Raw genomic sequence first — 71,779 nt, 5'->3', positions numbered from 1 at the left:
TCACGTCCTCACCAGGCCTTGTCTCCAGCAGCAAGGCAGGGGTCTTCCCATCCTGCCTCTTCCGTCATTAAGGAGGACCTGCTTTCTCAGAGCTTCTCAGCAGAAGCCACAGCAGGTCCCAAGACTAGGTCATCTGTCTGTGATCTAGCTGCAAATGAGCCTGACAATTTGCTGGTCTGGCATGTTTAACATCTACAGCAGGACATGGGTGCTGCTTCCAAGAGGGAGAATAACAGCTGGGGAGGCAACTACTCACTCTTGAAGGTCCTGCACGAGTTTCCACAAGCGTGAGCATCACCAAAGAGCTCTTGTCTCTGGACAGCCATGAAAAGCACATGTGCCGAGAAGATAATCGCGTTTACTGTATTTACAAAAGAATGTTCTATTTAACCATCAACCATGAATGGAAGAAAAGATGTTTAATATTGGTGTGTGTGTGTGTGTGTGTGTGTGCATATATGCAAAGCACAAACATAATGTCTAACAATTTTGGTCACTAAACACAAGGATAATGTGTGACAATCAAGTTGTCCTTTTATTGATTCAACCAGCATTTGAATCACCTTCTCTGTGCCAGACTTCTCCTCAAGGGCTGAAGTTACAAATATGAATAAGAAAAGATCCCTGGTGTCAAGGAGGTCCTGGATCATTGTGAGAGAGACAGACAATCTAAGTGAAGGAATAGCACAGCTCTGATGGAGACAGAAGACGCTGGGGTGACGCACAATGATGATTTGTGGAACCCAAGTGTTGTCAAACTTCAAGAAGTATGGAAGCAGGAAATGAAGTATCAGGAACCAGGACTGGCAGGTCATTTCTCACTTTCCCATTTCATGGTTTCTTCCCTCCATGCCTTCTTTCCCTTTCTCTTTCTCTGTCCAGCCGCCTTACAACTAATGGGCCCCCCTACAGTGGGCTGTCCCACTATAGTGTGGTGAGGTCATACTATACTATAGATGCTACAGCCAAAGCAGGAGGCTTGAAAGGCACCCACAGGTACCTCTCAGAGATGATGAAAGGGAAAGAGGAAGTGGAGGACAGGCAGAGGCAGGGGTTGTAATCTGAGCCACTTAAGTTAGCTGTCTGTACCCACTTTCAGGCAGCTCGCTCCACTTCTTTGAGTCTGGAAAAGAGTGAAAAAAGACCTTGCTGGGTTTGGAGGAGGAAGGAGCAGCCCACTGCTCTCTCTAGGGGGCACCAGCAGAGGCTGCCATGTGGAGGCTCAGGGCCAGTGTAGAGATGGGGGCTGGCACAAAGCCAGAGCCTGTGGTTTTTTTGGATCCAGTAGGAAAAGTTCCTGCCCAGAAATAACAGAGACTGGAGAGTGTGTGTGGGATTTTCTCTTACCCTCAGCACGTCTCTACCTCCACCCTGGCCTCACTTCAGGAAGGAGGAGGTTGCAGTGCTGTTGCTGCTAGCAGGCCACTGTTATTTCTGGAGCCTGTGTACAAGTTTCACTTCCAGGACCAATTACAAGGCAAATGCTTTTAGTAGGAATTAGTCTTTTGTGGGTAGACATTTCAGGTTGCAAAGGCCCTGAATCTTTAGGAAAGCTGACCTTTGTCACCGGAGAAGGTGAGAGGGGTAGAAATGGGGACACCATCTTAGCTGTGATTAGCTGGCATTTCTCCCAAAAGCTAACATGTATTTCACCTCAACTTCATTAAAAATGATGTTGGTAAGAATACTTGGGTAGAGTAGATGAGAAAACTTATTTTGTTTTAACATGGAAACATTGCCCCCTTTCTCGGCTGTCAGGAGCATCTCAGGCCCGCCTTACCCGGGAGGGAATTCACAGGGTCTCCTTTCCCTTCCAGGGAGGGAAGGTGAAGCCCTGTGTTTTTAAAAACTGGCTTCTCCCTGCCCTGCGGGGAGAAGCGCTGTTCCTTGCTGTTGTTTAGGATCTTTATTTGAAAGGGTTAGGGAGGTCGTTCCTGCTGGGGTGTTAAAGGCAATTTTGAGGAGAATGAAAGAAAGAAAGAAAGAAAGGATGGAAGGAAGGAAGGAAGGAAGAAAGGGAGAGAGAGAGGGAGGAAGGAAAGAAGGAAATAGAAAGAAAGAATGTCTCTATGTGTATAACTGAGTCACTTTGTCGTACAGCAGAGATTGGCCCAACATCGTAAATCAACTATACTTCAATTTAAAAAAATTTTTAAAAAGAAGGAAAGAAAGGAAGAGAGAAAGAAAAAAGAAAATAAGATGTTCAGGGGGCAGAGCTGGGGATTCGGAGGAGAAAATTTAGAGGTAGTGGTGAGAGGTGTGGCTGCCAAGAGGTGTCACGTGAGGGGCTCCCAGAAAAGGGCCATTTGGAGGCTGTTCTTGAGTTCAAGTCTTGCCAGCCTTCCATGTAGCTCACACAGTTTTCACCACACATTCTGGCTTCCCTTATTTTCTATAACAACTTAATTCTAGGTGCCTAATCCTCTGGGGCTTCACACTTAATACCCCGCCGCTTCTACTGGCGCCTGCCAGTGTTTTGATTATTTATTTAAATCTGCATCTGCAGGACTTTTTTTGTTTTGTTTTGTTTTTGCGGTACGCGGGCCTCTCACTGTTGTGACCTCTCCCGTTGTGGAGCACAGGCTCTGGACGCACAGGCTCAGCGGCCATGGCTCACGGGCCCAGCTGCTCCGCGGCATGTGGGATCTTCCCGGACCGGGGCACGAACCCGTGTCCCCTGCATCGGCAGGCGGACTCTCAACCACTGCGCCACCAGGGAAGCCCCTGCAGGACTTTTGATGGTGGCAGCGAAGGCCTGTGTGATCTTCAAGGCCTCTGTCCGGTAGGTGTCTGCCCGGACTGTCCCTCCAACATGCAGGTTCATGCTGGTTGCCCCTGGGATGCTCCTCGTTTCTGTCCACTTGGTTCCTTCAAGTCCCAGGGCCTTTCCTATGCTATTCTGTGAAGGAATAGGAATCCCCCGACACAGGAGCTTCCTCTCTGCAGCAATCAGGACACAGAGCCTCAGCCTCTGGGCCTCAGGGACATCTGTCCAGTGACAACTGCTTGTCCCTCCTTTCCCCCAGCATGAAGCAAATTTTTTCTAGTGTGGAGCGTCCCCTTCTCCCCCAAACCCACTTCCAAACATTCAGTATCACCATGGGCTTTAGGTTTTCAGAAGCCACTGTCAGGAAGAAGTCTGTCTGTCTCTCATTCTCTATAGCTTTCCATCCTCTCATATCCCTGCCAGATGGCCAGGGGCATGAAATAAATTATCTGCTGGAAATGGGGAAGGGGCAAAAGAGAAAAATATGTGGAAAAATTAGTTAAGGCTTCAAAGTATTATTCTGCACACATGGAGGTGGGAACCTCATGTCCTCATGCCAGGACTAAACCAGTTGGAACCTCTGGAGTCAGAATCACCTATTCCTGAGTTGTACTTTTTCTCAAGCTGGTTCTGAGCACCATTTAATGTGTTCAAATCACGCGGGGGTCTTGTTCAGTTGGGTGATGGGACCTGAGATTCTGCATTTTTAACAAATACTGCTGGTGGTCGGAGGACCACACTTTGAGTGGCAAAGTGCTAGCGTGGAGAGCTCGTGTGTGAGTCTGCGTGGCTCCTCTGTGACACTCCTCAAGTCCCCGGCGGCGGTGGTTTGCTTGCACTGGGATTGGACATTGCTACACCCTCACGGATACCGTGCTCTGTGGACTGGGCTTTACTGACTGGTCATCTAGACCCACGCTGCCTCCTTGCTTCACCCTCCCCTCCCCTCACCCACGCCCTACTCCCACCCTCACTGCTACCCCTGCGCTGCCTTTAGGGCCACCTCTACTGCTACACCCCGGTCTTCCTCACTCTGTGGGCCTCCTCTGACTGTAGATAAATAACTGAACAGCTCCAGAGAATCTTTAAATGTGCTAACACGATAAAGTCCTTCTTCTTTCTGGGAGAAAAGGGGAAGCGAAACTTGAGCACGCAAGTAAAGGTGAGTCAGGAGTTCTTTTTTTCTCTCTAGGTCCACTGTCAGTGGAAAAAAAATTACAACTTTCTACGCTAGCCTTGGCTTTGAGAGAAGAACTGAGCCTGTAGGGACTCCTGCCCCATTCTGATAGGTGGAGGGAAAAGAGGACTGACCCCATACATGCTCGCATGGCCTGTGTTTGTCCCTCAAGTCCTTGGGGAGCAGTGGGGAGAGTTATAAAATATAAGTGGTGAGATTCTTTTCTGCAGCCATGGGGAACTTGTGGTGTTCGAAGTAGCATGGCTTTAATCTCTGTTACTTAATAATAAGAAAGCAAGTCTAAAGTAGAGGGATAGGAAAAGACTGACTTGTGGGGCTCTCCAGACATGGAGAATCATCAATTGCATTGAAAGATCTAACGGTTGGAGTGAAGCCAGCAGTGGCCAGTGGACTGTAATGCCAGTGGATCCAGAAAGAGACCCCTGACATATGGTTGCTGAACTGTGGTCCTGGACCAGAGTGAGAACCCCTAAGGCCTGAGGGGCGGGGTAACCATTAAAGTCACCAGCCCTGTGGCCAGACAAACAAAGGGTGCATTTCTCAAAGCCGTGGCACCCAGACTAGGGTCTTCAGAAATCTCCATCTGTATCACCAGGGGAAATTTGATAACAGTGACCTCAGTGCCTACCTTAGAGAGGCTGATTCAGCAGGGCCCAGTAAAGAATATTTTTAAAAATACTGTTTGGGCAATTTTTGACACGCAGTCAGTCAATGCCTTAGCACACGATTTGCCAAATTCTTAGCAGAAAAATTCATTTACTAGATAAGTACTTATTGAACAACTACCGTAAGCCATGTATTGTTCTAAGTCCTGGGCAAGCTGTGAACAAGACAGATTCCTGGAGCTTCGAAATATGAAACAAATAAAAACGAGGAGTGGATTTTTCAGGAATTTGAAATATTCATTGTTTGGCAGAAAATGCTGGTTTTTTGCTGAGCCTCTGGAGCACCGCCAGATTCTGTGACACATCGTCTGAGTAACATTGCCACGGAGGCCCGGGAAGCGGGTTGGAGCAATAAAACTAGCCCAGGTGTCAGTTTCTTGGCCGATTAGGTGGGACACTCTATGGTCTTATTCTGTGCACATAAAGCGTGGGATACAGCACACAGCCTCCAGAGGGCCCTCGTGGCGTTTTTGTTCTCTTTCCCTTCTCTTTGCTTGGGGGCAGGTTAGCTGATCTACAGGGAAACTAGGAGGAGGAAACAAGAGCATAGCACCTGGAAGTGTGTTGCAAGAGAGATCTGCAGATCAAGTGGGATGATGAGGGGCACAAAAGGCAGAGGCCGAGAAAGCGCCCAAGTGCTGCCACAGCAAGGAGCACCCACAGAGCCAAAGGGCGCAGCTGCTGTGGGAAACGGTCTGGGAGCTCCTCAGAAAAGTGAAACCTAGTGTCACCAAATGACGCATCAAATCCATCCCTAGTTATATATCCAAGAGAAAGGAAGACACACATCCACACAAAAACCCGTACACCAAAGTTCACAGCAGCAGTATTCACAATAGCCCCAAAGTAGAAACAACCTAAATGTCTATCAAGTGATGAATAGATGAGAAATATAACATATCATAGAGTGGAATATTATTCAGCCATAAAAGGAATGAAATACTCATATATGCAAGAGCATGGATGAACCTTGAAAACATTACAGGAAGTGAAAGAAGCTGGTCACTAAAGACCACATGTTGTATGATTCCATTTATATGAAACGTTCAGAATAAGAAAATCGAAAGAAACAGAAAGTAGATGAGCGGAGTCCAGGGACTGGGGGAAGGAAGGGGTGTGGAATGACTGGTATTGGGCATGGGGTTTCTTTTGGGGTGATGAAAATATTCTGAAATTAGTAGTGGTAATGGCTGCACTATCTTGTGCATATACTCAACCCCCCTGAACTGTACACTTTAAAAGGGTGAATTTTATGGTGTGTAAATTATATCTCAATTAAAAAAAAAGAGAAGAGCAGCTAGAGAGAATAAAGACAACCCATGTTCTGTGGCTAAGAACTAAGAAGATGCTCAGAGCCTTTTGCACCACTGGTAGAACCCACAAGAGGCTGCAGAAAGGGACCCAGGGTTCAGATGACAAAACTGGTGATTGCCTTTCTTTGCTGGGGCTTGAAGAACTTATCAGTCTCTCAGAAAAGAGGGATCAGTGATTCACAAAACTATGCCTGTTATAATAATCATTTTTTTCTGGGCCTACATTGCTTACATATGTTTATATTCCAGTCTTTGGAATGGTTTGTTAATTTTCAAGTACTCAATTTTTCAAAGACCCAGTTCTAGAAGCCCATTCAGGTTGTTAGAGGAGTTGAATGCTGGGTCTGGTGCAGTACAGGTTGGTGGTCTTGGGGACTAGACATAACCTTCAATGCTAGCCCACCAGACACCAGGATACAGGTCTTGATGGTAGAGAGCGCTCCTAGCACAAGTCTCATAGGCTCCTGTTGGGTGGATGAGGAAAGTATCTTCAGGAGAAGCAACTTAAAATTTACGTGCTGTATGAAAATGCGTTAGGAGGACAGAAGGTGTTTTTAAGCATGAAACGTTTGGCTCATTGATGGGAATAAAGGCCTGCCAGTGTGTCGTAATTCCACTTTCTGGCTCCTGATTGCCTTGGGGTTTTCTCCCGTGGTTGGTTCTGACAATGTGTCATTTTACTGAATGTGTCACTGTCACTTCCAAGCTGCCACATATGCTCTGCTACACATCTGGGATTATTGCACAGGTTTGCAAAACTGATTAAACAAAAAAACCTTTTGAAGTTTACCTTTAGTGTTTTGCAAGGAGGTTGCTCACCACCTGCTTGTTTATACTCTCTAGTGATTGTTTTGCACATTATCAATGAGTAGCATGCAATTGCATCATTATAATGACAAGTAGTAAACTGAACACCCAGCAGGGTGTTTGTGGGGGAAGATATGTACTCTCTCTCTAGTCCTAGTGCCCTGAGGAGACTCCACAGTTAGACAAGCCAGTGGCTTCAGGGAGATAAGGGTCCTGTGGTCAATTGCTAAAGCCTGGGGATTCTAGAAACCCTCACCAGGCCATTAGGCAGCAAATCTCAAAGGCTGATGGGACTGCCAGACTGAGGTTTGCCCAGAGGACCCACCTGAATGTCTTGCTACCCGTATTTCTGACCCAAATTATTCAAGATAAACCTCCTTTCTGGAACTGACACTGAATTAAAATGATCCCAATGATATGGATATAATTAGAATCTGATTTGTTCATTCATTTTTTAAAAACAGCTTTATTAAGATATAATTCATATACCATAAAAGTCACCCTTTTAAAGAGTACAGTTCAGTAGTTTTTAGTAGTTGTCGTTTTTAGTTTTGGTAGTTTTCCTGACCCCTGGAAACCACGAATCTACTTTTTGTCTCTGTGGATTTGCCTCTTCTGGACATTTTAGAAACAGAATCATACAGTAAGTAGCCTTTGGTACTGGCTTCTTTCACTTGGTCTAATGTTTTAACGATGATTCATGCTGAAGCATGTATCAATACATTTATTCATTAAACCTTTTAAAAAATTGTGGTAAAATACATTTAACATAAAATTTACTATCTTAACCATTTTAAAAAAATGATTGCATGTTTTTTTAGATTTATTTATTATTTATATATTTTATTTATTTTTTGGCTTTTCAGGTCTTCGTTGAGACGTGCAGGATCTTTGTTGAGGCATGTGGGATCATTCGTTGCAGTGTGCGGGCTCTTTGTTGTGGTGCACGGGCTTCTCTCTGGTTGTGGCGTGTGGGCTCCAGTGCGCGTGGGCTCTGTAGTTTGCGGCACGTGGGCTCTCTAGATGAGGCACGCGGGCTCAGTAGTTGTGGCACACGGGCTAAGTTGCCCCACACCATGTGGGATCTTAGTTGCCTGACCAGGGATTGAACCTGCGTCCCCTGCATTGGAAGGTGGATTCTTTACCACTGGACCTCCAGGGAAGCCCCCTATCTTAACCATTTTTAAGTGTGTTGTTCAGTACTATTAAGTACATTCACGTTGTTGTGCAACCAACCTCCAGAGCCCTTTTCATCTTGCAAAATTGAAAATCTACACCCATTAAAAAGCAGCTCTTCATTCTTCCCTCCTCCCAGGTCCTGGCAACCACCGGAAGAAACCGACTACCAGAAACCATTCTGCTTTCTGTCTCTATGAAAATGACTACTCTAGGTACCTTATATGAGTGGAATCATCCAGTATGTATCTTTTTGTGACTAGCTTATTTCACTTAGCATAGCGTCCTCCAGGTTCATCCATATTGTAGCATGTGTCAGAATTTCATTCCTTTTTAGGGCTGGATAATATTCCATTGTATGCACATACCACATTTTGTTTATACATTCATCCACGTTGATGGACACTTGGGTTGCTTCCATCTTTTGGCTATTGTGAATAATGTTGCTATGAATATGGGTGTACAAATATCTGTTTGAGCCCCTGCTTTCAATTAATTTGAGTATATACTCAGAAATGGAATTGCTGAATCAGATTTTTAATTTTTTGAGGAATCACCATACTCTTTTCTATACTGGCTGCACCATTTTACTCTTCTGCCCATATGCACAAGGGTTCCAGTTTCTCTTATATGTCTCCAGCACTTACTATTTTTTTGGTAGTAGCCATCCTAACGGGTGTCAGGTGGCATTCATTCACTCTTAATGAACATCTGACATATCAGGCAAGGTGGGTGGGAAGGGGGCTGTCAGTAAAGAAAACATGTGAACAAGATAGTAAACATAGTCCTTGCTTCAACCTTAGAATCCATTTAGGGAAGTAAGATCATAATTTTAACTTCAACAATTTAAAATTAATTACTATGTGCCAGACACTGTGCTAAGTTCTTAATGTGTTTTCTCTCATTTAGTCCTTTCAACAGCCCTGTGAGGTAGATACGATTGCTGCCGTCTAAGAGGGCAGGAAACTGGGACACCGCAGTGATTTGACAAATGTTTCCAGACCAGAGTTCAAAGCCTAGGTGAGCTACCTCTCACTCTGGAGCCTCTTTGTTAACCAGAGGATGAGGTTAGCCTGATCTTGCAGGGCTGGAGGGACTGGCCTGGCCTTCAGAGGTGAAGGACAGACAGTGCCAGGGCCCACATTCGACACATTAATTGTCTGCTGTAATACACTTTTATCCCACTATCTAGAACTAGAGCAGAATTTATTTGTAAGTAGGTAGGGATGGAGAATTCACCTAGATGCCCTCCATTCTCTCCATTGCTATTTTTGCAGAGGAGGGAAAAGGACCCCAGGTCTCTAGCTTGTGTCTTAACCAATGTCATATAGATACACACAAGGAGAGGTGGGGAACCAGGACCTAAACGTTGGCCTATTGACAAGGCTGATTCTTGCCTAATCTAGGATTGTATTGTTGATTCACGCTTCTACTGGTATATATGTATTTACCCTGTGAGCCATTTCCTTCCTTCTTTGGTCAGCTATCACAGAGGTACCCAGAGGTGAATCATGATGGAACCCATTTCCCTTTCTCAGGATTAGACTAGGGTTGGGAGTGTGACCCAATTCCAGCTGAGAAGATAAAGGGGAAGTCTGTTGATGGGCACCTGGCAAAAATAATTTTTCCTTTAAGAAAAATATTGGAGCCTATCTTGCAAAACTCTTTTTTTTCCTCATGCCTCTACTTTCCTTCTCAGAGCACTAGTGTGAAGATGTAGAGATTGGAGTTGTAGCAGCCACTGCATGACAATGAGGTGACAAACCTAAGGACAAGAAGCCTAAAGGATGTTAGAAAGAGGATGTGTCTTGATGACAGCAGATATCACTGAGCCCCAAAACCAGCTCCGGGACTGCGGACTTCCAGACTTCTTGTTACTGCAGATAAACCAAGGTCTACAAGGCTTAAGTCACCGTTGCTCAGGAATTCTGTTACTTGCAGCCAAATATATCCTAACTGAATTATTCCCCAGCTGGGTTTTAAGTTCTTTGAAGCAGGGATACTGTTTTAAATTTCTTTGTATCTGTCATAATACTATGGAAGGTTTTCATCCATAGGGTAGGCACAAATGTATTGAATTAATACATGAATAGACAGAAGAATAAATAATAGCTATCGAAAATGCTCCCTCCTAAAATATGGGTCAGGTTGGGCATGGACTGGGTGGGGCATCCTGTACAGATCACTGGGCCTACCCCTATCATTTTACAAACAAGGAAACTGAGGCCTAAAGATGTAAAACGCTTAACTGACATTTGTCAGTGACAAATATGGGGCTAGGTTGCCCTGCTCCCAGAATAGCGGTCTTTCTGTTCCATTGTATTTCTTATCTTGGCTGGTGAGCCCAACCCAGGCCCCTTCACCCCAGAATAACTCCAGGCTCCTCACAGTGGCACTGCAGTAATTTTTGGCCTAGAATCACTTGAAGGCTGTAGCTGACCCTCCTGACTTTGAACAAGTGACAAAGGCTAGCAAGCCCACATGCAGGAGGGGTTTATGCAGGCTTTGTGAGCACTTGGGAAGGAAATGGGGGGCTCCAGTAGGACTTGTACTTGTAGAGCAGGCTTGAACAAAATGGCAGTGGAGGGACTTCCCTGGTGGCACAGTGGTTAAGAATCCGCCTGCCAATGCAGGGGACACGGGTTCAAGCCCTGGTCTGGGAAGATCCCACATGCCGTGCAGCAACTAAGCCCATGCGCCACAACTACTGAGCCTGTGCTCTAGAGCCCGCGAGCCACAAATACTGAGCCCACGTGTTGCAACTACAGAAGCCTGCACGCCTAGAGCCTGTGCTCTGCAACAAGAGAAGCCACCGTAATGAGAAGCTCGCGCACCACAACAAAGAATAGACCTGCTTGGGGCAACTAGAGAAAACCCGTGTGCAGCAACAAAAATCCAACGCAGTCCAAAATAAATAAATAAATAAATTTATAAAAAGAAATTAAAAAGATGGCAATGGAGAAGGCATGTGGAAGGCAGAACCTCCCATTTACCCATGGGTTCCCCAAACCCAGACCATTACAGAGAGGCTCCCTAGAGGCAGTTGCCTGTACCTCAGCTCTGATTCAAGTCCTATTGAATCTAGTCCCATTCCACTAGGTAGGATTGTAGGACTGCCGTGATGGTCAGTTTTATGTGTCAACCTGACTGGGCCATGTCTAGGTCAAACGCCAGTCTAGATGTTGCTGTAAAGGCTTTTTTTTAATGAATGAATGAATTTATTTATTTTTGGCTGCATTGGGTCTTCGTTGTTAGGTCTTCATTGCTGCACACAGGCTTTCTCTAGTTGTGGCGAGTGGGGTCTACTCTTTGTTGTGGTGTGCAGGCTTCTCATCGCGGTGGCTTCTCTTGTTGCAGAGCTCAGGCTCTAGGCATGCAGGCTTCAGTAGTTGTGGCACTCAGGCTCAGTAGTTGTGGCTCGTGGGCTCTAGAGTGTAGGCTCAGTAGTTGTGGCCCATGGGCTTAGTTGCTCCGTGGCATGTGGGATCTTCCCGGACCAGGGCTCGAACCTGTGTCCCCTGCATTGGCAGGTGGATTCTCAACCACTGCGCCACCAGAGAAGTCCCAAGGCTTTTTTTTTTTTTTTTTTTTTTTTGCGGTACGCGGGCCTCTCTCTGTTGTGGCCTCTCCCACCGCGGAGCACACGCTCCGGACGCGCAGGCTCAGTGGCCATGGCTCACGGGCCTAGCCGCTCCGCGGCATGTGGGATCTTCCCGGACCGGGGCGCAGACCCGTATCCGCTGCATCGGCAGGCAGACTCTCAACCACTGCGCCACCAGGGAAGTCCCAAGGCTTTTTAAAGATGTGATTAACATTTAAATCAGTAGACTTTGAGTACAGCAGATTACCCTTCATAATGTGGGTGGGCCTCACCCAATCAATTGAAGGCCTTAAGGGCAAAGACAGAAATTCCCCAAGGAAGAGGGGGTTCTGCCTTTATACTCAAGATTGCAGCATCGGCTCTTCCCTGGGTCTCCAGCCTGCCTTGCAGATTTCAGACTTGCCAGCCCCCAGAATTGCATGCGCCAACTCCTTAAAATAAATCAATCTCTCTCTGTCTCTCTCTCACTACTCTTTCCCTCCCACTCTTGCCCCCCCCCACACACACTATTGATTCTGTTTCCTTTGGAGAACCCTGACTAACACAACTACCCTAAAGTCCAAGGATATATGGCTTTTGTGCTCCCTATAACACGGTGTTAGGGAGGATATTTACAGCTGGTGGGAGTGGCTTAACTCTCAGGCCTGGTCTCACTGGTGACAAGCCTGCAGGAAAAACCAACAGAAGGCATGGAAAGAAATACAATGCACATTGACAGCCCAATTTAAACAGTACCAGGAATGTTTACAGCAGCCTGCAGCAGTCTGCTTTGAAAGAACCTTTTTTTAAAAGTCGTGTTCTTTTTCCCCATTATAGCTTTCTGTCTATTCATCCTTCTGATGCTGTTTTTCCCACTCTTGTGGGGAATCCGCCATATAACAGCCCCCCTCCCAGGCTTATTCATGGGGTAGAGTGTCAAGGCAACAACGGTCCATCTCTGTTCTATACTAGAGCTCATCACCAGGTCAGCTGTATAGGAGGCAGCAGGGGAAGTGCTTTAAGGATGCTCAGAGGCCTGGCTTAAAACAACTTAAATTGATGTTCCTGAGAGAAGAGCTGCAGAGTGGCAGCTGCAGGCAGAATCAGGGAGGGAGGAGACTGGGCTGGCACAGGGGGCGGGAGGGAGAAGGTGGGCCTGGCAGGCCTGGGCCTCTTTTTGAGCAATGTGATTACGTTGAAAGCCGTGAGACAAGACACAGGGGCTGCAGAGGGGGAAAGTCTGACAGGCAATCTCTCCCCGTGCACATCCTTTCTGGTGATAGAGGCGGTTAAGGAGCCATTATCCCTGTACCATCATGGATGCCAGGTACACAGAAGTGACACTAATCACTTTCCTGCCTTACTGTGAGCATCTAGTGAAATGACTGTGTCGAAGCACCCGAAGCTATACCAACACCATCCATTTTACTATTACCTTTGGCACCCCGAGGAAAACTAACTCCTGTCGCCGGATTGCTATAGCAACATACAAACAATACTATCTATTTATCTAATACTATAAATATAGATATGTACTAATGTATCTATAAAGTTCAGTACTTAAAAAAATTACCACTTAGCTGATGATTTCCGTTGAAATTCTCTGATCTATAAATTTTGAAAGATTATTAGTTGCAGCTGTTGACATCATTTTTCAGACAAGAAGTGTAGGATGAGGGAACGTTTGTGGTGCGTTTTTGTGCATGGAGCAGTATGTGGTGTTTGGAGGTCTCTGAGAGGCCAACAGGGCCCCTTACTCTTTCCTCCTCCACTCAGTCAAAGATCCCATATAATATGTAAAATAAACACTTGTAATACTCTTTTGGATATCATTTTAGGATGACTAGAATGATGAGTTACTGTTCAGTGATATGTCATCGTCAAGAATGCTATCTCCTTTCTTCGCATTCAGAATTCACAGGAACGTCCTATAATGGGAAAGTCACTTTGCTTGAGTCAGCTGAAGCCCTGACAACCCCCTAAAACTGGAATTCTCAAGCAGGGACTATTCTGTCGTACCACTCCTGGCGGGGGGATATTTGGCAACGTTTGGAGACTTTGGTTGTCGTGACTGGGGAGGGAAGCCATCAGCGCCCAGTGAGTAGAGACCCGGGACATTGCTGAACATCCTGCAGTGCACAGGACAGCCTCCACAGCAAAGATTCATCCCGCTCCACATGCAACACTGCCGGGGCTGAGAAAACCTTCCCAAGAACAAATCATCAGTCCTTCATAGTGGCCCCTCTTCCCAGTCCTTGTGGGAAACATGAACTTAAAGTGTAATTACAAACTTCCCTGGCTTCTCTCTTTCTCCTGCATTTTTGGCCTCTCTTCTCCTTTCTCCAGGACAGCCTCCTTAGCAGAAACTGCCAGTTTTTAAAAGGAATATAAACAAATACTCCTATTTAGACTTTGATACCTTTAACCCTTATGTCTTTTTCAACTTGCTTTGTTTTGCCACTGAATCAACAAATGAGCCGTGCACAGGCAGTCCGCGGGATCAAGGTCACGTGGGGGTGTGAGCAGCCAGGCTTCCTACGTGCCTCCCTGGGTCCTCAAAGAGAAGTGTGCAAGGGTCCTGCAGGCCCCAGTGCAGGGAGGAATCCATCAGGCTGGGGCTTCCTTTTACCTTTTTTTGGGCTGCGTTGGGTCTTCGTTGCTGCACGCGGGCTTTCTCAAGTTGCGGTGAGCGGGGGCTACACTTCGTTGCGTTGTTCAGGCTTCTCATCGCGGTGGTTTCTCTTGTTGCGGAGCATGGGCTCTAGGCACGTGGACTTCAGTAGTTGCAGCACGCGGGCTCAGTAGTTGTGGCTCGTGGGATCTAGAGCGCAGGCTCAGTAGCTGTGTCACGGGCTCTGTTGCTCCGCGGTATGTGGGATCTTCCAGGACCAGGGCTCGAACCCATGTACCCTGCATTGGCAGGTGGGTTCTTAACCACCGCGCCACTAGGGAAGTCCCCCTTTTACGTTTTATGAAGGCATCTGAACTTTGAGGAAAGTTAACTTAAAGCAAATGGCAGGAGACATCCAGCTTTTGTTTGAGGGCTCCCCTGGGTGAGGGGATGCCTTGCCTCATTAAATTGTCTAGACTCAGAAATAAAGGCGTCTGTCAGGAGTCATGATGGGGGGGAGGTTGATAAAGTATACAGCTTAAAATATCTTTCTCGACATTGCTCAGGCCTGGGTATACTCCTCAAAGCCTAAGCAAGCCTTGCTTATCTAGAAGTTCCCAGGGCTGGGACCAGGGTAAGAGAAAGTGAGGTGTCTAGGGCACAAAATTAATGGAGGCACTCAGTCTCAGGGTCCTGCAAGTTCAGGTTCAGGGCAGCACCAACCTGAGAGTGCCCCAGGCACCTCTCTTGTTTCATTCTAGTCCTGACCCTGAGGTTCCCCACCTTCACAAGGGGCTGGAGCTGCCTTATGCCATTGGCAGAACATCAGAGGTGCTTATAAGCAGACTTCCCCAGGACTGTGAGTGATCTCAAAATTCCTTTTGTCCAGCTTTGGAGATAAACCCTAACACGGCTCTCAAATTCTTCCTTCCAGCTCTGACACATCCTATTCTTTGTCCAGGATTATTTTACTTGGCTCCCTAAGATGTCTGTATTATCTTTCCATTTCCAAATTGTTTATACTCCTCTTTCTGACTATCCAAGCAGTATTTCTCTTTTGATCTTCTGAATCCCTGTGGTTCTCAGTTTGTTCCTTATTCAAGGCATTTGCCAATGTTGTCATCCTTTTTTTCTTGCACTTATTCATTTCTAACTTACTGTTTGTAGTAGGCTAAATAATGGCCACAAAAAAAATCTGTGTCCTAATCCCTTGAACCTGCGCACTCTACCTTACGGAACAAAGGAAGGGACTTTGTGATTAAGTTATGGATCTTGAGATGGGAGGTTATCCTGGATTATCCGGATGGGCTCTAAATATGATCACAGGTGTCCATATAAAAGGAAGGCAGAGGGAGATTTGACTGCAGAAGTAGGGGATGTGATGGTAGAAGCCAGAGGTTGGAGTGACTTGAGGAAGGGATTTGAGCCAAGGAATGTGGGCAGCCTCCGGAAGCTAGAAGTGAGGAAAACAAGGAAACAGATTCTCTCCTCAGAGGCTCCAGAAGGAAACTGCCCTGCCAACACCTTGACTTTAGCTCAGTGAGAATGATTTCAGACTTCTGGACTGCAGAGCTGGAAGAGAATAAATCTGCGTTGTTTGAAGCCACCAAGTTTACGGAAATTTGTTACAGCAGCAACAGGAAACTAATACGCTCTCCTTGTATTTTAGTAAATGGTTTTACTAGACCGTGAACTCAGTGAAGGAATCAGCATAGTCCAGGGTTAAAAGTACTGGTTTGGAGGCAATCAAACCTGGGTTTAAATTCTGGCTGACCCCTGTAGTAGACTTTTGCCAATGTTTGGTCTACCAGGCTTTAACTTTCTTCCTAAATAAGGCAGACAGTGTTAGTTGTTCATTTTCCACTTTTCATTACAAACAGAGCTCTAATTTTGTATATGGTGGTAAGTGTGACTCTTTTAAAAATAATCACATTTCACAGTCTCCCCTGAGGCTACAAGCAGCTTCTTGCCAATGGTCATCTCTGGGAGGGATTTCAGAGAAAGCTCTTTAATAAGGGGTTGCGGGTTGATGTATCTGGCATGCTCCTTTGTCCTTATCCTTCTTAGAATGTCACATGCTAAAGATGGTGGAGTGGAAAGGTAGACATATCTTGGGTCCCGAATGGAATCATGGAGACAGTGTTCCAGCCCTGGTCTTCTTACCTCCAGGCGTCTTGCTTCCTGAGAAGAATAAGCTCCTTCTTTGGTTAAGCCCCTGTTTCCATGTTCTCTGTTTCATTAACTCTATGATTCATTATTTCTTCCACTCTTGCGGAACTTATTCATTTCTATCTCTGATTCTAGTATTCTAGTACATTGTGCAGGGGTCTCTCACCAGGTTCTAAACAACTTGGAGGAGGCAAATTCCCAGTGGGTAGGAGCACAGGCTCTGGGGTCCTGTAGACCTGGTGTATCGGATAGGATGAGTGGTGCTAGGTGCCACAACAGGTGAAACTCAAAGTCTTTGTGGCCTCAACAATAGAAGCTCACTTCTTGGTCCTATGAAGCCCTTTGTGGTACACACTGTCACTCAGGGAACTAGGCCCTTACTGTCTTGTAGCTCTTTACAAATGCCTAATCTTGTTAGAGTGGTTTTCTGATGTGTGCGATTAAGAACTTGGATAGATAGAGCTACTTATTAGATTGAGTTGTAAGAAACTGACATTTGAACACAAAAGTAGCCTACAAATGGCAATTTCATATGATTCTACCCAATTTTACATGTGTGATTTTAAGCAAAAGACTCTCTACATCCATTTCTTTAGCTGTAAAATGAGGCACTAATACTCCCTTCCTCTAGGGAGGTTATAAAGATTAAATAAGTGGGTGAATGCAAAGGACACACAGTAGGAGGCTCAAAGGATTAATTATTTTTTACCCTGTGCCTAGCACAGGATCTCTGGCACATACTAGCTACTCCTTAATTACCTTTTTAAAAATTGAGATATAATTCACATACCATAAAATTCACCCTTTCAAAGTGTACAGTTCAGTGGTTTTTAATTTATTCATAAAGTTATACAGAAATCATCACTAACTCCAGGACATTTTCATCATCCCCCAAAGAAACATTTTAGCCAGTTAGCAGTCACTTTAATTATCTCTTGAATGAATAACCTTTGTCTCAAAATGGCTGAGAATATCTGGCTCATAGGACTCACTCAATATTTATTGATTTTATTGGCACCTACTATAGGGTTAAAGAACAGTCCTTGTTTATTCAACAGTTGGGTAACCTAATTTTGTGTGTGTGTGTGTGTGTGTGTGTGTGTGTGTGTGTGTATAATCACAAGCATCCCACATTTAAGCTCAGGAAATCAGATTCTCCCACACCAGAATAATAAAAAGACAAAATAGTAAAAACAGCCATAATAATATTGATAGTAATCCTGGCTGTGGATTGAAGACTACATGAGGAAGCTGTTGTGATGCTGTGAGGCTTCGGGACTCTCCTCCTCCACGTCGGGGAGACAATTCCCCAGGGAGGTTGGAAGGAAGAGCTCCAGTTTCTAGATTCTTCTCACCTGCACTGACCTCCTTCTTATTCTCCCGCTGGCAGTCACTGCAGCTCTTGTGGCTGCAAGAGAAGAAACGGAACCAGTATTCAGGAGGGTACCTCGAAAGCTCCTCAACTGTATTAATCTTTCACTTCAGAACATTTTATAAATAGCTCTGTTTTGGGCACACACAAAGAAGGGCAAGTCAAAGTGAAAATAGCCTACTTCTTCTTCTTAGCTAAGAATGCTTACTTTCCACACCTGTCAGACTGGACAGGATGTGTCACTGGGGGAGTTTGCCTGATTCTGTTCAGAGTGACAGCTGCAGAAGCAGATGCATTTTTGCCAATTTACATTCTTAAAGAAAGGTCATCCTGGAAAACAGCCCGCTTTAGTATTTATGCTACTCTGCTCTGGTGATGGTTCCAAAAGGTTAATCACTGTCCTATACTTATTTTGGAGACGGTTCATTGCTCTTATTTCGAAACAGCCCAGTTCTCTTTTGCACCTGCTGTGGCTACCAGGGCATCGTTCCGGCTTGGGTCCTTCCTTAAAAGTGCGAGCTGCTGTCACCCTAGAAGGAGCAGGAAATACTGTGCACTGCATGAAAATTGAAATATAAGCATACCTCAGAGAGATTTCGGGTTCAGTTCCAGACCATAGCAATAAAGCGAGTCGTGTGAATATTTTGGTTTCCCAGTGCATATAAAAGTTATGTTTACACTATACTGTAGTCTATTAAGTGTGCAATAGCACTATGTCTAAAATAACAATGTACATACCTTAATTTAAAATACTTTATTGCTAAAAAGTGCTAACCATCTGAACCTTCAGCAAGTCGTAATCTTTTTGCTGTTGGAGGGTTTGAAATATTGTGAGAATTACCAAAATGTGACACAAAGACGTAAAGTGAGCAAATGTTGCTAGAAAATGGCACCAATAGACTTGCTCAATGCAGGGTTACCACAAACCTTCAATTTGTAAGAAATGCAATATGGGCAAAGCACAATAAAGCAAAGTACAATTAAACTGGTTACGCCCGTAGTTCCATTATCTTAACACCTGGTGCCTGAGAATGAACAGATACAACAAAGAAAACTTTAATTGTGGATGTGACCAATCTAATGGCAAAACATTAAAAAAAAAGGTACAATCAAAATAAAACTTACACACCAAACAAAGAAGCAAAAGTGAAAATAAAAACAGCCCATGGTGGATCCAGCCAACTGGTTACACAGTTGTCTGGAATCACACGGAATATGTCGTCTGACCGTTGACAGAGCAGGAAATTGAGGCTCAAAGGGGTGAAATGACTTGCCTTAACCCTTTTCTGGTCAATATCACTTTTGGCCTCTGGACTGGGCTCTTTAGCATTTTTCTGTCACTCTATACAGCTCCCCATGTATCAATTCTGAGTGCCAATAACACAGAGTTTGGGTACCTGTAAGCCTTCTTACCTTGAATTCAGCTAGCTTAGTACTTATGTTCAGCTGATGAAGCCTGGAGCAGCCCTGAGTAGGGTTGGGAATCAGGTGGCAATAAAAACCCTTCTTGGTATCATGGACTATGGGTTATGCTTGATATTTGGGTAGAGGCAATTGAGATCTAATTCCAGCACCTTTGTTCACCAGCTGCGTGATGCTGGTGTTTACGTGTCCTAGAGTTGCCAAAAACAAATGACACAAACTGCGTGTCTTAAAATAACAAACACTTATTCTCTCACAGTTCTGGAGGCTAGAAGGCTGAAAGCCAAAATCAAGGTGTCGGCAGAGCCATGCTACCTCTGAAGCCTTCAGGGAAGGCTTCTTCCTTCAGGGAAGAATCATTCCTTGCCTCTTCCAGCTTCTGGTTACTTCTAGCAATCCTTGGTGTTCCTTGACTTGTAGATGTTTTATTTCAATCTCTGCCTCGGTTGTCACAAGGCTTTCTTCTCCATGTCTCTATATACAAATTTCCTCCTCCTTTTTCGTATAAAGGCACCAGTCATTGGACTTACCTAATTTAGGATGATTTAATCTTAACTTGGTTACATGTGCACACACCTTATTTCCAGATGAGGACACATTAACAGGTACTGGGAGTTAGGACTTGGACATGTGCTTTTTGGGGACACAACTCAACCCACAAACTTGGGTAACTCCTTTTGCCAACCTGGCTGCCTTTCCTTTCTTTGTATAAGGGGATAAAATACCATCCTTCCAGGGGCTGATGTGAACACTCAATGAGATAACATGTGTAATGTGCCTGGCACATAGTAGGTCCTTTATCAATGACACCAACTTCCCATCAGGCCTCTTTGTTCCTAGAGTCAAGCTCCATGACTAACACATAGAAGGTACTCAGTAAGTTTACTAGTGTTTGGTTTTTCAGATCAGAACGGTTAATTCCTGGTAGACTAGGCATCAGAGGGCCTGAAGAAGGACCAGCCATTCATTCTGTAAGTGTCTCTTCACAAAGCATGACTCTCCTAGTCCCTCTTGGAGAATTGCTGTTGAGACACATTTTCTGGTTCTACATCCTTTCTACATCAGATCACAATGGAATAAGATCCTTTTTGCAAATCTAAGCTTCTGCTTGGATTTGGCAGCAACATTTTGATATTATATTATGAGGAAGAAATCTCCACTTTCTGTGTAGAGCTGACACAAAGACATTTGCACTATTGAGTTAGGGCTCCTAATTTGGTTTTATAGGTGAGTCTAGGTTCAGAATACTAAAGAATTAATTTAAATTGCATAAATTTTAAAATTGCATAAATGACCTAAAGAAATGTGCATTAGTATAGTGTTTAAAATGGGCAAATTTTATTAGAGAACTGTCCTGGAGAAGAACTGTTCAAATTCATAGGTGAAATATCTCATTTAAAAAAATGATCTAGATCTTCAGAGCAAAGAAATTAGTAGTCTGAGTAATGAGTAATCTGCTAATATTTTAGCGGAATCTAATATGGTAAGATGTCTCTAGAAGTTCGTTTGGAGGCAAATTTTAAGCAGCAACTAAAAACAAGGAAAAGCAGAAAAGTAAACAGTAGATTAATAGAAAGGAGAATTGTTGAAGAATTTGTTTCAGAATTATGACAGTTGATGTTCTTTTAGAGAATACATTTGAAAAATTATCTGGGGAGAAATTATTTACCAATGTTTTTTAAACCATTTAAAATAGCTTTTTATTTATTATTATTTACCTAAAATTTTATTTTTTTAAATTTTATTTATTTATTTACTTATTTTTTTGCAGTACGCGGGCCTCTCACTGCTGTGGCCTCTCCCGTTGCGGAGCACAGGCTCCAGACGCACAGGCTCAGCGGCCCTGGCTCACGGGCCCAGCCGCTCCGCGGCATGTGGGACCCTCCCGGACCAGGGCATGAACCTGTGTCCTCTGCATCGGCAGGCGGACTCTCAACCACTGCGCCACCAGGGAAGCCCTTACCTAAAATTTTAAAAAATTAAAAATTTATTTTATTGAAGTATAGTTGATTTACAGTGCTGCGTTAATTTCTACTGCACAGTAAACTGATTCAGTTATACATATATACATTCTTTTTCGTATTCTTTTCCATTATGGTTCATCCGAGGATACTGAATATAGTTCCTTGTGCTATACAGTAGGACATTGTTGTTTATCCATTCTATATATAATAGTTTGCATCTGCTAACCCCAAACTCCCACTCCATCCCTCCCCCACCCCTCCTCCCCCTTGGCAACCACAAAGTCTGTTCTCTATGTCTGTGAGTCTGTTTCTGTTTTGTAGATAACTTCATTTGTGTCATATTTTAGATTCCACATATAAGTGATATCTTATGGTATTTGTCTTTCTCTTTCTGACTTACTTCATTTAGTATGATAATCTCTAGGTCCATCCGTGTTGCTGCAAATGGCATTATTTCTAAAATAGCCTTTTAAATAGGGTGAGAAAAATCATTCATGTTTTTCATCAAAAATAATTAAAACAGAGATGATGGTGTTGATTTCTTCACCTTGCTATGTCCCTCTGTGTGTAGGTCCATGTTTTCCTAATTGGTTCTATATCCCAGTCTGACTTAGACATACTTATACTTGACTTTGCAAATTCAGCATCATTGGGGATATAAAGCCTAGATCCTACTGTGGAAGAACAAAACTATTTAGGTCTTGCAGTCTAGGTTTGGTAATCTAGCAGAAGTCTCTGAGGGATAAGGATGTCCCTGTAAGGTGTCACTAAAAAGTAGGCCTTTTAAAAAACAGACACGAGAAGCTATACACTTATCTTGCTTGATTAAACATAGCTAAATTTTTGAAACTGAAAGTAATAAGCTGACTTTTTCGAACAACACATGTTTACTAAATAGTGATGTGAAAAGACCACAGTTCTGAATGAGATAAAGTGGCATTGTCATCTTGACCCTGGGCTGTTGGTTTCTGTGATGGTCCAGAGTCAGATATCCTATGTAGCTATCCTGAACTCCAGTATTCTGAGGTGTTGTCAGATTGGGTTTTTTTGAGTTTTCTCAGCACAGGCATCATTCAGCCCTGAGGTCTCGGGTTACGTGCCTTTGCAGGGCTGTTGGTGGATTGAGTTCTTGTTTCAACAGAGACCACGACAGTATTTGATTGTCTTTTTAATCACTGTGCCTAACTTGTTGGCTGATATAGTTCATGCTGTGCTTCTGGACAGTCTCCCTAGGGATATGATGGTTACCCAACCACGTAAATCCTAGCATTGGGCCCCAGCTAAAGAGGAGAATGCTTGGATTCGATTTTCATATTGGTTTCATTGACTGTCACAGGCATAGCAACATAGGATGTATGTTAAGTTTTGAGCACTCCAAAAAGTTTACCTAAGCAAGATGACATCTAAATGGACTGTCCTCCACGGTAAACTCTTGGGAGGTTGTTGAAACACTGATAACACATTTACAATCACCATTTTTTTTTTGAATTGCCAGCAGGGCCATTAATGATCCATATAAAAATATCATTTTATGAATGTCTTAATTACTTGTATTACTGATCATGGATCTGAGAAATTTTTTTTGCTTTTTACAAATATAAATTGACCTCAAAAGCTAAAGATTTCCTGTCACAAGTGGCATATAAAAAACCATGTGGGGGGCTTCCCTGGTGGTGCAGTGGTTGAGAGTCCGCCTGCCAATGCAAGGGACACGGGTTCGTGCCCCGGTCCGGGAAGATCCCACATGCCGCAGAGCGGCTGGGCCCGTGAGCCATGGCCATTGAGCCTGCGTGTCCGGAGCCTGTTCTCTGCAATGGGAGAGGCCACAACAGTGAGACGCCCTCGTGCCGCAAAAAAAACCCCCCCAAAAAAACAAACCACGTGGGAACATATGTATATGTATAACTGATTCACTTTGTTATAAAGCAGAAACTAACACACCATTGTAAAGCAATTATACTCCAATAAAGATGTTTGAAAAAACAAAACAAAACAAAAAACAACAAAAAATCAAAACCATGCCTCAAGCTCTGACAGCTATTCTTAAAACAGAGTTCTAAAATTAACTTTGACCAATTTCAGAGTCATTGCGATGACTATATAGCTTCCAAGAAGATGACTTTTGAAGAGGAAAACACTCAGCTGGATGTAAGTTATGGCATATGTTCTAGAAACTAATTATATTGTTTTATTGAACATTAAAGAAGTCAGGTATAGATAGTAAGATGAGTTATGCTACTCACCTAGTAAAACTGGTATGTTTATTTTTGCCATTATACAATGCATTCTTCTATAAAAGGTGACAATGAAAGTTGGATCTAATGAAAGTTGGATCTAAGGATAGCTCTACTACCAAGTTCAGAAAAGTCACCCTAGGGGAAAAATGCTTAGCAGTTTGTATTTAAATAGCTTTCTTAAATATATTCCTGTTACTCGTTGCATATGACCTTACATATAATTCATGTTTATTTATAATTACTTGAGTGAGAAGGAGTATTAAACTTTTGGAATTACAAATTATTAACTTTAATAGTGTATTATGAAAGTTAATTTCAGCAGATACATAGAAGGCCTGTAGCAGCTTGTTTGATAAGAAGGGAATTTTAGTGAGTAGGTCTTAGCCCTGCCCATTTAGGAGCAAATACAGCCCTTCCTTCTCCTGTCTCATTCATATCATCTTGTTCATTTTGGTCTTCAGATGACCAGCATTACCTATAGCTGCTGACAGAGGAATTTTGCTCTCTTTGCTTTTTTTTTTTTTTAATTTTTTTTTTATTGCGGTACGCGGGCCTCTTACTGTTACGGCCTCTCCCGTTGCGGAGCACAGGCTCCGGACGCGCAGGCTCAGCGGCCATGGCTCACGGGCCTAGCTGCTCCGCAGCATGTGGAATCTTCCCAGACCGGGGCATGAACCCATGTCCCCTGCATCGGCAGGCGGACTCTCAACCACTGCGCCACCAGGGAAGCCCTCTCTTTGCTTTTGATTGCTATGGCCCATTGAGTTGAATTGTTGTGTCCCATTGAAGCCAAGCCCACATAACACCAGGTAAATATTCTTGCTGGTTCCTCCTTCCCATTCGGTCTCTAGGCCTAACTCTCCAGACTTTTAGCAGGATAGGAAAGGGAGATCTCCCATCTCCTTTAAAGCCTGTGAAACATGACTTTTTTCCCTTAGCTTTTGCTTACTTCACTGTGTCTGAGGAATGTAAATCATACCCTGCAAAGATAGATGCTTCCTTTTTACCAACCCCTTTACATTGTACCTCTCCCTTCCCAACTCTTGAGAATCACTGCACTGGAGGGATGCCCAGGGCTCCCTGTCGTTTGTTTTCCCATTTGCATGTAAGATCCAGTTGGCCCCATCCTAGGTGTTCCCAAGGCCTCTAGACTTCCAGAGCCACCAATCCTTTAATATTCAAATGGAATGATTGTTGTTTCCACCTCATGTCTCATGGGACCTCCAGCATTCTCCCTTAGTTTTCCAAAAATTTTTTGGAGAGAGTTAAGATCTGGTCATTTGGTGCTATGGTCTGCTTCCCTGTTTTAGCCTAAGTGAGGGGTTACTGGCCTCCCCCTGTGCCCACACCATCCCTCGCACACAACACTGCCCCTCTTCCTTTATTTCTTGTTCTCTCCTCTTTGTAGGTTTCAGGTGTGGCTCTCATGTTACAAACTCAGGCTGAAGAGAAAGGTGACTTTCTTAATTTTTCTACGATTGAGTCTCGTGATCACCGTTCTATCTAGTCAGAAGCTTCATCTTAGCCCATTTCAAGTTAAACTCATGATTTATCCCCTTCTGTCTTTCTCCCCTTTAAATTCTGGGCAGGGGTGGGGTGGGCTTAGATGGTGTCAGAGCTTCGAGGGTGGTGGTGGGGTGTGGCCTTTCTTCCCCCATCTGTTCACACTGGTCTTCACTTGAGCTTATCTTGTCTGGTTTTGTCCTTCTTACTTCTTCACCCTGGCATTCGTTGAGATGTTCTTTGTTCTGTTCACTCTCTTCAGATCAAAGCTGGTGAGATCTCCTTGCCCTGATTGCAAAGCTTCCAGGTCTGCTGCTTGTCGGTGCCACAACTTTGCTACTCTTGGCCAGTGAGGAAGATAATTCTGCTGAGTCCTGCAGCGAGGAGTCCCAGGATTCAGTGAGGCTGCCTTAGGCTTGGCATCCTTGATGTGTCACATAGACATCTCTACCCACACCCTGGGAGTGCAGAGGACCTCTAAGAGGGTGCCCATCTGGAAAGCAAGGCACTTTGCTTTCCCAATCCCCAAGCTCTGCGGGGATCTTCCCCAGAGCTGGTCTGGGAACAGGGAGCAGAGATGTTTTTCTTTTCTTTTTTAAAATATTTATTTATTTTTAGCTGCATTGCGTCTTCATTGCTGCGCGTGGGCTTTCTCTAGTTGCGGCAAGCGGGGGCTACTCTTCATTGCGGTGTGCGGGCTTCTCATCGCGGTGGCTTCTCTTGTTGTGGAGCACGGGCTCTACGTGCACACCCTTCGGTAGTTGCAGCATGTGGTCTCAGTAGCTGTGGCACGTGGGCTCTAGAGCGTAGTCTCAGTAGTTGTGGTGCACAGGCTTATTTGCTCCGCAGCATATGGGATCTTCCCGGACCAGGGCTCGAACCTGTATCTTCTGCATTGGCAGGAGGATTCTTAACCACTGAGTCACCAGGGAAGTCCAGAGCTGCTTTACAAAGGCACTAAAGAAAAGTTTCATTTCTCTTCTCTCTGACTTTCCCTTTCCCTAGTCCAGAGAATAGGGAAAATCTCGAAGTGGGAGTAGGGGCAGAAGGAATAGAATTTGACTAATTACATGTTATTTAAAATCTATAATTTATGCCTGGAATCCTAAGATTTTAAACGCCAAAAGCCAAGAATCTGACCCCTTTGCTCTGCTCCGACATCCTTCTCTTTGTGTAATGCTGGAGCTGAGAATGTGGGGATGTGGGAGGAGGAAGGTCAGAAAGGAGGAAGTGCTGGAAATGGAGCCACAATGGGTAAGGTTTCAAAACAATATCCTGCTGCTTGTATAAATCTTTTTCTGAACTTTTGGGAGAAATGAGTAATGGAGGGTGTTAACGGCACAGTGAAGGGCAGGGAACCACTTAAAAGTCCCCCAACCTCTCCAGGTCTCCAGGAATTTCTCGCTAGCTGTCTCTTCCTCAAGTTCTGCTCTTTCACAGTTCCTGAGCTGTTGCTCTCACTCTTTTTCTTCTCCTCCCATCTCTCCAAGCCGCCTCCCTTTCTGGTCTACCTACAGATACTCCAAGTTCAATTCATTTACTTAGCCTCCTTTTTGTATTATTCACTGCTTCCAGACCCAGTCCTGGATGGGGTGGGGATGGAGGGGAGTCCTTTCACATCCAAAGATTCCCTCTAGGAATTTTCTGTAAAAGGAGCAACTCCCCACCCTCATCCTCTGCAAATGCACGTGAATTACGCCTTCCTCTTATTTGAAAGCAACTGCAGTTCTATTTTGCTGTAAATAAAATTTCCCCTTTCTCTTTCACTCAAATGTAAACATTTATTTTTGTTTAGTTTTTGAATTATATTTACTTAAAAGTAATGGCAATCACTTCTGAACAAAGATTTGCTAATAGTTTCACCAGGAACCACAGCCCAGGAAAACGGAGCCAACTAAATTTGCATGCAAAGCAACACATCTCCCTGCTTCTAAAAATTCATACTTCCTTAACCGTTCTCCACCTCCTGGGGCTCAGAGAATTGAAACCCAAACCTACCACAGGCACTCCGCCCAGTTCCCTCAGTGACACAGAAACTGAATGAAAACTGCTGTTAAAGGGGCAAGAGACGGAGGCGCCGAGGATGTTATATTCATTTACGTGTTCTTGGTTTACCTCGAATGTTAAGCATGATTTTGAAGTGGGCCAGATATGTCACCCTAAAATATGCCTTAAAATTGATATCAACGTTATTTTGAGCTAAAGGCACTTTAAAAACCAGCAGGTACAAGAAGGATACTCTGATCCTCCCTCCGCTTTTTCTTTCTAAAAGCAGGGGATAAAACCCTCATATGGAAGATGTCTTTCCTATACCAGAAGGAAAGTAGCCTACCTGTCATCAAGCCTGGAAATTGAGACTGAGAAAATTCATACAAATAGAACTTGTTCAAATAATTCTTATCTTCCTTTAGCCTCTCCGCGTAATTTAGTTATTTTGCCACAATTACCCCTAATTCAACCTCGTATAAAAGCATCTAGATCTTGCCACTTCCTTGGGTCTTCATTTCCTTTTGAGGGGTTCTGTGTCATGTAAATCGTACGCTAAATAAATGTGTATGCTTCCCTCCAGTTTATTTATCTTTATTTAATTCTCTGGCCCAGTGAAGATCCTAGGAGGGTGGAGGTAAACTTTTGCCTCTCCTACAATTTCTTTAGGTAGGTGCGTGTGTGAGAGAGGGGTGAAGGTGTGCAGGGGCCCGAGCCAGCAGACCAGCTCAATGTTTATTTTCATGGTCTTTTTCTTCCCTATTTCTTTCTTTCTTCCCTTCATTTTTTAATTGAAGTATAGTTGATTTACGACATTGGGCCAGTCTCTGCTCTACAGCAGCAAATGACTCAGTTATACACATATAGACATTCTTTTTTTTCATATGCTTTTCCTTTATGGTTTATCACAGGATATTGAATATAGTTCCCTGTGCTATACAGTAGAACCTTGCTGTTTATCCATCCTATATATAATGGTTTACATCTGCTTATGGTTACTTTATTTCATTATGATTCAGAGTTCCGCAAAATATATTTTTTAAGGAATTAATTTGTATTTTTGTCTGCATTTATTCTTTTAAAAGTCAAATAGCTCTAGAAGGGGAAAGAGTCTGGGGAGGGATGTTTTCACATTAATATTCAGACTTCGACTCAGTCTCCTGCAAGTCTATTTGCCCCTCTATCTCCTCACACATACCATCCCCTCTCCGACTTTTCCAGAAAAGATACAACTCCCTTTCTCCTATGAGGATGGGGTGGATGGGCACCATGGATATAATTGCTCCATATGTAGACTCAGTTGTTCACCTCTTTATTCACCCACATCCCCTGCACCTCCCAGACTTCCACAGCATCTCGTGTTTGTATTCTGAGCTTCTCAGGATTCTGCTTCTACTTTGCCAAATCCCTAACCATCCCTCTACCTGCTGTTTCTCTTCATATTTTGGGCTTCTCCACCACATACATTTACTGCTATAGTGGCCATGAGAAGGCTCTTCTTGTATCTCCCACTGCTGGGAGTGAGATTGATCCAGGGCGTGGTGGTCACCACTGAACACTGTTTTGACCAAGTGTTGTCCTGCTGGGGTCCACGGCCTCCTCTCTCTCCTGGGTATGGAGTCCTCTCTTGTTGCACACTGGGGCCTAGGAATTTATTTTTGGTGGCTGCCTTGAGCCCACACAATTCTACAGCTGTGCAGTAAGCAGTGGCAAAGAAGGAAGGTTGCCTCGCTCCTCTCTGCATTCAGGCCAATGGGTTTCAAAGCAGAGTTACTTGGACCTAGTGGTTTAAGTTTAGAAGAACAGATCTTTCTTTGCCTTTCTTTTCTTTCTTTCTTTTTTTTTTTTTTCGGTACGCGGGCCTCTCACTGTTGCGGCCTCTCCCGTTGCGGAGCACAGGCTCTGGACGCGCAGGCTCAGTGGCCATGGCTCATGGGCCCAGCCACTCCGCGGCATGTGGGATCTTCCCGGACCGGGGCTCGAACCCGTGTCCCCTGCATTGGCAGGTGGATTCCTAACCACTGTGCCACCAGGGAAGTCCCTGAATGTCCTTCTTATATCTGCTGTTTCTTAAGTAATTTTAATTCAAAATAATCGATGGGCCAAAGTGGCATATGTTGGGGCTGCCTGCAATCTTTATATCACCCAAGACATTCCACACTCACTCTCTTCTTTTTCACATGGGATAAAATCCAAATGCCTTGGACTTCATTTAGGGCCCTTCACCATCTGGCTTCACCCCACCTTTTCAGATGAATCTCCTACTCTTCCTCTATGCGAACTCTACACTGACAGAGTTGACTGCTCATAGACTCTCAATGTGCCTTACTCATTTTGTGGTCATACCTAGCTCAGAGTTTTCCTCTTTTCCCACTCCAAATGTTCTCTCTCATCTCCCTAGGTCAAGCTTAAGGCTGTTCTCTTCAGAGCATCCTCAGTCTATTCCAATTCAGAGGTCCAGCTCTCTGTGAAGCATTTGATAGCATTTATGGTTGTAGCTTTCAGTTGAGAATTATACAGAGTCTTGCACTATTTCATGTATAGTGATACCTCAAAAAACAAATTCTCGGCTGACATAGATCTATTCTTCTGAGCACAGATCCAGCTAGAGGGAAGCTGCGGGATTCCTTGGTGCTAATTAGTAGTAGTAATAGGTGAGGAGGAACAGGTAGTGATAGGTGAGGAGGCGCTGTCTTGGATCTTGGAGAAAGGCCAGAACTGGGCTCCTGTAACTCTGCAGAGCCAGCGCTTCCTGGGGCCTGGGCAGCCCTGGCATTGAGCCTAGGGAGCTGCTGTGTGGGCTCCACCTCTGTACAGCCCGTGGTCTCCAGTGGAGTTCTACGTCAAGAGAATTTTCCGTTCTTTAGACTCACCTTAACCCTGGGGTCTTTGCACAGCTGCTTTCTCTGCTTGGAACCCCCAGCACCCAAATTTTACCCTGGCTGCTCTTTTCATTAGGGTCCCTGCTCGAATACTCCCGCTTCATCCCTTTCAGATCTCAATTAACCTCATCCCAATACTCTTTACTGCATCATCCTGTTTTTCTTTTATTTCTTATAGCACTTATCTGAAATTACCAACTCTATTTAATTCTTTACTTGCTTATTGTCTGCTCCATGAGTTTACAGTGACCCTGTCAGTCTTGTTAATTCCTGAATTCCCAGCACTTAGAACAGCACTGGCATAGAGTAGGTGCTGAATACATTGTTTATGAAATGAGTGAATAAACTGGGGAAGGACCTTTGGGCAGTTTCCTACACTTGAGTAAAGAGAGTTGTAGCTCTTTCTTGGAAGATAGGGAGAGGAGGTTGTGAGTCACATGACTCCAACCAGTGCCCTGAACTCTGTCTTTTCTCATCCAGCATCCAGATTTCGAGAGAGAACCATATCCATGGCTACCAGGGCCCAGGCCACCTGCTGATCTTCTAGTTACCCCACTGCATGAGCTCATCCAATCAGACACCCCCTACAAAGTCCAAGGGAACTTAGGTCAGCTGGCCATAGTCATTGAAGGTGCTTCCTTAACTGCATTTGGGTGTGTAAACTCCAGGCTGGCAAGCTACCATGCTGGAACAGTGGTTCCTGAGTGACTTTCATCTTTTTACAGTCTAATTTTCATATTTTTATTTTTGACTCTTTCATCTTTCTCATTGAAGTGTATCATGTAAAATGCACGAATATTAAGTGAAATTTTTACATCCGTACATGCCTAACCACCACCCAGATCAAGATGTATTCAGCATCCCCACAGGTTCCGTCATACTCACTCCAAGTGCTATTCCCCAAGGGTAACCTGACCTAGATCCCCATGGATTATTTTTGCCTTTTTTGGGAATGTTGTATAAAAGGAATTAAACAGCAAGTGTTTCATTTTTAAAAAGTGGTCATCTAACCTGACACTGAATGAATAGAAGTGGCCTAGAGCATTTGCAATCTGCCTCAGTCTGCAGCAGTGTGACTCCGGCAGTGCAGGGTTTGAATCATGATTCACTCCCTGTATAACCTAGAGCAGAGCTTATTTAAACTTTTTGACCCTTGGTTTCTTCATCTAGAAGATGGAGAGAATAATCACTCCTACGTTGGAAAGTGCTTGTTAGGATGATAATTATATGTAAAGTGCCTCACTGCAGTACCTGGAACATAGTGAGTGCCTGATAAATGTGTGTTGAATATATATTCTTGGCTATAGTCGGCATTCATTAAATATAGATTCAAAGACTCTATTAGCCATATTCCTGTTTGTAGTATGGATTTCTCTTGCCTTCTGTGAACTACCTTACACCTCCAGGACTTCAGTTTAGGTATCTTTTTTTTTTTTTTTTTTTTTTTTTTTTGCCCAGCGGCTTTCCGGATCTTTGTTCCCTGACCAGGGATTGAACCCAGCCCTGGCAGCGAAAGTGCCGAGTCTTAACCACTGGACCGCCAGGGAATTTCCCAGGACTTCAGTTTAGGAATGTGTGTGGGTGTGTGGCCAAGGACTTCTGCAAAGACTTTTCTTCGCACTTTCTGGCATTAAACATTATGACTTTGGCTTCCTTCCTTCGGATTTTGTTAGCCAGGGTCAAATACCAGAGTAGGGGGTGGCGGGCAAGGATCCTTTCTCGGAAAATGGGCCAGAAGTGTTGATCTTTTTCAGACATTTCACTTTATTACAAGAAACATTTATGGAGCAAGTGCAAAGCTCGGTGCTTGTCATTCATGTTTTATTCGTTCCCTCACTCACTCACAAGTCAAATCCAATCTTGGCTGCATCTCACTTTCGTGGCATCGGTTCAGGATGAGGGGCGGTCCCTTTAAGGCCCTGGAAAGGGTCTCGGTGTTGGTTTCGGCGGGGAGGCCACGCCCCATCACGTGCGCGTGGTCTCAGCGGGGCGGGGCAGGCGTCTCTTTGCTGCCGTCACTTCCGTTTCTCTGTCAGTAGCGAGCGGGCGAGCTGGAGGCAGTTCGGCTATCGGAGCGGAGCGTGAGTGCGCGGACCCCGCCCCCACCCCCTCGAAATCGCCCTCGTTCGGCCCTCACCTTGCCAGCCTGGCCGCTGCGCGCCTGCAGCCCCGGTCCCTCTCATCGACGACGGCCGCGGGAAATGGCGGCGCTGCCTGATCTCCCCCATGCTTCCTCGGCCTTCCCGGACCCCTCCTCATCCCCGACCCCGCGCCCCACGCGCTTCAGGCCTCTCGGCCCCCGAAGCTGGCCCCCGGGAACGGCCCAGGGGCGGCGGGGGAGGCGGCGCCGGGTGGGGGCGAGGAGCCGCGGGAAGGGGGCCGGGGCGCCCCCGGGACAATGCAGCGGCGGCCCGGGCGGGGGCGCGTGCGGGGCCTGCGTCTACCCAAGGTCTCTCCGGGGTCCTCATCCCTGCCGCCAGGAGCGGGGACCCGGTCGGAGGAAGGCAGGCGGTGCGGCGGGGGCGACTGGCGCTGGGGTAGTGAATGGCTGCTTTGCTGGGGGGTAGTGAGCTCTTCGAGGGAAGAAAATGGCGCTTGGTGCAAGTCCCTCCTCTCCCACGCCGTCTCCTCCGCATTTCGCCGCCTCCCACGCCCCCTCCGACCGACCTGTCTCCCACCGCCCAAGGCGTTGTCAGCCCCGGGGTTCTGGCGGCTGCCTGGCGTCGCGCGGCCCCCTTCCTCCGTTTTGGTGCTTATCACCCTCGTGTTGTACCGAATTCGCGTGCTTTTTAGTCCTAGTTTATTTTCATGTCTTGTTTTCTAATCCCTCCTTCCCCATGCCTTCATCAGAGATCGGAGATTTTTAAGTTGTGTTTTGTATATATTCCACACCAGCGCTGTTAGTAGCGCCTCGCCAGAATTGCGAGCCTGCCGCCCTCCCCCCCCCCCCGCTTTTTTCCCCTTGAACGGTAAAGGCTCATTAAGTAAAAGTGAAAATATATTTTGTTACAAGTTCAAACAAGCTGGCTTTAGTTACCGTTACCTTGTTTTCGTGTCGGATGGACTTATTTGGGTTAAACACGAGGTGGTTCTTTGAAATGATCTTAGGCCCCCAGGAACCTTTCATGAACAGATGGTATAGTTATGCCTGACCGTTTCAAAGTGAAAAACAGGGTACGTTCAGTTGGATTACCTTTAAAAAAAAATGCTTCTTGGCATTATTAGCTAGCATGAAAAACAACTAAATTGATTTTGGAGATAAGGTTGGAAAGCGGAGCAGTAACAGGATTAATGTATAAAACGTGGCTATAAATGTTGCTTGCTCCCCTCTGAATTTACTACTCTTGGCATCAAGAAAGTGCCAGATAAAATCAACATGGCTGGCTTGGGCATGGTTTGAGCTTTTTGAATTTAGTGGCTAGGCTAGGGATGGCCCATTTCTTTTACCTTGACTTCCTGTTTCGGGATGCATTCAGTGCCCTTGTTAATGGCAAGTTTAGTCGAGATCTGGATTATTTATGGGTTTTTTGAAGTCTTTTTCTCCGCTTTTTTCAGCAAACATTATAGTGTATGTTGTGTATATTGGATCCTTTAGGGCATACAGAAGTTAATAGGACTCAAGTCTCTTCTGAGATGGAGGTGGAGAGAGCAAAAGATACTTGTTTTGAAAATAAGCATTTTACCACTTGGTATTATAAGTGCTTTGAAAAGAGGTACAGCGTGAAAGTCCTTGAATTTTGGGAAACATAGAAGCACAAGACTCTGCCTTGCCCTCAGGCACTCTGTAAACATCCACAGGGAAAGCAAGGTACTGGCCTATGTACCTCTGTCTGGGGGGACCTGGGGAACTAGGGTCATAGTAGGAGTTGGAGGAAAGGTTTTGCCCTTCCCATAAGCAGATTCTTCAAATTTTAGTTGTATTCCAGAGTAGAAAATCAGTGTAAAATGTAAATGAACTGTGAATTATGTATAACTTTGATGCAGTACTTGCTCCTTTGATTGGCATGGTCAAAAAGCCAAAAAAATTAAGAACATATACAAAATATGAAAAATAGGATTATAATGGTAAAATTAATTAAATATCGACATCTGTATAGTACAGTTGTTCACCATGCTGTGTGTAAGTTGATATCAGTTCCGACAGTGAATAATTGTACATAAGTCTCCTCAGTGGCAAGTATAAAGCAGTACTGAGAATTAATTCATATTTCTTCTTGGTTTTAACAGGGATTGCTGTCAGCTGCCTTTTTGCAGTTTACCCTAAACATAAACATCTAACCCTGCTAAAATGAAGTATAAAAACCCCATTGACTTTGAGAAAGAGAGAGGTGTAGGAGTATGAGATGTGTATGACATTTAGTTCTTCTTGCTGGGTTCAGAACTCTTCACTTTGCATGTTATTTTCAACTTGGAAGAGCATAACTTATGTGCTCAGTGTAACAACTCCAGTACCAAAAATGGTAGAAAGAACTGTGGAACTTCTTGAATCTTTGATTGGGGGAGAGTTAATTTGAAGGTGGTAGAGCAAATTATGAATTATTTACATAATGTATTTTTCTTTCAGAATGCCGAAGTCAAAGGAACTTGTTTCTTCAAGCTCTTCTGGCAGTGATTCTGACAGTGAAGTTGACAAAAAGGTGATATACACCATGTGATTTTTGTGATACTTAATTCAGCAGTATTGCCCACATCCAGTTCTGAAGGACTGCACAGCATATCAGAATCTTAAAATGAGAGCCTGGATGGATGTTTCTGAAAGTGCAGATGGCCCCTGAACCACTTGACTAAAGTGCCTAGGGTGCTTGTTGTACACGCACACGCCAAGCCCCGACGTCAGACTTGAGCAAGTCTTCTGACATTAACAAGCTTCCTGTTGTGGCTTTTTAGGACTCGTAAGGCTTCCTAGGGGAATAGCACTAGATTTAGGCCAAAGCCACTATTTGCCATTATTTAGTAATCTTCCTAATCTGTAGGTATTCTGTGTAGTTGTTGAGCCAAGTTATCTGAACTCCTTGAAAGCAGATGTCAGTTTGACAGTCTTCTCAGCCTTGTTGTTTATCTAGCCTTCAAGGATTACATAAAATTTGGCTTGGTACATTTTAAATTAGAATGTTACTTACTCTGGTCCCCTCCTTTTAATTAAATCAGCACCCAGCAAAGCTAACATGAAAGTACCCATTTTGATAGAAGAGGGTTTTTCTGCGTTAGGTGATAATTGTGCTAGAAGCTTAACTGTGCATTCTGCTTAACTGAGCATCTCACACTGTAGTCAGGGCTTCTTCCACGCAGAATTGTCCTTTATCTCCTAAAACCTTACACAGTTGTGTCTCTGAGCTCAGTTAGCAGTGTTAGTTAAAAGAAAAGAGAGCTTATATGAGAGTCTTGGAGGAGATGGATTTTTATAGGAAAGTACATAGTATAATATCACCTGGAAGGTTGAACAAAAACTTCAAAGAGCATGCATGGCTATATTCAAGAAGGGAATGTCTCTTAGTTTTTTAACTTGCACATAGTATAGCATTTGAATACATTGATTTAACAAGTTTTTTATTGAGCTTTTATGTGCCAGGTATGTGCCATTCCACAAGGACTATATAGACCCTGATAAAAAGAATAATTGCTTTCTGCTTATTGAGCTGAGGTAATTTTTGCTATTTATCCCAAATAATACTGTTAATCCTGTAAGGACTTATGTTAAATGAATCCAGTCTTTCAGTTTGTGTACGTAAATACATACATTATATCAGTATTTTACCTAGCATCACATAATTTGGTAAAACAATAGTTTATATACCTTCCACTGAGGAACATGACTGCCCTCTACTGTTTGGATTGGGAACTCTACTGGATTTCATGGACTGTTGGCTCATTTTTTAAATAAATAAAGAAAATTAATTAATTAATTTGGTTGCACCGGGTCTTAGTTGTGGCAGGTGGGCTCCTTAGTTGTGGTTCCAGGGCTTCTTAGTTGCAGCATGTATGCGGGATCTGGTTCCCTGACCAGGGATGAAACCCAGGCCCCCTGCATTGGGAGCGCAGTCTTATCCACTGCGCCACCAGAGAAGTCCCTGTTAGCTCATTTTGAGAATGAAGCTATATGAAAAACTTTTAGAGTAATGCTGCTTTTAAAACATTGTTTTGATTTTGAATGCTAGTGTAACACATTACTGTTTATCTTAAGTGATTTTTTTGTGATGAGGAAGTTTTGTGATGAGTTGTTGACCTCTGGTGCCCAGTACAAAATACCTTTCTTAGCTTTGCCTACTCATAAACTTGCTAAGACAACTTAAGTTCTTTTTGGAATAGGCAGGCATAAATAATCATAAGTTGGTTGTATTCTTCCTAATTAGTACATTTTCTTTGTAAAAATAAGTAGCTGACTAATTTACTAGAGTGGTTTCCAAAAGTTTAAGTTTATTCAAAAGCAGCAGCCCCCATACCTCCATCTTTTTTCTCTCCCAAAGGAATTTTATGAGGGATCCCAGTCTATAAATAACTGCTTCTCTGCTGAATACCACTCTAATGCCTGAAGTATCTTTTGGGTTTCTGAGAGCAGTTTGAAAACACTGCACTAGATAGCAGTGCTAGGTTAGTTTCATAGTTCTGTTGTCAAGTGAAACTTGCTTGTGTATATATTTATGATTTTTTTATTAATAAATGGAGTGTTTTGATCCTTTAAGTCTTGAAAAGTAATGGAATCTTTTGAACCTGAGATGTGTTTTGTTCTTATGCAGATTTTAACCATATTCTTGTTTTTCTTTCAAGTTAAAGAGGAAAAAGCAAGTTGCTCCAGAAAAACCTGTAAAAAAGCAAAAGACTGGTGAAACTTCAAGAGCCCTGTCATCTTCTAAGCAGAGCAGCAGCAGCAGAGATGATAACATGTTTCAGGTAAAGTGGGTTATTTCCTTAGTTCCAGAGGAATTATTACCTGGCTTGATCTAAAGAATGTTAAAAGTACCTTAATCTGATAATGCATAATCTTTTATGTATGTTACAATTCTCTTGACTAAGGATATTCCTTGAAATATAAGAACAAGTTAGTAGAAATGAAAGCAATTTATATGATGCTAGATGATTGTTAAAATCTAGAATTCTGTAGTTTTGCTGTATTTAAAACAATGGGAATTTAAAAGTTAGAGAAATGCAAAAAAAGATTGAGAACTGCACGTTTAGAGAGCAGCTTGGAGGAGATAGGTCTAGTATTGGGCTGTGAAGTATGGATAGGATGTTACTGGAGGGGAAACAGCGGTATGACCTGCCCAGTTTTGGCTTGATAACAGAAAGGGTGAATGGGTTTACTAAAATGGGCCCTCAGTTTATTTGTTGTGGGGATTAAGGTTGAGTAGTGAGGTAAAGTGAGGGAAGTTCATTAGAGGGCTTTGATGAAATTACTCAGGACTGGCATAGCTTCTTTCCTTGGGTTTCTTATCTTGTTTTAGGGAGACTTGTTATTGGCATCATGGTACAAGAAGGATTTATGGGAGAGGCAGTGGGGATAAATTATGTGAGGTGGTAAGGGCTTAGGTGGTTTTCCCAGAAGATGAAATAGTGATGATTAAGATCGCTGGTGAGGAAGAATGGACTAGAGGAATGAAGCAATCAATGAAGACTGGTTTTAAATTTGAGAGACAATAGAGATGAAGGTTTCATTGATAGATAAGAGGAAAATAAGTTAGTTTTAATGGCAGAGGTGGTTAAGTTTGGCCTTTTGGATCTGATTGTAAGTGTGATAAAGAGTCTCTGCTTTAGAACCTAGAAGGCTTAGTTGGGAACTGTTCATGTGGGTCATTAGTATGGTTGACTGAAACCTTCCACTGAAGTAAGTATAAACCAGAGGGAGAAGAGGAGGTGACTGAGGACATGCCTTGTGATATTCAGGATGGAAGGAAAAAAGGATATAGGTTAGAGAAGGTGAAGGAAAATAGGAAGTACAGTAATGGGAGCAAGAAAAAAATAAGTGCTTTGTGGGAGCATAAACAAGATAAGCGTTTCAAGGAGACATTAGTATTAGTCGAAGTCAGAAGGTTGGACAAAATGAAACTGCAAACATTTACTTGACTAGAAAGTAAGGCTTGTGTGTGTGTGCACTTATTTTTTTTTTTTAAAGCTTACTGATGTCCTTGAAAGACAGTACCAGGATTAATGTGAGAATGGGAAAATAGAAGTTTTACTCAATTTTGTCTTGTTATAACTCTAGATAAAGAAATGGACACATGCTAGCTATGCTTAATACTGTATTGAACATTGGAGATGTACTAAGTAGATTTTCAGGCGTACTGATCATACAAAAAATGGTAAGGATAAGGAGATGATATGTTAGCTTGAGTGTAGTAGTCTTTCACTCGGAATATGTATATTGAATCATGTTATAAATCTTAAATACATACATTTTTTAATTAAAAATTATGTAAAAAAAGTGACAAAATGCAGATGGATTTTTATGAGTTTTGGTCTTCTGAATATTTTAGAGGAACTAGGAGCAGATTAGATTAATTTGACAGAGAATGTGCAGATGCCTTGAAGTGCGAAAGAGCTTGGATTGTGCAGGAATTATGAAGCCCTTGTGCCTGGAGCCTAGAAGGTTGGCTGAGAGTGTAGGTAGGAGGTCTAGTTGATGAGGAAGGTGAAGGCCAGATCTTTCAGGGCTTTCCTGTTGGGAGACCAGTTTTAGGAGTTTTAGTTTTATTCTAAGTGCAGTGGGAAGCTATTTTAAGGGGCAGAATGAAATGTAAAATCTGCAAGAAAGTATCCCTTCCTTTCATAGACTTTCCTCCTGTATAGAATGAAGGACTGCTTTGGAATATTTCAACTTAATGTTTGTACTAAAGGTAAAAACTTTCAAGTATTTGCTTGGCAGTTATCTTGGGCTTTTCTCTGATCAATTCTGTTCACTGTATGCCTGCTTGTACTTGGATAATAGAGCATCTGTGGTCTATTAATGGATTTCATCTTGTCTCCCTTACTCCTGATTGTACAGATAAAGAAACTAGGGCCCACATTTAGAGATTTTATTCTATTAGAGCAGTTTTGGGAAACCAGTTCTTTTTTTATAGGGAGGTTATCTCACCAAAAGAAGTGAGTTCAGTTCTTAAGCCCTCATTTGGGAGGTTCCCAAGCCTCAAAGGCTGTTAGACTCCTCAACCTTTTGAAAGTGCCTTTAGGAGGATCATATAGGCCTGATTTTCAGAGTGACTTTTCATGGACCTAGTGGATATATTGGTTATGTAATTTAAAATGAGGATTTCATTTTTATTAGTAATAATGGTTTGATAATTTAGGAAAGACAGGTGAAGGATGGGGTTTTTGGAAGGAAAATCAGTTATGCTCATTGTGTTCTGTAAAGTTTAAAAGAAAATCTATTTATTTAATTAAAAAAATAGAGATATATATTTCCTATATTTTTCATTTACCAAGAAAATGCCTTGAAGACAGCTCCCAGAGTGGAACTTTTTTAGACATTGCTAGTATCTTTAAGGACCTGGGTTATCAGGTATACTTTACCAAAGACAAATCAAATCTAAATTAAAGTTGTTTGAGTATTGCTTAGCAGCCATAAGACAGGGTTTTTTTTTTTTTTCTTTAACCTAAATACCCATCTCTTGAGAATAGAACTGGAGGAAATGATCTTAAATTTTGGTAAAGCAATGTGGATCAAACATAAGCAGCTCTCTAAATGTAAAATTTGAAGAGAATTGTGCCCAAGGAAAGTCACTATGCTAATCTTTTAAGCTGTGGAATGATTTGGGCAGATTCCTGAGTAGAGAGGGGATACTACTAGATGCTTGCTTTTGTCTGGTTTCTTCAGCTCTGAATTTTGAGAATTTGGTTCCGAAGGGATATAATTTACCTGAGATGACTTATGTGATGTGGATTGGAGAACTGTCTTGTAATTACTTAGTACTTGTGTCTTAAAAGGTCAGAATGATTGAGGCAGGGGACTTTGATCCCTGTTCTTCTTCAGAGGGATCCCTATTCGTCTTCAAAATTCAGCACAAAGGATCAGTAATACTGCTTTAGTTGATTTGATGATTTTAAGGATAAACCTGTTACTTTTAAATTATGTTATTACAGAGCCAGGTGTTCTTAACCTGGGGGTTTATTTTGGGAGTCCATGAAATTAATATTTTTTTTTTGGATTTTTTTGTATTGAAGGGATTATTTATAACCATCAGTACCCCAAAGGGGACAGGAAATCAAAAAAATTTAAGAATCACTCTTCTGTATGACGTACATATTATTTTTCTCTTGTTAATCTCCAGATTATGTGTGTGTGAAAATACATGCATTCTGTTGTGTCATTGTTTTCTCCTATGACATGTAAGTGCAGTGATCTTTATTCTTTCTACTTTTATTATATCTATACTACTACCTCCTCATTTTTCTGTGATAGTTTTTTTGGTTTTTTTTTTGGTAAGAATTTGTCAGCTTTATTTCTCCTCAAGGAAGAGGTGACTATTGGGCAAGTTCTTTTCTTTTTTCAAAAATAAACTTTATTGAGATATAATCCATATACAATAAAATGCACACATTTAAAGCATAATTTGGTGAGCTGTAAAAAACGTACATGCTTTTTAAAATTTTATTTTTGTTTTAATTTTTATTGGAATATGGTTGATTTACAGTGTTGTGTTAGTTTCTGCTGTACAGCAAAGTGGATCAGTTGTACATATACATATATCCACTCTTTTTATTGGGTTGGCCAAGAAGTTCTTTCGGGGTTTTCCTAACATCTTACAGAAAAACCCGAACGAACTTTTTGGCCAGCCCAAATAGATTCTGTTCCCCTATAGGTCATTACAGACTACTGAGTAGAGTTCCCTGTGCTATACAGTAGGGTCTTATTAGTTATCTATTTTATATATAGTAGTGTGTATATGTCAATCCCAATCTCCCAATTTATCCCTTCCCTCCCTCCCCCCCCACTTGGTAACCATAAGTTTGTTTTCTACATCTGTGACTCTATTTCTGTTTCGTAAATATGTTCATTCGTACCATTCTTTTAGATTCCACATATAAGCAGTATCATATGATATTTGTCTTTCTCTAAACGTACATGGTTTTGTAGTGAGGCCGTTTCCATCACCTTGGAAAGTTCCCTCTAGACCTCCCTTTATAGTCCATTCCTTTTCTCCAGGTAAGCACTGATGTAATTTCTGTCCCTAGAGATTTATTTTGCCTGTTCTAGAGCCTCATATAAATGGAATCATACAGTCTGTATTGTTTTGTGTCTGACATCCTTTGCTCACCATAATGTTTTGAGGTCATTCCTTGTTTCAAGTATCAGTGGTTTGTTCTTTTTTATTGCTGATTGGTATTCCATTGTATGATTGTACTACAGTTCGTTTATCCATTCATTTTAGGTGGACATTTGGGTTGTTTCTAGTTTGGGGATATTAGGAATAAAGCTGCTGTGAATATTCTTGTACAAGTCTTTTCGTGGACATTTTCGCCTTTTGGGTAAACACCAGATGTATTTGCTGGGTCATAGGCCAAGTGTATGTTTAACTTTAAGAAGCTGTCAGACTTTTCCAAAGTAGCTGTACCATTTTACAGACCCACCAGCAGTGTATGAGATTCCAATTGCTGCACATTGTCACTGGGTATTACCAGTCTTAAAAATTTTATCCACTTTAATTAATGGATGTGTAGTTTTACTTTGTATTTCCCTAATGTCTGATATTTTTGTTTGAAGATTCTGTTCAGATCTTTTGCATATTAAAAGGTCGTTTGATTTATTGAATTTGAGGGATTTTAAAAAAATATTTTAAATACAAGTCCTTTGTCAGATACAAGTATTGTGAATATTTTCTGAGTCTGTGGTTTACTTATTTTATTTAAGTATCTTTAAAAAGCTTTGATTTTGAAAATGTCCATTTTCATCGATTTTTCGCTTTTTTGGTTAATGCTTTTTGTTTCCTGTTTAAGATATAGTTCTCTACCCCAATGCCAAAAACAAAAATTTTGCCAGTGTTTTTTTTGCTACACTTTTTATAGTTTTAACTTTCATGTTTAGGCCTCTAATCCATGTAGAATTAGTTTCTTCTGTGTATAATGTGAGATAGGGGTTGAGACTCATTTTTCACCCCTGTACAGATAATCGAGTTATTCCAGTACCATTTGTTCAAAAGACTATTCTTTTCCTGTTGAATCACCTTGGATCTTTAAAGAAAATCAGTAAATATACAAAATATTTATCTAAACTCTGTTGTAGTCCATTGATCTCTATGTCTGTCTTTAGTACCACACTTTCTTAATTATGATTTTATGGTGAGTCTTGAAATCAGGTAGTGTAAGCCCTTTAACACTGTTCTTCACTTTCAGAATTATTTTTGCTATTCTATGTATTTTGTATTTTCATACACATTTTATAATCAGCTTGTCAATTTTTATCAAAAAGTCTACTGGAATTTTGATTGGGATTGGGTAAATCTGAAGATCAATTTGGGAAGAGTCGGAACTTGACAATATTGAAGTTCCTGTTCATGAATATAGTATCTCTGTCCATTTATTTAGATCTTTTTTGATTTCTCTGTTTTGTGATTCTTCTGGTATGTCTTTTGCTAAATTTATTCCTAAGTATTTTGTGTTTTGCTTCTATCGCAAATGTATTGTTTCTTTTTTTTTTGATTTATTTTATTTTTTTTAACATCTTTATTGGAATATAGTTGCTTTACAATGGTGTGTGAGTTTCTGCTGTATAATAAAGTCAACCAGCTATACATATATCCCCATATCTCCTCCCCCTTGCGTCTCCCTCTCTCCCACCCTCCCAATCCCACCCCTGTAGGTGGTTACAGAGCACTGAGCTGCTTTCCACTAGCTATCTGTTTTACATTTGGTAGTATATATAAGTCCATGCCACTCTCTCACTTCGTCCCAGCTTACCCTTCCCCCTCCCTGTGTCCTCAAGTCCATTCTCTATGTCTACGTCTTTATTCCTGTCCTGCCCCTAGGTTCTTCAGAACCACTTTTTTAAAATGTGTTGTTTCTTAACTTCATTTTCCAGTTGTTCATTGCTAAACAATATGTACGATATTACATAATATATGTAAGTATACATATATATTCTATATTTTATATATTTACATGTTATATATGTATTTTTTAGGACTTCTTAGATTTCTCTGTTGATGATGATTTTTGTTTTTACATCATCCTTTTCATTCTTTTTCTTGCTTTATTGCTAGTATTTCCAGTACAATATTGAAAAGAAGTGGTGAGAGCAGACATCCTTGCTTTATTCCCGATGTTAGGGGCAAAGTATCCTTCTGACTCTTCTTTTTCCTCTAGTGCCTCTATTGCTTAAACTCTGGAATGAATGTGCATACTGTGGATTTGGTGCTTTGGGCTGGGAGAATGAAAAGTCATGGGATAAACGTGGTGCCGTTTTCTGTAGGGCCCATCTTTATTTGAAAATTCACGTTAAAGCTTTTTATGCTAAAATGAACACTGGAGAAAAAAATTAAAAAAAAATAAAGTGAACACTGAATATATTAAGGGGCAGTATACAAAAGAAAACGCACAGTAAGTTTTTGGTTACAATAAGGGGTTCAGATGTTGGTAGAGCAGCATCGGTCTGCGTCCTCAGGCTTCCCGTCCTTTCACCCCCACAGTTCTTTGGTGCTGGTGTTCCCTGAATCATTATTGCCAGATTTTAAGAGAGTCAGTTTATTGACCTATAACTTTTCCCTACTTTGTATAATTTCTTATTTATAATAGTCGAACACAAGTTATTTGAAGAGTCATTAGGGACTTCAAATTGTAAATTCACAAAGTTTTAAGTATGTGGATGGTCAGTCACGTTTGGGAGAAAGAACATGCCTCTTTTTAAGTTCATCTGTAGCAAACAAACATTTATACACACCTCATTGAAATTGTGGGTGAGGAAGCTTGTTAGAAGTTTCTAGGGATCGAGGGTAGAAGTGAAGCTAGCTAACAATGTGTTAACTGTATTGTACCATGCTTTTTACATAAAATAACTGAGTACTTGTTATTACTAATTTAAGACTGATAAAATGCCGTTCATATACTTATACTGTTTTTTAAAAAAAGGTTGCTTTCAGTCTTGATCTTTAACTTTTTTTCTAGTGAAATTTTAAAGTTGTAACCCTGTTTTTCTGCTTCTGGTTTTCTTTTTTTCTTTTTTGTCCATAGTTCAGGGACCTATAAAGGCTTCAGAATTCTCTTCCTGGCTTTTCAAGTCCTTTTCAGTATAGCTCCATCTATTCAGCCTTTTGAATCTCATCAGTATTGTATCTTTCTGCTTTCCTTGGTCTATGTCATCACTTTTTTCTCCCTTTTGCTTAATTAATGGCCTGTCATTTTTCAAGGTCAAATTCCACCACCCGAAGTCTCTTGCACTATTCAAGCCCACACTGAATGCTTACTTGACTTACCTAATCAGTATTACTTTAGTAGGTTTTCAGTGTATTTTAATTTTATCTATTCATCTGTCACATGGGCTTACCTTAGAAACCAAAATGAAACAATGTTCAGTTCAGTGCTGTAGGTGCCTAAGATACTTAAAAATCTGTCAGGTATTAAATCAGTGTTATAAATCACTATTGGGAGTTTCACTGTGATAATTATTTTGGTCTTATTTATTTAGTTCATCCATTAAAACAGTTTGCTCGGAACCCGGAATGACAGGCACTAGGGGACACAAAGGACTGTAAAAAATAAAGCCGTTAAAAATGACAGTAAGATCACTCGTGACTTTAGCATAGGCATTGGGAGTTTAATCAATGGAAACAGCAATTCTTGCCTTTCAAAGATGAGCAATAAAGGGAGGAAGGAAACATGAGGAAAGTTATACAATGCTGATTAGGGAAAATGCCTTATAGAAAGAGGAGAATGAGCATGTTTGGAAATGGTAGATAAGAAACCAACAGAAAGGGAAAGAATGTACAGTTGACCCTCAAATAATGCAGGTTTGAACTGCCTGGGTCCACTTATACACAGATATTTTTCAATACTAAATACTGCATGGTTTGTGGTTGGTTAATCCTCGGATGTGGAGGGCCGAGGTATAAATTATACTTGAATTAACCTCTGAGTTGTTCAGGGGTCAGCTGTATACGCAAGAAATGGGATACAAAAGGTAAAGAACTTAAGAATTGATGAAGATGTGGGTAAGTACTGAGAAGAGAGATTTGAAGGCACTTAACCATACCTGATGGACTGTATTTTCTCCATAAAGCATGAGGCATACCAAGCAAATAGGGGGCACACCAGTGGGATGAGAAATTTGAGAACGAAAATGAACAAGACCTGAGACAAGAAAAAGCAGCCTGAGAGGACATAGGCAAGATGGAAGCCATAAATGTGTACTTGTATCAGCACAACTGTCCTTCTACTATAGCAATACTTGATATCCCAATAAAAGGGATTATTTAATCATTAAGGGACCCAGGTTTATAGGGAAAGCAACTTTTACATGATGATGTGTTTCAAGCACAACATCACAGCTAGTATTTAAGTCAGGAAGATTGAAGAGTAGGTTTAAGGTGAGTCAGATAGGTAGAGGTAGAGGTTTTGATCAGCTATACTGGAAAGTGCTTATAGACACTTGGTTGAGTAAGCGTTTTCCTTCCCTGTGCAATCTGTAGTTTGTGTTAACAGCAGTAGAAGGTTTTTGAAAAATAGTTTTCTGTGGACAGTTTTAAGTTCTCAGTTTGCGACTGTAAGTGGAGTGTATTAAACATGTTATTTGAAATGAATGTCTAAAAGGAAAAGCCATCTCATGTTACTGTTGACTGGAACTTTGGATTCTTATATTCAGAATGGTTGCTAAAGCAGTGTAGCTAGCTGAGTCTATGGATTCCTACGGTTGTGGTTTGTGCAAGATTTTGCTTTGTAATGATCTTTATGGTTAAAAAAAAACACTTAACATAAAACTTATCATCTTAACCATTTTTAAGCATACAGTAATGTTACGTATGTTCACTTTATTGTGAAACAGAGCTCCAGAATATTTTCATCTTGTAAAACTGTTACATAACAACTCCCCTTTTCTCCCGATCTCCCCCCAGCCCCTGGTAATCATTCTACTTTCTATCTTAATCTGACTATTCTAGGTAACTCGTATTTTTTTTTTAAAGCATATGAAATTTTAAAAAATGTATCTATTTTTTGGCTGCGTTGGGTCTTTGTTGCTGAGCGGGGGCTTTCTCTAGTTGCGGCGAGTGGGGGCTACTCTTTGTTGCAGTATGTGGGCTTCTCACTGCGTTGGCTTCTCTTGGTGCAAAGCACGGGATCTAGGCACACAGGCTTCAGTAGTTGCAGCACGTGGGCCCTAGAACATATGGGCTTCAGTAGTTGCAGTGTGTGGGCTCAGTAGTTGTGGCGCAAGGGCTTAGTTGCTCTGTGGCATGTGGGATCTTCCTGGACCAGGGATCAAACCCATGTCCCCTGCATTGGCAGGTGGATTCTTGAGCACTGGGCCACCAGGGAAGTCCCTAGGTACCTCATATTAAGTACTGGAATCATCCAGTATGTATCTTTTTGTGATGAGCTTATTTCACATAGCATAATGTCCTCAAGGTTCATCCTTGTTGTAAATAGCACGTGACAGAATTTCCTGCTTTTTTAAAGCTGAATAATACTTTGTTATGTGTGTCCCAATTTAATGTAAAAGTGATTGGAAACGTGAGATGGGCTTTTTTCATCTTTTTAGAAAGATTTTAACAGTGATAGTTCCTTTGGTGTAGTTTTGATATTGAGAATAGTAATTATTTTTGTGATTAAAAGTAGAGTGAGTGTGCAGCAAGTGTGAATATAAATATGGATGCCATTGTTGAACACCTTTTTATGTTTTGTTTCGTTTGCAGATTGGGAAAATGAGGTATGTCAGTGTTCGGGACTTTAAAGGGAAAGTCTTAATTGATATTAGAGAATACTGGATGGATCCAGAAGGTGAAATGAAACCAGGAAGGAAAGGTAAGATTTAATTTCCTGAATTTGGTCCTAATGTTGGGACTAAATTTAAAATTATCTAAGCTTGAAATTGTTTGGACTTTATTTGAAATTGAAATAATGTTGATGGTGCATAGGGCATGGGAGATCCTCCTTGAGTTGATTCTCTTTATCTTCTGTAGCCTTTTTTGTTTTTTTTTGTTTTTTTTTTGGCTACACTGTGCGGCATGCAGGATCTTAGTTCCCTGACCAGGGATGGAACCTGTGCCCCCTACAGTGGAAGTGTGGAGTCTTAACCACTGGACCACCAGGGAAGTCCCTGTAGCCTTTTTGGACAAGACACTTAACTTATTTTAATGAAATGTCTTAAGTAAAAGCTTGTTGAAATATCTCCCTCCCTCCCCCCAATAATACCCCTAATATCACTTCAGTTGGCTGCTAATTTACTTGAATATACCTTTAAAAAGATTACATCAATTCTGAAGTAGAATGGGGGCACTGGGAAGGTGTAAAATCAGGAATGGAAAATCCTGGTTTACAGTGTTTCCTTTTGGTTCATCTCCAAACAGATATTCTTTAGGGTGGTATCCTTTAAGTGGGTCTTTGTCCTCCTTCCATTTTTGCTTTGTCCAGTCCCAAGCATGTCATCATCACAGAAGCATGCTTTATTCATTCACCGAATAGCTACAGAACATTTGTGTACCAACAGAAATTCATGTATTTGGCTGGTTAGCTGCTTTAGATGGATCCTTAGTTAATGAAAAAAATGCCTCCTTACTTTCTTCTACTCTGCCTGCATGTCATTTTGAAAAGTACCACTTGTTTGCTTCATGTAATTTTTGACTGTATTAAACTTAACCTTTATATGCTTTCGTACCCTTTTCTTCTTCAGGCTACTTCTGGATTGATCATTCAAGTTGTCCCAGTGTAGCCAATGCCAGATTTCTTTTCTTTTTCCTGCAAACATTTACTAAAATGATTTGATTAGCCCTTCCTAAGTATTGCCCTAATATATTCTCCTCTTTCCTCTCAACTTCATGGCCTCCCAGCAGTTTTCTGAGAAATTCATTAATCTTCCAATTCTAGTTTATTTCTGTGCTTATAAGGGTCAGGCATTAGAACATTGTAAGTTTAAAGCACAAAGTACTTTCTGTTCATACTTCTATGTCTTAAATAGGAACATGTCATTAGCTAATGTTTTAAATGTTTATGTGTCTGGTGATAGGCTGAGATTTTATTCACATTAGCTAATTTAATTATTCACAACAACCCTTTGAGTTATAAGCAGCATTTTACTGATGAGGAAACTGAGGTTTAGAGGTAATTAATTTTTTAAAGGCCATAGAGTTAGTGACAGTGAGGCTGGGATTTGAACCCTGGCAGCATGACTCCAGAGTGCACTCTTTTTTTTTTAAGCAGAGGTCTTAGAAGCCCATATGATTTAAATTTATTTCTTTATTTATTTATGGCTGTGTTGGGTCTTCCTTTCTGTGCGAGGGCTTTCTCTAGTTGTGGCAAGCGGGGGCCACTCTTCATCGCGGTGCACGGGCCTCTCACTATCGCGGCCTCTCTTGTTGCGGAGCACAGGCTCCAGATGCCTAGGCTCAGTAATTGTGGCTCACGGGCCCAGTTGCTCCGCGGCATGTGAGATCTTCCCAGACCAGGGCTTGAACCCACGTCCCCTGCATTGGCAGGTAGACTCTCAACCACTGCACCACCAGGGAAGCCCCAGAGTGCACTCTTAACCAGTATGCACAGTCTAAGAAGTCCTCTTTGGATCGTGTCTCGGGGATTTTTCCAAAGTGAAGTGAGTGCTTCTGGAAGAGCTCAGCACAGTCATTCATGCTGAGTTCCTGTGGAAATTTTGAGCAAATGTTGGAAACAACTGGTTGTAGAAATGGGGTGTCACATACCGAATCTGGGTCTGGCCACATAGCCTGCTAGTTTGCAAGCACTTGTGAGATAAATCTTCAAATCATCATTTGCGCTCACTGGGTATAATAGGCATTATGCAGGATGCAGTGTTGAAAGTAAAACTGGGTATAAGATTTACCTGCTAAGGTAATTGTGATGAATGTGTAATTAACAAACGTAAGGGATTTGATTCTTAATGTACTATTGTGCCATTCAAAATGACAATTTAGATAAAACAGCATTTTATTTGGAAGTATGAAAATCCTCAAGAGAGCTTAAGTAGATACTCAATTTTTGATTTTTAAACTTTTTTTTTTAGGTATTTCTTTAAATCCTGAGCAGTGGAGCCAGCTGAAGGAACAGATTTCTGACATTGATGATGCAGTAAGAAAACTGTAAAATCAGAGCAATGTAAAACCTGTACTGTTTTAGTTGTTTTAATCTGTCTTTTTACATTGGCTTTTGTTTTCTAAACATTGTTTTCCAAGCTATTGTATATTTGGATTGCAGAACAATTTGTAAGATGAATACTTCTTTTTAAATGCGCATTATTAAAAATGTTCTGAGTGAAGCTAATTGTCAGTTTTATTAAGGAGGATTGCTTTTGTGTCCACCACCTAGTGTAAAATAAAACCAAGTAATACAATCTTAACTGTTGTGGCCTTCTTTGATCAGAAAAGTTGGTACTATTTAAGGCCAAAAGTAACAGTTTATCGACCTTTTAGTTTCAACTCAGCTTTTACGTTCAAAAGGATTAGCATCGCATTGAATTTAGAAAATTTGTGAAATTCATGGTTAATCTGTTTCCTTCTAGTCAAATATCTGGACTTGTTTGATTTTTTTTCTTTTCCCCCCACCCCAATGATATTTCACTTTCCCCTTTTTTTCTTCACTTCATTTTCCTTTTAATAACTTGTTATGTTCAGTTTTCGTTTCGCTTTTTGCTTTTTCTTGAGTATATTATGCTAATTTGGAAAGTCTGAAACTGTCAAAATGTTACTTATCTCAATAAGGTACTTGTAAGTAAAATATTATATGAGAACTACAATCACTAATTCTACTGTATTAAATATTAGGAGATATAGTTTGATAAACAACATGGCTTGTATGAAAACTCCGAGCAAGTAAATGTATGTATGTCATTACCTGTAGTGTTCTGTGTAGTTGTTATCTTATTGCTTAGTCTGCAGAAAATAATGACTTAGATGTCTGATTTGCTTTCACTTATTAAACATATTCACCATGGGATGATGTCTATAAAATCAGATATTGTTAAATTAGACTAGGATTTAATAAAAATTGTGAAAGCTTACTGGCCTAACATTTTATTTTATAACATTGAGTATGGATTATATATAGCCAGAGATGTCACTGAGCTTAACTGTCATAGTAGATAATGTGGTCAATTTTTAGGGGAAAGAGCACAAAGAGCACATACTTGTGTTTTTTAGCCTTTGCTTCAGTAGACTTGGTTCTTTTGCAGTTCATGTATGGGACTATGGCATTCTAGACTTAATGTTACTAAGTTTTAGCAGGCACTCTGAAGTGATTTTCATTGAACCATAATGATGAAGCAGACATAGGTTGAGGCACAGATTTCAGGGGCTTTGCAGCAATAAATAGGACATGGTGTGCCTTAGGAGAAGAATGTAAAGAAACTATAACTGAAATTACAAAAGGTGGCCGTGAAGAGGAAGGAATTCTCTTCACACTAAATGATAACACATGATATCTTGATCACATTGATAGGACACAGTTCTAGATAGGATAGTGAAAAGAAAGGTTTAAAGACATGTAAAAAATTCTTGCTGACATTTGGTAGCTAATCTCAAATGGTTGCTACCATATCAGAGAGTTGCACTATTATAACAAGTTTGATTACTATGTCTAAAACATTCTATAGCAGAGTTGTCAAGGACTTGATTTCGAAACCATCTGCCAGGCCACAGAGTTATCAGTTTTTTTTCTGGCAGCTGTTCTAAGTGTTTCTTTTACATTTTTAAGATTTTTAAAAAGTGTTTTTTTAGCAGTAACCCAAATATGTGCATAATTGGGGAAATAAATCCTCTTTTCTGGTATTTTAGCCTTCATCACATAATAGATATTAAAGTGTTCAGAATACGTATTTTAGACAAATCATACTTGTTTGAAAACTTGCCCCTTATTTGGGAACATATTAACTGAATTGGGTAGATTTGTAAAGTATTCCTTATTGTATGTACAGAAAGGGTAGTTAGAACACAGAACTCTGATTTTGGTGTAGATGAAGAGGGAGTAATGGGTAAATTTCCTAGGTTTATGTGAAATTACAAGGTGTATGCATTTTGAAACAATATGCTAATACAGAGATGTGCTGCAATCTGTTACCTAGGCATTTTCTAGCTGTTTAGTATTATGTCATTCAAACTTTGAAATAAGGAGTGTTTCTCTGGCAGACTTTGGTAATGTTCTTGGTTAATTCATTTCAGTACATTACTGGATATGTAATATACAGAAATTATTAATCTTGTGTGTGTGTAGAAAAGGATGAGAACTGGGTTAAAAGAAGAGACTTTTTAAAATAACTTGTGCTGGAAAGAAAAGATAGGGTATATTGTTTTCTATTTAAACTTTACCTTCTTGGTAAGATTTCTTCCAGGAAGAAAGTGTGACATTTTCAGGCAATGGTTTCTTAGCCTGGTAATGCCAAAATGAATTTAATTCACGCCAGCCCACGAATCTGTGCAGTAGCAGGGCCTTTCTAGTGGATTTTTGTCTTTTTAAGGTACAAGCAGCATTTGACCAATTTCTAATGCTCTTGGCCTTTAAAGAACAACCACTAAAGAAAAACTCATAATTTTATTCTTTTTTATTTTGCTTCATAAATGCTTAAGAACTTCTTTTGAAAGAAGAATATTCCTACCTCATTAGCTAGTCAAGATGCTGTGATGGTCAGCCTATTCTTCATAATGTGTTTAGGAAAAAAGACAGGAAAAGTAAGTACGTTCTGGCTTGGCTATTGAGGGGAAAAGAGAAAGAACTGAGTATTAATTATTTAAATGTTCCTGATGGCGGTATGTTAGAAGAGAACTATAAAAGTTCGAAATTTTAAAAAAGTGCTAATATTTAGGTATCTCTCCTTAAATTCTTTGCAACTCACTTTTTATGGAAAATCCAGTGAAACACTCAAAAGTTTTTGCTTTTTTTCTTTAAGTGGTGTTTTTCCAGATAAACTCTAGGGGTAAACATTCACATAGTAACAAATATGTAATTCTGTAATTGTGGAATACGTGTCTGCTTTGTTTGGTACATCTTCCATGGAGATGTCAATGAATATACTGCATCTGTGAATATTTTAAATGTTGAAATAAAAACAAGAAATGTGCCCTGTGTGTCATCCCAGTTTCACAAACCCAAAGATGAATCGCTAAGTTATCTGTTGAATGGGTTTTATTAACAAATAGGGTACCTTTCTTTGTGAATGCTTTGGAATGTGAATTAGCCTTTGAGTGTTAAATCTTCTGAGGACCTCTGGGACTGGGTGCTGTGGCCTCATTTTTTTCATCTACTTGATCCAAATGAAAAAATGCAGATATTAAGCTGTACGTGGCCTCTTTTACTTTACCTGTATGAGTGCTTTGTGGTCTGATTATTCCTTGTTAAAATTAATGTATAAAGTCTCTATTTTTCCCTTCTCGATTAGTAGTTTTGCTTATTAGTTAATATTGAGATCTCTCATTGTTTAAATTTCTATTTAGGGAAATTTACACGGGGGTAGAGAGATCCATGGAAGGTTACTTATAACTCTTGTTTTGTTTCACTTTGAATTTTAGTGAAAGATATTGACTTAAAAATCTAGTCAAGAAGAAAATAGTACTGGAATTTATACAGTTAATCACTGACTTTTCCAATTTTGTTGTATGGTTCAAAGGAGTTACGGGATGGAAAAGGAGTTTGGAAAGTGTGAAACGTTAAAAAAATTATGGGAAATTATTTACTATATAACATTTTATTCAAGACTTATGGCCATCTGTGTCAAAGATCTTGCTACACAGGCATGGCATTCCCCTCTTCCCCCACTCACTTCGTGTAAATTCATCACAGAGTTCAGACCTTCCCAGACCTCCTTTTACAGCCATTTAGTCCTGGACTAACGATAACCTCCTGTTTCTGCCTAAAGTGAAGCACTCCTCTTATTTCACTCTTTGGCTCTTGATAGAGTTTAAATAGTATATCTTTCTGCTAGATAACTTATTTTAGCGTGGAAATGATTTAGGCCGCTTCCTTTTTCTAAACTCTGCTAGAAAAAAAAAGCACTTATCTTGAATCTCAACAGTTGGATACTAAAACCTACCTTGGTAACAGAATGCTGTATGCAAGGGGCTTCTCCTACCAGCCAAGCCAGAACTTAACTAAAATTGTGTGTGTTTTGGAAAGTGGTGTGAAGTTCCAGTTTGGCCCTCTTCTAATTAAGCCCAGTGTACTGATAGCTCCCGCTCTGGCTTTGTTTCTCAAATGAGTTATTGCAAGAATGATACAGAGAATTCCCATATATCCCTTCACCCAGAGATTCCATTCAGATTTTGCCAATTGTTCCAGTAATGTCTTTATAACAAAAAGCTTCCAACCAATTTCGTTGTTAGTCTTCACTCTGACACAGTTCTTCACTTTTTCCCTTGCTTTTACAACACTGACGTTTCTGGTGTCTTGGAGGTTCGAAGGTCACGAGCGATGTTGACAAGGGTGGACAAGGCCTAGAAGCTGGTTGACTGTGGAGTTGGAGACTTAGCTGGGTTGTGAATGAAAAGTGGGATGGCAGCTGTGGAAGCATGTGGGATCAAGGGCGGGTGTCTGATTGAAAGAAACACAGTGTGTGCAACATCTGTGACATGCAGAGTTGGCTGCGTTCAGTACATGTTTAAATTGACCTTTGATGTCAGCTAAAATTTCAATCACTTCCCACTTTTGTTTTCTGGTGACTTTTTCTAAGTGTCACCTGAACTGTGAGTACTTTTAATAATTTTTTTTCAACATTTAATTGGAGTATAATTGCTTTACAATGTTGTGTTAGTTTCTTCTTTATAACAAAGTGAATCAGTTATATGTATACATATATCCCCATATCCCCTCCCTCTTGCATCTCCCTCCCACCCTCCCTATCCCACCCCTCTAGGTGGTCATAAAGGACCGAGCTGATCTCCCTGTGTTATGCAGCTGCTTCCCGCTAGCTATATATGTCAGTGCTACTCTCTCACTTCGTCCCAGCTTACCCTTCCCCCTCCCCGTGCCCTCAAGTCCACTCTCTGCATCTGCGTCTTTATTCCTGTCCTGCCCCTGGGTTCATGAGAAGCTTTTTTAGATGCCATATATGTATTAACATATGGTATTTGTTTTTCTTTCTTATTTCACTCTGTATGACAGGCTCTGGGTCCATCCACCTCACTACAAATAATTCAGTTTCTTTTCTTTTTATGGCTGAGTAATATTCCATTGTATATATATGCCACATCTTCTTTATCCATTCATCTGTCGATGGACACTTAGGTTGCTTCCATGTCCTGGGTATTGTAAATAGTGCTGCAAAGGACATTGTGGTACATGACTCTCCTTGAATTATGCTTTTCTCAGGGCGTGTGCCCAGTAGTGGGATTGCTGGGTCATGTGGTAGTTCTATTTTTAGTTTTTTAAGGAACCTCCATACTGTTCTCCATAGTGGCTGTATCAATTTACATTCCCACCAACAGTGCAACAGGGTTCCCTTTTCTCCACACCCTCTCCAGCATTTATTGTTTGTAGATTTTTTGATGATGGCCATTCTGACTGGTGTGAGTTGATACCTCATTGTAGTTTTGATTGGCATTTCTCTAATGATTAGTGATGTTGAGCATCCTTTCATGTGTTCGTTGGCAATCTATATCTTCTTTGGAGATTGTTTAGGTCTTCTGCCCATTTTTGGATTGGCTTGTTTTACTGATATTGAGCTGCATGAGCTGCTTGTATATTTTAGACATTAATCCTTTGTCAGTTGCTTCATTCGCAAATACTTTCTCCCCTTCTGAGCGTTGTCTTTTCATCGTGTTCATGGTTTCCTTTGCTGTGCAAAAGCTTTTAAGTTTCATTAGGTCCCGTTTGTTTATTTTTGTTTTTATTTCCATTTTTCTAGGAGGTGGGTGAAAAAAGATATTGCTGTGATTTATGTCAGAGTGTTCTTCCTGTGTTTTCCTTTAAGAGTTTTATAGTGTCTGGCCTTACATTTAGGTCTTTAATCCATTTTAAGTTTATTTTTGTGTATGGTGTTAGGGAGTGTTCTAATTTCATTCTTTTACATGTAGCTGTCCAGTTTTCCCAGCACCAGTTTTTTTTATTTTTAATGTTTGTAAAGCTTGTTTATTTTAAAATTTTATTTATTTATTTTTAGCTGCGTTGGGTCTTCGTTGCTGCGCGCGGGTTTTCTCTACTTGTGGTGACCGGGGGCTACTCTTCGTGTGGTGTGCGGACTTCTCATTGCAGTGGCCGTTCTTGTTGCAGAGCACGGGCTCTAGGCACACGGGCTTCAGTAGTTGTGGCTCATGGGCTCTAGAGCACAGGCTCAGTAGTTGTGGTGCACGAACTTAGTTGCTCCGCGGCATGTGGGATCTTCCCGGACCAGGGATCAAACCCGTGTCCCCTGCAGTGGCAGGCAGATTCTTATCCACTGCACCATCAGGGAAGCCCCCAGCACCACTTACTGAAGAGGCTATCATCTCTCCATTGTATATTCTTGCCTCCTTTATCAAAGGTAAACCCACACACACATGTTCACCTTTTCTCTGGGCTTTCTATCTTGTTCCATTGATCTGTATTTCTGTTTTTGTGCCAGTACCATACTGTCGTGATTAATGTAGTTTTGTAGTATAGTCTGAGGTCAGGGAGCCTGTTTCCTTCAGTTCCGTTTTTCTTTCTCAAGATTGCTTTGGCTATTTGGGGTCTTTTGTGTTTCCATACAAATTGTAAAATTTTTTGTTCTAGTTCTGTGAAAAATGCCATCGGTAGTTTGATAGGGATTGCATTGAATCTGTAGATTGCTTTGGGTAGTATAGTCATTTTCACAATGTTGATTTTTCCAGTTCAAGAACATGGTATATTTCTCCATGTAAATAGTATCGTCTTTAATTTCTTTCATCAGTGTCTTATAGTTTTCTGCCTACAGGTCTTTTGTCTCCATAGGTAGGTTTATTCCTAAGTATTTTATTATTCTTTTTGTTGCAATGGTAAATGGGAGTGTTTCCTTAATTTCTTTTTCAGATTTTTCGTCGTCAGTTTATAGGAATGCAAGAGATTCTGTGTATTAATTTTTTATTCTGCTACTTTACCAAATTCATTGATTAGCTTTAGTAGTTTTCTGGTAGGATCTTTAGGATTCTCTATGTATAGTATCATGTCATCTGCAAACAGTGATAGTTTTACTTCTTTTCTGATTTGGATTCCTTTTATTTCTTTTTCTTCTCTGATTGCTGTGGCTAAAACTTCCAAAGCTGTGTTGAATAATAGTGATGAGTGGGCACCCTTGTCTTGTTCCTGATCTTAGAGGAAATGGTTTCAGTTTTTCACCATTGAGAATGGTGTTGCCTGCTGGTTTGTCTTATGTGGCCTTTATTATGTTGAGATAGGTTCCTTCTGTGCCCACTTTCTGGAGTTTTTATCATAAATGGGTGTTGAATTTTGTTGAAAGCTTTTTCTGCATCTATTGAGATCATATGATTTTTATCCTTCAGTTTGTTAATATGGTGTATCACATTGATTGATTTGCGTATATTGAAGAAACCTTGCATTCCTGGGATAAACCCCAATTGATCATGGTGTATGATCCTTTTAATGTGCTGTTGGATTCTGCTTGCTAGTATTTTGTTGAGGATTTTCTTTTTTTTTTTTGCAGTACGCGGGCCTCTCACTGTTGTGGCCTCTCGCGTTGCGGAGCACAGGCTCCGGACGCGCAGGCTCGGTGGCCATGACTCACAGGCCCAGCTGCTCCGCAGCATGTGGGATCTTCCCGGACCAGGGCATGAACCTGCGTCCCCTGCATCGGCAGGTGGACTCTCAACCACTGCGCCCCCAGGGAAGCCCTGTTGAGGATTTTTGCAACTATGTTCATCAGTGTTATTGGCCTGTAGTTTTCTTTTTTTGTGACATCTTTGTCTGGTCTTGGTATCAGGGTGTTGGTGACCTCGTAGAATGAGTTTGAGAGTCTTCCTCCCTCTGCTATATTTTGAAAGAGTCTGAGAAGGTGTTCGCTCTTCTCTAAATGGTTGATAGAATTCACCTTTGAAGCCATCTGGTCCTGGGCTTTTGTTTGTTGCAGATTTTTAATCATAGTTTCAATTTCAGTGCTTGTGATTAGTCTTTATATTTTCTCTTTCTTCCTGGTTCAGTCTTGGAAGGTTGTGCTTTTCTAAGAATTTGTCCATTTCTTCCAGGTTGTCCATTTAATTGGCATATAGTTGCTTGTAGTAATCTCTCATGATCCTTTGTATTTCTGATGTGTCAGTTGTTACTTCTTTTTCATATCTAATTCTGTTGATTTGAGTCTTGTCCCTTTTTTTCTTGATGAGTCTGGCTAATGGTTTATCAATTTAGTTTATCTTCTCAAAGGACCAGCTTTTAGTTTTATTGCTCTTTGCTGCTTTTTCCTTCATTTCTTTTTCATTTATTTCTGATGTGATCTTTATGATTTCTTTCCTTTTGCTAACTTTGGGGTTTTTTTTGTTCTTTCACTAATTGCTTTAGGTGTAAGGTTAGGTTGTTTATTTGAGTTGTTTCTTGTTTCTTAAGGTAGGATTGTATTGCTATAAACTTCCCTCTTAGAACTGCTTTTGCTGCATGACATAGCTTTTGGGGTCATCGTGTTTTTATTGTCATTTGTCTCTAGGTATTGCTTGATTTCCTTTTTGATTTCTTCAGTGATCTCTTGATTATTTAGTAGCATATTGTTTAGCCACCATGTGTTTGTATTTTTTACAGTTTTCTTCCTGTAATAGCTAGTCTCATAGCATTGTGGTCGGAGAAGATACTTGATATGATTTCAATTTTCTTAAATTTACCAAGGCTTGATTTATGACCCAAGATATGATCTATCCTGGAGAATGTTCCATGAGCACTTGAGAAGAAAGTGTATTCTGTTGTTTTTGGATGGAATGTCTTATAGATCTCAGTTAAGTCTGTCTTGTTTAATGTGTCATTTAAAGCTTGTGTTTGCTCATTTATTTTCATTTTGGATGATCTATCCATAGGTGAAAGTGGTGTGTTAAAAGTCCCCTACTATAATTGTGTTACTGTGGATTCCCCTTTTATGGCTGTTAGTATTTGCCTTATGTATTGAGGTGCTCCTATGTTGGGTGCATAAATATTTACAATTGTTATATCTTCTTCTTGGATTGATCCCTTGATCATTATGTAGTGTCCCTCTTTGTCTCTTGTAATAGTCTTTATTTTAAAGTCTGTTTTGTCTGATATGAGAATTGCTACTCCAGCTTTCTTTTGATTTCCATTTGCATGGAATATCTTTTTCCATCCCCTCACTTTCAGTCTGTATGTGTCCCTAAGTCTGAAGTGGGTCTCTTGTAGACAACATATATATGGGTCTTGTTTTTGTATCCATTCAGCCACTCTATGTCTTTTGGTTGGAGCATTTAATCCATTTACATTTAAGGTAATTATCAATATGTATGTTCCTATTACCATTTTCTTAATTGTTTTGGGTTTGTTTTTGTAGGTATTTTCCTTCTCTTGTGTTTTCTGCCTAGAGAAGTTCCTTTAGCATTTGTTGTAAAGCTGGTTTCGTGGTGCTGAATTCTCTTAACTTTTGCTTGTCTGTAAAGGTTTTAATTTCTCCGTCAAATCTGAATGAGATCCTTGCTGGTTAGAGTAATCTTGGTTGTAGGTTTTTCCGTTTCATCACTTTAAATATGTCCTGCCCCTCCCTTCTGGCTTGCAGAGTTTCTGCTGAAAGATCAGCTGTTAACCCTTATGGGGATTCCCTTGTGAGTTATTTGTTGCTTGCTGCTTTTAATGTTTCTTCTTTGTATTTAATTTTTGATAGTTTGATTAGTATGTGTCTTGGCATGTTTCTCCTTGGATTTATCCTGTATGGGACTCTCTGTGCTTCCTGGACTTGATGACTATTTCCTTTCCCATATTAGGGACATTTTCAACTATAATCTCTTCAGATATTTTCTGAGACCCTTTCTTTTTCTCTTGTTTTTCTGGGACCCCTGTAATTCGAACGTTGGTGCGTTTAATGTTGTCCCAGAGGTCTTTGAGACTGTTGTCAATTCTTTTCATTCTTTTTTCTTTATTCTGCTCTGTGTTAGTTATTTCCACTATTTTATTTTCCAGGTCACAACTGTTCTTCTGCCTCAGTTATTCTGCTATTGATTCCTTCTAGAGAATTTTTTATTTCATTTATTGTGTTGTTCATCATTGTTGGTTTGCTCTTTAGTTCTTCTAGGTCCTTGTTAAATGTTTCTTGTATTTTCTACATTCTGTTTCCAAGATTTTGGATCATCTTTACTACCATTACTCTGAATTCTGTCTCAGGTAGATTGCCTATTTCCTCTTCATTTGTTTGGTCTGGTGGGTTTTTACCTTGCTTTTCAATCTGCTGCATATTTCTCCATCTTCACATTTTGTTTAACTGTGTCTTGAGTCTCCTTTTCGCAGGCTGCAGGTTTGTAGTTCCCGTTGTTTTTGGTGTCTTCTCCCAGTGTGTGAGGTTGGTTTAGTGGCTTGTGTAGGCTTCCCGGTGGAGTGGACTGGTGCCTGTGTTCTGGTGGATGGGGCTGGATCTTGTCTTTCTGGTGGGCAGGGTCACGTCCGGTGGTGTGTTTTGGGGTGTCTGTGAACTTAGTATGATTTTAGGCAGCCTCTCTGCTAATGGGTGAAGTTGTGTTCCTGTCTTGCTATTTGTTTGGCTTGGTGTGTCCAGCACTGGAGCTTGCTGGCCGTTGGGTGGAGCTGAGTCTTAGCATTGAGATGGAGCTCTCTGGGAGAGCTCTCACTGATTGATATTACGTGGGACCTGGAGGTCTCTGGTGATCCAATGTCCTGAACTCAGCCCTCCTATCTCAGAGGCTTAGGCCTGGTAGCAGGCCAGATCACCAAGACCTTGTCAGGCACACTGCTCAGAAGAAATGGGAGAAAGAAAAGGAAAGAAAAAAAATGAATAAAAAAAATTATTCAAATAGAAAATAATAAGAATAAAAAAGAGAGCAACGAAACCAATAAGGAAATCCACCAATGATAATAAGCGGTGAAAACTATACTAAGATAAACATAAGAATCAGAAACAAATCAATCACAGACAGCAAACCCCAAGTGTATAATTTCTCCCAAAGTCCACTGCCTCAATTTTGGGAATGATTCGTTGTCTACTCAGGTATTCCACAGATGCGGGATCCATCAAGTTGACTGTGGGGATTTAATCCACTGCTCATGAGGCTGCACAGAGAAATTTCCCTTTCTCTTCTTTGTTCGCACAGCTCCTGGGGTTCAGCTTTGGTTTTGGCCCCTCCTCTGTGTGTAGGTCACCCTCAGGCATGTTTTCCTGCCCAGACGGGGCGGGTTTAAAGCAGCGGCTGATTAGGGGGCTCTGGCTCACTCCGGCCGGGTTGGGGGCGGGGGAGGGAGGGATACGGTAGTTAAAATTGGAATGATGGGCAAGCCTGCGGTGGCAGAGGCCCGCGTGACGTTGCAACTGCCTGAGGTGTGCCATGTGTTCTCCCGGGGAAGTTGTCCCTGGATCACGGGACCCTGGCAGTTGGCGGGCTGCACAGGCTCCCGGGAGGGGAGGTGTTAGTGACCTGTGCTTGCACACAGGCTTCTTGGTGGCCGCAGCAGCAGCCTTAGCGTCTCATGCCCATCTCTGGTGTTCGCGGTGATAGCCACGGCTCACGCCCGTCTCGAGCTCGTTTAGCCGGTCCTCTGAGTCCCCTCTCCTCGCGCACCCCGAAACAATGGTCTCTTGCCTCTTAGGCAGGTCCAGACTTTTTCCCGGACTCCCTCCCGGCTAGCTATGGCGCACTAACCCCCTTCAGGCTGTGTTCACACAGCCAACCCCAGTCCTCTCCCTGGGATCTGACCTCCAAAGCCCGAGCCTCAGCTCCCAGCCCCGCCCGCCTCGGCGGGTGAGCAGACAAGCCTCTCGGGCTGGTGAGTGCCAGTCGGCACAGAGGATCTCTGTGCCGGAATCTCTCCTCTTTGCCCTCCGCACCCCTGTGGCTGCGCTCTCCTCCGCGGCTCCGAAGCTTCCCCCTCCGCCACCCACAGTCTCCGCCCGCGAAGGGGCTTCCTAGTGTGTGGAAACGTTTCGTCCTTCACAGCTCCCTCCCGGAGGTGCAGGTCTCCTCCCTCTTCATTTGTCTCTTTTTTCCTTTTTCTTTTGCCCAACTCTGGTACGTGGGGAGTTTCTTGCCTTTTGGGAGGTCTGAGGTCTTCTGCCAGCGTTCAGTAGGTGTTCTGTAGGAGCTGTCCACGTGTAGACATATTTGTGGGGAGGAGGGTGATCTCCACCTCTCACTCCTCCACCATCTTGAAGGTCCCCTACTTTTAATAATTTTAAGGAAAAATTTATTACCTACTTTACCCTGTTTTAACATCAGATCATTTTGGTTCTCAAACCACTGCCTGCTACCCCCCAAGACACACACACACACACACACACACACACACACACACACACACACCCCTGCACTTCTTAATTTGGTTCTCAAACCACTGCCTGCTACCCCCCAAGACACACACACACACACACACACACACACACACACACACACACACACACACACACACACACACACACACACACACACACACCTGCACTTCTTAATTTTAGACCATGGACTTGCCCAACACTGGGCAGCTGTGTGGTCATGTTTGGTGTGTGAGCCAGTCATGAGCCTCCCCAGTTTATTGTTTTTTAAAACATAAGCTCTGTTGCCCCTATTCACTATTGGCCTTGGAAGATAAAAAGAAAACATTTTCATTTAGGGTAGTGAGAATATATATAGCAGAAATCTGAGGATTTTGAGGAGTTTAAGAATTTCAGCCCTCGATCTAGGATCGTGGTGGTGAGGTTTGAAGACTAACTCTTTAAATTTTTTTTTGTAAATATTTATTTATTTATTTTGGCTGTGCCGGGTCTTAGTTGCGGCATGTGGACTCTTAGTTGCGGCATGAATGTGGGAACTAGTTCTCTGACCAGGGATTGAAGCCAGGCCCCCTTCATTGGGAGCGTAGAGTCTTACTCACTGGACCACCAGGGAAGTCCCTTTTAAAATCATTAATTGAAAAATAATTTCAGAAGCCCTATGGTTTTCCTTAAAATTCTTGGTTCAGAAACAAAGGTCCTTTGGTATCCAAGCACTCATAAATAGGTTCTTTTTTGATCTGTAACTTTTTTTCTCCTGAATATGGAGAAATGCTTCTTGCTCACTGCAGAGTAGTTAACTGGTAGGCAGAGAAAGCTCTTAGAAACAATTAGAAACATTAGAAACAATTAGAAACAATTAGAAACAACTAGAAACAATTAGAAACAATTAGAAACATTCTACCCTTAGAAACAGGGTAGGTTAATTTGCTGAACCCTTTAATCCAGGCTAACCTCTAAGAAAGTTGGTGTTGGTTTGCTACAGTTAGATTTTGCCACTGGCCACAACTCCTGAAACAGGTTGAATTCTTCTTGAGTATAGTGACTAGGATTTCCTTTTGGCCACCAACTTGAGGTACCACAGGCCTTGTGACTGTGTAGGAAAAGCTTAACTTTTATGAAGACACTGGGAAAAAGAAGAGAATTATGTAAAATCAGACTTGATTCTCTTTCCTCCCAACTTTTTAATGGTTATAATGAAATTGGAGCCTAGAGGCTTCGTATACCGTATGTGGGCTGTCTTCTGGGCACCTTCAGATCCACTCTCCACCCTCCCACTCTGGTTGGCTGGCCTGGATGGACATGGCAACAGGCTCCCCTGCTTTCTGGCTCCTGGCTGGCTTTGGCCAGTGTAGAGCCCCACTAGGAAATTGGAGAGATGGAGGAACGGAGGTCAGATATTTATTCCTCTGGCTCTCTCCTTTCAAGGTCACCTTGGGCTGGCTGTGTCCCTCAACTAAATATGGCCTCTTAAGGGGGCCTCTACCCAATTCTCTTCTGATTTCCAGTAGTCACTCCCTTCCCTGTCCCTCTGAGCCTAATGTATTAACTATCCCTTTGGTTTTCCTATACTCATATTTGTAATTGGTCTCATAAAGTCTCCTCAAGGGCTTCCCTGGTGGCGCAGTGGTTGAGAGTCCGCATGCCGATGCAGGGGACACGGGTTCGTGCTCCGGTCCGGGAGGATCCCACATGCCGCGGAGCAGCTGGGCCCGTGAGCCATGGGCGCTGGCCGCTGAGCCTGCGCGTCCGGAGCTTGTGCTCCGCAACGGGAGAGGCCACAACAGTGAGAGGCTGGCGTAACGCAAAAAAAAAAAAAAGTCCCCTCAAGTCGTGATTTGTGTGCCATCTGCTTCCTGTTGATACTGTGACTGCTACAGTAATAGGCACCAGAGATGGCCCCAGGAAACGTCAGAGTGGGCCAATGGGACACTAGTAAACTGTGGTATATGGTGGTGTCAAAACCACTTAAGCTAATTGGTGTGGTAGCGTGGAAGGCTTCCAGTTGGAGGGCAAGACTTCGATAGACCAAATGGCTGTGGCACCTCGTCACTATGGCTAGTTGTGACTCTAAAGATTTTGCAGACACCTCGCTGTTGACAGTCCTGAGAAGGCACCTGGGGAACGAAGAAGTAAAAGCTGTGAACATAGAAGAAGTATAGAAGAAGTAAGACACATGAGGAGCTAGAGAGCCCCTATGGCAGCTTTGAAGGGGTCCCTCATATGTGGTCACAGCAGTTCGGGGACAAGCCCAGGCTTGGTAGCAAGGGCTGCATAGTTGTAGCACCAATTAAATGCTCAGTCCTTTGAGACCTCTTAAGTGCGCTAGTTGGGAAAGGAGGTGGCATTTGGGCTCCAAATCTCCCTGGGCCTCTATTGCCTGCAGAGGCAGGCCACACTACCCCTACTGCCTCTAGTTCCATAACTCCCAACATGTCCCGGTTAGACTTACAGAGCCTGCTCCCGGAGGAGAACCTATAAACAGAGGAAGACATTTGAAGATTTCTCGTCTACTGGAGGAGCCTAGAGAGCCTTTGTGGGAGTAGCTGCTAAGTGTGTGAGATCAGGGGGGTCATAGGTGGGAGTGGCTCCTTACATCTAGTGACCACTTGAAGAGTGTTTATTCCATCCCACTGACCTTAGACTTGAATATCTCCCTCCACATATTTTATTTTGAAACTTTTCAAACCTACAGAGAAGTCGAAGAATAGTAAAAGGAGCACCCTTATATCCTTCAAATATTAATTGGCAACATTCTGTTTCCCTTTTTGCTGGACCGTTTGTAATGATGTTTGGGTTGCAGTATGTGAAGAAAATTCAGCCTCCCAGAAATATGTAGTTGGAAAAGGGAGGAGTATTTTAATAGACTTTTCAGATAATTGTGGATACTCTTTGATAACAACCACAGAACTTGACAAGTGGTGGTTTTTCAAAGGTCAGTTGCACTATGTAATTTTTGCTCCAAAGCGTGAATTACACCATTGGCAACAAATGCTGTCAGTTGTTTTCCTTGAAGTGAGGAGTTCAGTTTGTTCCTTTTTGAGAAATGTCTGCTAATTCCACAAGTCAGAGTAATCATAGTTTGTCAATTGTTCTTGCAAATAAAAGTGGTGCTCCGTAGAAAGAAACAGTAGTTCAGTTCATGTTCCAGACAGCTGTGTTTTCTTTTCCTGTGCTTAGGCTTAGGCTTTTTCAGCCATTGAACTTCAGTGTCTTTCCCAAGAATAAAGACATTCTTCTACTTAATCTATTAGCACAACTTGGAAAAATTCAGTAATTATATCTAATAATCAGTTTGTATTTAAATTTCCCCAGTTGTTCCCCCAAATGTTGTTTCTTCCCCGATGCAGTATCTAATCAAGGTTCATGCCATTCGTTTGGTTATTAGTCTCTTTTAATCTAGAATAATTACCTACTATTTATGTTTTCCATAACATGACTTTTTAGAGTCCAAGCCAAGTATTTGGTAGGATATCCCACATTCTGGATTTGTCTATTTCCTCGTGACTCAAGTCAGGTTAAATGTCTTTTGCAAGAATACTACAGAGGTGAGGTTCTGCACGTCTTGCCTCACACCGGAAGGCACATCAGGCCAGGTTGCTTCACTCTGTTTGATCACTAGGCTAGTTAAGGTGGGGATTGCCAGATCTCTCCATTTTAAATTAAGATACCTTCTTCCTTCATCCTTTTTATTAAATTCTTTGAAGAACATGTGAGTTTTGGGGACTCAGTGTGGAGGGGAGGAATGGTTCCAATGAATTGGCAGTGGAGATTACCCGCAGGCCATCTTGTGCTTCTCATGCCACTGACTAATAATAGGCAGAATAGGGAGGTTTTGTATAGATTGAATTGATTGATCTTGATTGTATCAAGGAAACTAGGCTGTGGAGAACTATGTTTGGAAACCAGGGATTTATTGATCTTTTATTTTATACTCCCTTGACCAGTTGTCCTGGTGAGTAAAAGACTGCAATGACTCACAGAGAAAAGACTTCCAAGATCACAGACACTGTAGCAATGAAGAGTTTGGACTCCCCATCTGGTAAAGAACCCTGGTCCAGTCAAGATGCTGGGAGAGGTTAAGGGGCAGATGGAATGGGCAGTGGGAAAAGCCAGCAACAATGACCAACACAGACCTTTTGATGTCAGGAGTGTCACAACAATGTTTTATGTAACTTAATTGTTTCTTGTCTCCCTCCCTTTTCTCTGAAATAAGTTATATGGATAACAGCAATGCTGGCAAAGTTTTAGGGTTTTGTTATTTATTTAGGCTGCACCAGGTCTTAGTTGTGGCACACGGGATCTTTAGTTGAGGCATGCAGGCTTCTTAGTTGCGGCATGCGTGAGGGATCTAGTTCCCCGACCAGGGATCTAACCCAGGCTCTGTGCATTGGGAGCACGGAGTCTCACCCACTGGACCACCAGGGAAGTCCCAAGTTTTAGGTTTAGATGTATAAGAAAATTGATACCAATTTGGTATCTGACATGGTAGCTGATAGAACTTCATGCCCACTCTGTGATGGGGGCTCAATCTTTCCATTAGATGAAGGACCAGAAAGGATACTGAGGGCAAAAGGCGTGGGTGGTATCTCTAGCTCTAGCTCTGTATCTCATATCTATCTACCAATCATCTGTCTATACTGTGAAGTGTATACATACATACACACACAGACACACAGCACACACACATATATGTATATGTAGATAGGTTCTATCTCTCCAGATCCATTGTACCTGTTCTATGTCCTGGGAGGCTGCTATGTATAGATTACATCAGTGGGCTGTGCCCTCTCATTTCTGGTTGGGATTGGTCCACGGTGAAAGGAGACTGAGGTGGACTTTGGGTCACACCAGGCTCCTCCTATGTGAGTATCTTGTGTTGGGCTGTGGAATGGTGACAGTTCCTCCGTTATTAGTAGTCCAGGGTTATAGCATGGTTACCCTTTGGTTTTCCTGACCTTTACCCACACTTTTGTAAATAATCTATTTTAATAAACATACTCCTTGAATTAGCTTAATTTGAGTATATCTTTTCAAATTGGGAAACTGGTAATTGGCAAATAGAATTAGCAGAGAGAACTGTTTTCGGGAAGAATCTCTGTTGCCTGGCCCTCTGAGTGTGTCTTCAAATCTCTGGTCTTAAAGCAAAAAAACTTTGTTCACTTATTTTTAGAGTATTTGTTCCTCTCGTGCTATGTGGCATCTAAAAACAGTCATATATTGGGCTTCCCTGGTGGCGCAGTGGTTGAGAGTCTGCTTGCCGATGCAGGGGACACGGGTTCGTGCCCCGGTCCAGGAAGATCCCACATGCCGCGGAGCGGCTGGGCCCATGAGCCATGGCTGCTGAGCCTGCGCGTCCGGCGCCTGCGCTCTGCAACGGGAGAGGCCACAACAGTGAGAGGCCCGCGTACTGCAAAAAAACAAAAAAACAAAAAACAAAAACAACAAAAAAACCAAAAACAGTCATATACATGACCATAAATATCTCCTAAAATCATCAACCAGAAATCAGTCCAAGAAAGAAGAGGTTTTCAAAGTTTAGTCCCCTAACTGAATTAGGCAAACTCCTCTCTACTCCAAGGCTACATATTCTCTTTGGCCCATCTCAGTACCAGAGAGAATCACAGCTGTCAGGGGGAACACGAGATTACTGGCAATCACTAGGGTGACTGCCTGCTGCTGTGCAGGGATGAATGCCAGGGGCTGCCATTCCACTGCACACGTCCCTTGACGGAGAAGCGGTTCCCAGCATGTTCAGCCCCCAAGGTTGGTTGCCAAGTGGCTCAAGCCAATGGTCAGAGTTAGATAGGGAGACGACGTTTCTGAGTGCTTGAAAGGTGTGGGAGATGTTGGCCATCTTGAAGCATGGCCAGAGTAAATCCCCAAGGCGGGCACCCAAGTCGGACATCAGAATCCCAGTCTCAAGTGGCAGACCTGGAAGCCTGGATAATTTATTACATGAAGTGATGTCAACTTTTGGCCGCAGACAGGTTTTCATTCTCCTTGTCTGCCACATGGGTACAAGTCTTTTTACAGGGGAGGAATGTACTGAAAGCCAAGGCTTTGGCAGTTTATAAAGCCCAGCATCTTAACCATTAGGCCACCAGGGAATTCCTACAGCCCTGTATTTTTAAATACAGGAATATTCTGTGAGTGGCTTCTGAGGGAGTGGCAGTAAGTGTCACGGGGAGCCATGATGACAGCTGTTTTAACAGCTTTAGTGTATAGATATGTTCCTGTGCATGCGGGAGGCCTATCAACAACTGGCGAAACATATCTATATGAACATCCGCATCTTCCTTTGTATCAGTCAATCTCAACATTTACAAATGTCCCATGCAAGGGTGACTGAATTGCCTTCTCTATGGGCTTGACAAATAGGAAAGTTCTGACAATTGTGCCAGGCTAGACTGGAAACGTTTGTAGCATATGAAGTGCCTTTTACTTCTCCATTGGAGGTGCCGTTCCAGAGGTCACGCAAGCAGTCAGGGAGAAGATCCTTGGTCACCACCTAGTGGCCATCTAGGGAATGTCGGGGGTGATAGCAGTAATGCTCAAATTATCTGCGGTGAAAGACGTCATTTCCAACCGGTCGTGGACCAATACTTTTGTAAAATACAACAAAAAATTGTTAGGAAAGTTATGTAAAAAATACAAAATGCGAATTGCAATTTTTTATTCGATTCAACACAACATTTTAATAAATGTAATCAGAACAAACAAAATACAGGGAAATGAAAATAAAAACTACATGTAGTTCATTGCAAGTGTAAACAAAACTAAACAGAGTGAAACAGCTCTTTCCCCATGTTAAATGCCTAAATGCAGTTTTGAACAAACACTATATGTACCAACGTTCAAGTTTTCTACCAAGTATTTGATGTAAATATGTATCAATGTTTGTTATGTAGAAAGAATAGGTTTTTAATGTGTTAAATGAACTTGTTTCTCACTCGTTAAAATTAATCTAGATTGCATTGATGACAGTGTTACTGATGGGGGTAATGTATATATAAACTGTTTCTGTGTTTTGTTTTAATAACATATGTAGTAGAGAAACCAGTTCACAGGAACAGGTTCAAGATACTAATTTTTGACTTTTATGTATAATGAAGCAAGTGAGACTATATTTCCAAAATTGATCTTTAATTCTTCATAAGTAGTCAATTCTAACAATTTATTCTGTATTGTTGCAGTTAAATTGTATATTGACACGAAAGAGATGAATTCAAGCTACATTTCCATCTTTTGATGAAAAACATAATTAAAAACATTCTATCCTGTATCTAAACTATTGATTGATAATTGTTGTTAAATTATGGTAATGTTATTACAGTCTATATAAATTTTGTTTTCCCAAATTATAACCCTTAGATCTTATTTGCCATTGAAAAACATGTTGCATGAAAGTATTAAAATCATTAAAAGTACTGAAGCTATCAGGCAAATAAGTAAACATGGCTGTTCAAATTGCATCATTAAGGGCTTCCCTGGTGGCGCAGTCGTTAAGAATCCGCCTGCCAATGCAGGGGACACAGGTTCAAGCCCTGGTCCGGGAAGATCCCACGTGCTGTGGAGCAACTAAGCCGACGTGCCACAACTACTGAGCCTGTGCTCTAGAGCCCACGAGCCACAGCTACTGAGCCCACGTGCCGCAACTACTGAAGCCCAAACGCCTAGAGCCCGTGCTCTGCAACATGAGAAGCCACCACAATGAGAAGCCCGTGCACTGCAACGAAGAGTAGCCCTGGCTCACCGCAACTAGAGAAAGCCGCGTGCAGCAACGAAGACCCAGTGCGGCCAAAAATAAAAATAAATTAATTTAAAAAAATTTTATCTTTAAAAAGTAGAAACCAACTTTTAAAATTAAGAGTTTGTTCCTGAGTTCAAACATTCCTATTTCAGTAACCACCATACTTCAGCAAACAGAAATAGTTGTTTATGATCAGCTTCTATATTACCACATAATAAAGGTAATATTCTTGATGTCAAAGCATTAGCTTTTACGTCATTCACAATTTTTGCTCTGTCAATAAACATACTAAGAACATCTGACTTTATATGTATACACACAAATTTATAAAGTAAACTGGTGAAATATTTAAAATTGGTGAATCTAGGTTAAAGGGTTTATGGGAATTCTTTGCACTATTCTTGCAACTCTTCTGAAAGTTTGAAATTATTTCAAACTAAAAAAAAGTAAAAATAAATGATTATTTGGAGAGTAACCAAACTGCTAAAATTTTGTCTACTATCATGACTGTAAACATTAAATCCTTTAAAATAGTAAATCCTTTAAAATGGTACAAGCTAATAACATAAATTGCTTCACTAGTTTAGGTGGTAATGTAAAACCATAAATTGAAAAAAATTAACCTGATTAAAAATTAACATTATTGTAAAAATTACAGTTATAAAAAGAAATGCTTACATTTTTTAGAATCGTATTGGGTGGGCCAAAAAGTGCCTTCAGTTTTTTGGGTTTTTTTTTAACATCTTTATTGGAGTATAACTGGTTTACAATGATGTGTTAGTTTCTGCTTTATTAACAAAGTGAATCAGCTATACATATACATATATCCCCATATCTCCTCCCTCTAAAAATATGGAATGCTTCACGAATTTGTGTGTCATCCTTGTGCAGGGGCCACGCTAATCTCTGTATCGTTCCGATTTTAGTATATGTACTGCTGAAGTGAGCACATGCCTTCAGTTTTTTAAGTAAAAGTAAAAGGCACATTTTTCATTTTCCCAAGAACTTTTTTGAACAACGACATACCCTTTTGTTCCACTACCTTCGGCCATTTTCCAGGCAACTTCATAATTCCATCTTCCCAAAACTTTTTATCTTGCCAGGTAAGAACACTTCCAGGTGCCTTTTACAGTCTTCCAGGGAATTGAAGTTTTTTCCACTAAGAGAATTTTATAAAGACCAAAATAAGTGGAAATCGAAAGGTGCAATGTCTGGTGAATATGGCAGGTGAATCAGAACTTCCCAGCCAAGCTGTAACAGTTTTTGCCTGGTCATCAAAGAAACATGTGGTCTTATGTTATCTTGATGGAAGATTATGCATTTTCTGTTGACTAATTCTGGACGCTTTTCGTCAAGAGCCGCTTTCAGTTGGTCTAATTGGGAGCAGTACTTGTTGGAATTAATCGTTTGGTTTTCCAGGAAAAAAAAAAAAGAATTTTTGGGCTGGGACTTTGGGTAAATAAGCTGTAATTTGGGTACTTGAATTCAAGATTTCAGAGGTGTCTGAGGAGACGCAGAAAATTTGCTCTAGATAGTCAGGGAAAGGAGAGACTAGGATATCGAGTGGATGAAGTCATCTTTGATAGTGACCAGGAAGTCTGTAACTGACAGTAACATGGAGGCTTGGTGAGGGCCTTGCAGACTGCAATCTGTAGCTTAGAAACCTTTTAATTCTTTCTGAAATAATTTCAGACTTTAAAAAGGTACAAAAACAACACTAAGGATTTCTGTAAGCACTCCACTCAGATTCTTACAGCGTTAATATCTGATACAACCGTATGATTATAAAAATCAGGAAACTAACATTGATACAATACAATTATGTAATCTTACAGACATTATTCAAATTGCACCGTTGTCCCACCAGTATCCTTATTTTTGGTCCAGGATCCAATCCAGGATCACACATTACATTTTTCGTCATGCCTTCTTGGTCTCCTCTAATTTGAAACACTCAATCCTTCTTGACCTTGAAATTTTGAAACATACTGTCCAGTTATTTTGTGCAGAATGTCGCTCAATTTGGGTTGTCCGATGTATGCTGATAAGTTCAAGTTCTGCATTTTTGGCAAGAATACCACAGTAGGGATGTAGCTTTCTCGGTACATTTTATCAGGAGGTACATGATGTTTATTTGTCCCATTACTGGTACCAAATTTGACAGCTTGGTTAAAGTGGTGTCTGCTAGATACTGCCAGGTTAGTTTTTCAAGGGGCGAGGAAGGAAATGTGGTGTGACAAGGGGCATACTTTGGAAGGAGGAAGGAGGACCTCTACCCAGCCTCTTGCCTCCAAGCTACCTGGCAAGTGAGGGAAAACCCCAGCATCAGTGAGGAAGGCTGCAAGGTCGTTGTCCTCAGGGGGGCACCACATTCTCACTTAAAATGATTCCTCCCAGATTTTCTGCTTGTTTTCTTGGCCACCATTTTGTTCTTTTATTGCCATTGTTGAATATTGTGTGTTAAAGACATTTTAAAAAATTCATTTCTTTAGGTATTGGAGAAGAGAGAGTCTGTGATCTTGCATTCCTCTTCTATCTTTGCCTTTTAACAGCTTTTTTTCGTTGTTGTTATGATAGATGTGGGTGAAATAAATATACAACGTAAAGTAAACAAAACTATGGCAACTCATTCTAATCAAAGATCATAAGATGTTCATTATTTTGCCAGAAGGTGGTAGCAAAGTTACAATCAGACCTTGGGTAAAAATTTTCAAACTGTCAACACTCAACAAAAAACAAACCAAACCAAATGAAAACAAACAACAAGAACAAACTGGGAAAACAATGAAATGTCACCTACTTATTTAATATTTGATTTTTATCTTATAGTCCTGTTGTAGAACTCAGTCTTATTAAAAGAGAAAAAGTTATAAAGTAAATACAATTCT

At 41.6% G+C, this 71,779-nt stretch overlaps 1 protein-coding gene, 1 long non-coding RNA gene and 1 other non-coding gene across 3 annotated transcripts; 2 read left to right on the top strand and 1 right to left on the bottom strand.

Moving 5' to 3' along the window:
• Positions 1–8,069: 8,069 nt before the first annotated feature.
• LOC132422293 (uncharacterized) lies at positions 8,070–9,861 on the top strand. Its single transcript, XR_009518843.1, has 3 exons — positions 8,070–8,167; positions 8,836–8,946; positions 9,626–9,861. It is a non-coding gene; the product is annotated as an uncharacterized lncRNA (long non-coding RNA).
• Positions 9,862–31,650: 21,789 nt separating this feature from the next.
• On the top strand, positions 31,651–51,844 carry SUB1 (SUB1 regulator of transcription). Its single transcript, XM_060009629.1, has 5 exons — positions 31,651–31,733; positions 34,217–34,289; positions 36,418–36,540; positions 46,482–46,590; positions 48,800–51,844. The coding sequence occupies exons 2-5, from the start codon at positions 34,218–34,220 to the stop codon at positions 48,877–48,879; spliced, it is 384 nt and encodes a 127-aa protein (XP_059865612.1). The 5' UTR covers positions 31,651–31,733; position 34,217; the 3' UTR covers positions 48,880–51,844.
• A 17,893-nt stretch (positions 51,845–69,737) lies between these two features.
• LOC132423716 (U6 spliceosomal RNA) lies at positions 69,738–69,841 on the bottom strand. The gene has a single exon (XR_009519040.1). It is a non-coding gene; the product is annotated as a U6 spliceosomal RNA (small nuclear RNA).
• Between the last annotated feature and the right edge of the window lie 1,938 nt (positions 69,842–71,779).

This window comes from Delphinus delphis, chromosome 3 (assembly GCF_949987515.2).
Source record: "Delphinus delphis chromosome 3, mDelDel1.2, whole genome shotgun sequence".
Lineage (NCBI taxonomy): Eukaryota > Metazoa > Chordata > Mammalia > Artiodactyla > Delphinidae > Delphinus > Delphinus delphis.
The sequence above is the reverse complement of the archived record's forward strand: the minus strand, read 5'-3'. Positions and strand labels throughout refer to the sequence as shown.

Excerpts from the sequence above, each read along its gene's own strand:
- SUB1 (XM_060009629.1), top strand. The coding sequence starts at position 34,218 with ATGCCGAAGTCAAAGGAACTTGTTTCTTCAAGCTCTTCTGGCAGTGAT. Across the intron at positions 34,290-36,417 it reads ACAGTGAAGTTGACAAAAAG|TTAAAGAGGAAAAAGCAAGT; the intron begins GTGATATACACC and ends TTTTCTTTCAAG. Across the intron at positions 46,591-48,799 it reads AATGAAACCAGGAAGGAAAG|GTATTTCTTTAAATCCTGAG; the intron begins GTAAGATTTAAT and ends TTTTTTTTTTAG.